The sequence below is a fragment of the Leptopilina heterotoma genome, unplaced genomic scaffold, assembly GCF_015476425.1.
Source record: "Leptopilina heterotoma isolate Lh14 unplaced genomic scaffold, ASM1547642v1 Lhet_206, whole genome shotgun sequence".
NCBI lineage: Eukaryota > Metazoa > Arthropoda > Insecta > Hymenoptera > Figitidae > Leptopilina > Leptopilina heterotoma.
The window spans coordinates 1,498,893-1,570,981 of NW_025110922.1; the positions used below are offsets into that span (position 1 = coordinate 1,498,893).

Sequence of the window (72,089 nt, forward strand, 5' to 3'; positions counted from 1 at the left end):
TATGATCCCTTAAGGTCAATTTGGGTAAAATCGGGACAAGATACTTATTCTTCATAAATAACGTAAGTTTTTTACTTTAAAAGGCAATAATTCCGGTATTCCACTGCATTAATTTTTTCCTTGAGTTTCTAGAATTTTCTATTTTTCCAAATTATTATTGTCAAAATCAAAAATTTATTCAGTTACATAAATAACTCTTTACATCAAAAACATTAAAACACAGAAAATATAAAATACAATACATATACAAACAGTCATAGTTTTTAAAGTAATATTTTACCAATGAATTTTGATCATTACGAATCTGACACAGGGTTTTGATAAAATTTTCCTCAATATAAAATACCCCATAAGTGAAATATTGCAAAGATTTTTGAAAAATAAAAGAATGCAGTAACACTTTTTGATTCTAATGATTTTATGTGTCTCAACGAAGAGATTGTTATTCTTTGAAGAACGTTTGCAGACTGATATCAGATTTTCAAAGCGTCATGAGTTGAGTTTTTCTAGAAAAATCTCTACTTTTAATGACAGGTCATTATACTTTTGAAAAGCAAAAACATTGATAAAACTTCATTGAAAATATATTTTTTATAATCAATGCAAAAAGTTTTATCATGAACAAGAAAAGTGTACCTGCGCAATTACATTGAACAAAGAAAAATGGTAAATGCCTATTACTTACTCACAGACATTCGTACAAATCGTTATATATAGAAACATTTCTTATATTCTTTTAAGAATAGTAAAAAATTTCAATATTTTCAAAATGTCTAATAAAAGTGGTAAACATTTTAATTTTATCCTCTGAATTTATCTTTTTTTTAATTTAACTAATTTTTTATCAATACTAAGTTTTTTAATTCTTTTTATTCTCATGTCACTTCAAAGTTTCGACCGTTTAAATGAAAGACAATTTTTTTAATATGATTTTTATTTTAATTTTATTTTCAAATATTGTTGTATTTTCAGTAAGAAATTAATTATCAACTAACTAAATGTTAAATTTAAATATTTTTCATTTCGGACTAATAATTTTTAAAGTGAAGTAATTTTTGAAACTATTTTAAAAAATAGTGTTTATTCAGTTGAATGTTCCGAAAACTTTTAAGAGTGCAATTTTTGTAATTTTTTCAATTTTGCTGTTATAATACAATTTTTTATTGCATTATTTGAAGAAGAGAAAAAAAAATTAGTGAAATTAAGAAAAATTTCAAATTAAAATTTGATTTAAATTTCGTTTATTAAATTTGCAGAACTCATAGATCAGCTGTTTTTTTTTCAAAATTTATTCAAATTCACAAGGTTTATGAACAATGATTTAAAAAAACATTCCTAAAGTTGGCGTCGACACTAAACGTCGAAAATTATTATTTGAGTATTTTAGAGATAAAAATGGCTCTAATTTGACCTCTTTTATTTCCCTAGGGAGTGAAAAAATTTTTTAGAACATATTTTAAACTAAAAACCATCGAAAAAAGTATTTATTTTTTTCGGATTAATGAAAAAAATATTTTTCGACGCCAACTGTAGGGACTTGAAAAAAAATAATTTTTATAAACTTTTGCATAACAAAAAAAGAAATTCATCTATTTTTTTTTTTATTTTTCAAGTTCCTTTTGGCATTTAAATTTCAAATTTTTGTAAAAATAACAGTTTTATCTGACTTTATTATTTGTAGAGAATAAATTTTTTCTATAAGTCAGATAAATTACTGTAATTAATTAAAATTTTAATCGAATAAAAAACTAAAAACTTGATTTGTTTGTTTTATATTATAAATTAAGTTTTTCAAGATGAGAAGGAACATTTTGTAATTAGTTGGAATCGAATCCACATGGGAATAATTGGCGCATGGCCAAATCCTGAGGTTCAGGATTCAAGGCTTGCCAATTTTTTAGCATTACTAATTGGATCAAACGTCATAATGCTTATTACAGTTCCACAATTACTTTTTGTATACAAAATTTGGCCAGATTTTGAACTAGTGCCTGAATGTCTATCAATAGGCACTTTCCCATCGACAATTGGAGTATTAAAGTTATACGCACTGTGTAGTAGTAGAAAAGGTATTTTCAATTTTTTCATTATTAATAATTTTCAATTCTTATTAGTAATAAATAAATAAATTGTTTTAGCACTAGTGCCATTAATAGAAGCAATAATTAAAGATTGGAGTCGTGAGAAAAGTGATTTTGAATTGCGAACAATGACAGAAAATGCAAATATATCGAAACTGATAACACTTTACTGTTCCTCTTTCACAATGACGGCTGCATCATTATTTTTATTCCAAGAAGGTTTTATCAGTTTGCGCTCAAGTCCTGAAACTAGACGCTGGTTGTATCTCTCTTATTTTCCATATTTTCCAACATCAAGAGTTCCCGCCTATTATTTTATTATGTTTTTTCAATTAATCGCTGGCATAATGGCCGCGATTATTTATTGTGGATTAGTTAGCTTTTGCGGAATGTTAATTATGCATGTACATGGACAATTTGTCATTTTGAAAAATGATATTGAAGATATCATTAATAATCATGAATCTCATAATTTTGATGAATTTCGATTGAAAATGAAATTTATTGTCCAGCAACATGAACATTTAATCAGGTTTGAAATTTTTTAAATATTTTTTCTTCATAAAAGTTACTCTTTCAGATTTGGAAATTTTTTCACATTACAGTTTTGCGGAGACGATTGAAGAAACATTTAATAAAGCATTCCTTACGGAAATGATAATGTTTTCTGTTGAAATTTGTTTACAAGGTTACATGGTATTTATAATTTTAAATTGAACTATTCTTTTTAAATTATGTATTAATATTTTAATAAAGTATTTTGAATTTTTGTAATTTTTTGTAGTTTATTCACACCTTTCGAAAGGGATTGAGCCTATACGAAGTTGTTTTTTGGGCTATGTTCTTTTTTACAATTCTATCAAATTTATTCGTTATTTGCTTCATTGGAGAAAAAATGTTAAACACAGTAAGTAAAGAAAATCGTTTAATTGAGAATCAATATTGCTTTAATTTTTAATTATTAATAATGTATGGCATGCCATAATGTATACCTGTAATTAAATCGCGATTATTGAGGAAAAAAAGGAATAAACTTTTTTTTTGTACCTAAAATAAACGAAAATAGATTCAATTAAAAAACAATGTAAAATAAATTTAAATAATTTTGATATTATTTATATGTTAGAATGCAGTAATACAAAATAGTGTTCATGAATGTGATTGGTACAATTTAAAAGCATCGGAAGCAAGAGATTTAATAATGATATTATTAAGGACAAATAATCAATTAACAATTACAGCTGGCAAATTTTGCCCATTTTCCTTTGAGACTTTTATGAGTGTGAGTTTATAAATTTACGAACAAATAAAAATAAATTTAAAAAAACGATGGTACATTAAAAAAACTGTTTGATTTATGAATTGATAATAGTAAAAAAATCGACTATTTGAATTAAATTAATTTTTTCAACTAAAATTAATTTTAAAAAAATTTATTTATTTTCAGATAATAAAACGAGCGTTTGCCTTCATGTCGATGTTATTAACAGTAAAGCAATAATGAAAATATTATAATTTTATATTAATAAACTTTAACCTTCGCTTGATTTTTTTAAATGTTTTAAAACTAATATCTTCTCAGGGTGGATTTAGAATTTCATTTTCTTGTATATTGGAAAAAACGTGATTACATGAAAATAATGCATTCTATTAATATTATATTGCACTTTTGCACTTTTTTTATCCACTCTGAGTAGGATCCTGTCAAGCGAAGGTTAATAATGGATTGAAAAAATTGTGCTTTACAAACAAATGTTTTTTGAAAAATAATACAAATAAATGTTACATAATGTGTATGAACATAAATTTTATAAATCAATTAACACAAATAAATAGGTTTACATAAAGCACCGCATATTAATAGGGGCAGATTTTTTAATTATTCATAATAACTGTTAAAAAAATTGTGCACGTTTCAATACATATTTTTAAAATTTGGAAAACTTACAAATATTTTTTATTTGTATAAAATATAATATATTATTTTAAAATATATTATTATAAAATATAATATTCCATAGTTTTTAAATTATACATTTTATGTATGTTTTTATTATTAATATTGAAAATAATACATTATGTATAATCACAATAAGAAACATTGATCTTCACTGAAATTATATTAGTTACTGTTCTAAAGAAGGTAAATTTTTCTTCTATTTATTATATTCTAAGGAGCATGCGTCGCGCAATATGCGAAACTTTTTCTATCATCGTTTTTATTATTACTTGTGATAGATAGCTTTGGGTGTACTCCAAATGGAGAATATAGAAAGTAAATTAATTTTATAAATTCAGATCAATTAGGAATTATTTTTATTCATCTATTAATAATAATTTAATATAAGAAATTCAGATTTGTAGAAATTTATTTTTTATACTAAGATTTAAATCTTTATTTCATAATATTATTATTTGAAATTTAAATAAACTATTTTAATTTATTAATTTTATTCTACCTAATAATAATAACAAATTTAAAAAATTCTGTTTTAAATTTCTTGAAAAGTAAAAAAAATATAAAGTAACTTTTACTCTTTTCAAAATTAAACTTAAATTGTTGAATTCCTCAGCTTTTTTTCATTTCTTTTTTTTTTGAAGAAAAAGTTTTTGTGCAACATTTTTTTTACTAGTGCAAAAATGGTTACAAAAGTAGTTACTGAGCAAAGGATTTTTGATACAAAAATATATATAAAAATTTAAATAGACAAATATTTAAAAATATAAACGTTGCGAACTTTACTAACGTTATTGAAATTGACTCAGAAATTTAAAAAGTGTAAAAATTAGAGAATTAGTGTTAAATTAATTAAAGTAATTAAAAAAAATTAAAATTGAAGGTTTTTTTTACCAAAATTTTCAGTGAAAAATAAAATTAGGAATAATTTTTATTAATTTTACTATTTTTGTTTTCATTTCAGAATATTATTTTTTAAATTAATAATCAAATATCTAATTAACAGCTTTCGATCGTGTAATAAAAATAAGTAAAATAAATCTTCAACTACTTGGAATATGGCCAGATCCATGTAAGCCTGAAAATTTATTCACCAATTGCCATGCAATTTTTATTATTATTCTCATTTTTCTATTTGTAAATATTCCTCAAACGGTAAAATTATTAATGGTACGCAACAATTTGGATGAAATGATTGAAATTCTTTGCACTGTTAATATTTCTGTTGCTGCCGCCTTAATGATGATTTTTGTACTTTGGCGAAATAAAGAAAGTACGTTCTTTATAATTTCCTAAAAAAAATTTTCAACATATAAATGAACGAAATTTTCCTTCTCTTCAATTATATTTTTAAAAATTACAATCACAGAAATATAAAATAAAATTATAATTTATATAAATACAATAGGTAAGGAAATAAATAAAAAGAAATAATAAAATAATGAAAAAAATAAAGTAAAAATGTTTAAAATTCATTTGTTTAATATTTAAATTTTCTGGTATTTAATTTCTTCACTTGAGAACGCCAAGGTCGCCACTAGATGGCGAGGAATCTGATTTTATCAATTTAACTGCCCCCTAGCGTTCGACCTTGGCGTTCGCAGGTGGAGAGTAAATTATGCTTAGAAGAATTTTTGATATATTTAAAATTTATTTTTAAATATTAGGAGTAAAAAGTAATTTTTATTAACAATTTGACATAATAAATAAGTAATTAAAATTTGTGTTAGACTTTAGTTAATTAAAAGTTAATCTTAAATCAAGTAAAAAATTTCTTAAAATCTATTTTTGTTTGTCGCGTTCGGTTTTATTAAAATAAGTATTTTATTATCATTATTATAAATTTTTAAAGAAGAAATAATTAAATTTCGTTGAATTTTAAGTTCAACATTAAAATGTTTTTTATTTTCTAATTTTCGTTTTAGCATTAAAACCTCTAGTTGCGGTAATAGTACAAGACTGGAAGAAATCGAGAACAAAGAAAGAAGAGGAAATAATGATGAAAATGGCACGAACGTCACAAAAAATATCAATTATTTGCCTCCTATTGTCACAAGGGACTTTTCATGTTAAATTAATACAGGAACTATTTTTCAATATCAGTCAAAAAGTAAATGGCAATTACAATGAAACTCGATTGTTTATCGTTTCATATTTTCCTTATGATACTGTAATTACTCCAAATTTTGAATTAACGTGGTGTTCACAATGGTTGACATTATTTCTGGCCACATGTGCATACACAGGAATAGATTCTTTCTTCGCTGTACTTGTCATGCATATTTCAGGTCAATTTGCAACTCTACAATTAAAAATTATCAATTCTGTAAATATTTTCAATTTTAGGGAAAATTTTAAAAGTATTATTCAAAGGCACGCAAGTTTGTACAGGTATATATACTATTTTAATTATATTTATTATATTATTATTATTTGTTATTTTATTTATTTATACTATTTTTCATTCTGGTCCTATTTTCTTAGCAATTCTAAATTTATTTATTCTTTAATTTTATCCACTAATAAGAATTAGGGATAATTTATATTTATTATTTTATTATTATTTATTTATTATTTTAAGAATTCATTAGATTTTATGAAAAATTATTCTTGTCAAAATTCTATAAAATTCTTTTGACTAGTTCAATATGAAAACAAAGAAACATTTTCATTCAATAATTAAATTTGATATTCAAAGATACATCGAAATAATAGAAGATTCATTTAATATAATGTTTCTTACTCAAATGCTCGCTTGTTCGATTCAGTTTTGTCTACAAGGATATCAATTAATTAGTGTAAGTCAGGAAAATAAATTTATTTAGTATTTATTCTATTATTTATTTAATTTACTTAGTATATTTATGTTAGTATAAAATTTTATAATTTAAAAGAAACGAAAAAGCTAGTTAATGTTGTAATATAAACCTAAAAAAAAGTTAATATTTTTGTAGAGTAAAAAATATTACAAATTTTTATTTACTATTTTTAACTTACAATTACAGATTGTCAATAACTCAACAAATGATCAACCAATCATAAACCTTTCTTTTATGGTAATATATTTGATTTATATGATGGGACATTTTTACATATACTGTCATCTTGCCGAGCAATTAAGATTTCAAGTAAGATCAGTTTTAATGACACAGTAACTTTATTCTCAGTTAATAACATTTTTTTTTAATATTTATACATAAATAAAAAAATATTTTCACAAAATATAAAATGTCTCATTTTAAGTAAAAAAAATTTAAAAAAATTTTTTTTTTAACTAATACTTAAAAATTTATAAATATTTTTTTATAATTATTTATAAATTTTGTAATCAACAAGAGAAAAATACTCGTAAAAAGGCGAAAATTGGAAATAAAAGTTATAAAATTAGAATGAAATTAAAAAATAAAAACTAAAACTTTACAAAATAATAATCAAAAACAAATGATAAGATTGTTTAAATTTAAGACTACGGAAGTAGTGAATTCAGCTTATAAATGCAAATGGTTTAATTTAAAATCAAGTGAAGCGAGAAATATTTTATTTTTGATGGAACGCGCAAAAAAACCAGGAATTATTTCAGCGGGAAAATTTTGTTCTCTCTCATTGGAAGTTTTTAATAAGGTGAAATGAATGAATGAATGAATTACAATAAATAAATAAGTAAATAAAATAGTAAAAAAAATAGATTTGTTAAATAACAAAAAAATAATAACAGTAGTCAACAAATAAAATAAATTTTCCTATATATTAAATGTGATATTTTACTGTCTAATAAATTTGATTTACTTTCACGATTCTTTTAGATTATGAAAAATTCTTTAGGATATTTATCAGTACTTTTGGCTATGAAAAGAAAACAAACTATGTAAAAAATAAAAATTCTTCACCGCAGCAAGGAAATGCGACATTGAAATTAAATTAAAATTCAATTAAATATTTCTCAATTTTTTTTCTTGAAACAATTGTATTGAATTGAAAAAAAATTCTATTCTTCTAAATTTAATTCAGTGTGTATATTATGTATACGTAATCTTGTAATTACTTATTCTAAAAATAAAAAAAAAAAATTTTATTCATGTAATTTTGATAAAACTAGTAAGAGTTTGTTTTCCTAGACTATAAATTTTTCGATTAATAATTAATAATAAATTAATTTTCCCCATTAATAAATTTCAGATAGACTAGAAATTTTCCAAAAATGTCAAAATTTTGGAATCAAGCACTTCGAAATTATTAAAGAACAAAAAAAGTTTTCGAAATAATGTGATTGTGAAAAAATGTTAGTAGTAGTACAAGTGTGCAATAGACAGACAGCAGGTGCATATTAAAGTTTCTAAAGTTTTATTTTTCTATCTCCATCTTCAGTGAAAGTCGTCAGTGTAACTTTTAATTCTCCTCGAATTTTTTTTGTAATGATTGTAATTTTTATGACCAGTAGTAAAAGTAAATTTTCGCCAGCCAACGAATTTTGACTCGTTGGCTGGCAAAAACTTCCTTTTTCTACTGGCAACAAAAATTACAATCATTAATTAGAATTGGAATTAAAAGTGGGAATAATTGTTTGAAAATGTCTTAAATTCTGAATCAGTAGCAGAAGTAAATTTTCAGTTCATACCGAAGATATTTAAGAGGTAAAATTTTTAAATTAGTAGAAAAATTAATTTTTAGTTTGAAGTACATCAGTAGTATAAGTCAATTTTAGTCAGACATTGTTTTTTAAAAATAATTCCAGTTCGGTAAACGAGGAGATATGTTTTTTCAAGAATCGTTTGTAATTTTAAGTGAAATAAACAGTTGTACATTTGTTAATACTATTAATAATTAAATTAAATTAAATACTATTAATAATCAAATTGCTTACTTATGAATCACATGGAAATTTACAGAAAAATAGATGATTTCAATTATTGTAAATAATTATTTACAAAAATAAACATTCCTCTTCGTTATGAGATTTTTCTTATCGTAAAATTAGGATCAAGTGTAATTAAAAGAATTTATCATAAAAGAAAATTCAATGTACTTTGTAGTTTATATCAAAGTATCATTCTTATTGAAGCGATTGCTAATAAATGCTGAGCATAAATCTCAGACAACGTGAGTTTTGCCCAAAGAGCATGCGTAGTGAGAAAAAAAATGTCTATCGATAGGATTACATTTAGGCGGGTCAATTATATGGTTAAAAAACGTTGCATCGCGTGTACTTCCAATGGATAGTAAAAAAGGTATCTAAAAAAATTCAGTCTTCGAAAAAATAACCTTGAGAAAATAAGAGGAAAAATTCTATTCTCAACTCTTTTCTCAAGTACTGTCTGCCTCTTTATTAATGGTTACAATAAAAATATTTATTTTTGGAAAACTAAAAATATTATTTTTCTAATTACTATACTATACTATTTTTTAAAACTTTCAAACGTTTTTTAATTTAAAAAATTTTCTATTTTCTAAATTTTCAATTTTTTTATTTTAAATTTTAACAAAAAGTTTTAGTTCAATTAGTGCATTTGATTGTTAACATTTGTGACATCTTTAATATGTTAAATTCGTAAGTTTCAACACACAGAAAAAATATATATTTCACTCAGAGACAACTTTTTATTTGTTTCAAATAAATTTCATTTAGTTTAAGTAAAAGTTTATTTGGTTCAAATAATCGATTATTTGAATCAAATAAACTTTTTTATTTAGTGTTTTAAATAAAATTTTTTTCTGGGTGTGAAAAAATAGATAAAAACCAAAAGTGGAGATTATATATGTCAGAGTGAAATTAAGACAAAGCGGACAATAAAATTGTTAATTTAATAATTAAAATTTCCAGCCGAGTTGCATTCGATGCAAATTTGTAAATTTAGTTTACGAATTGTTGGCATCTGGCCGGATGCAAATTATCACAAGAAACATTTTCACAAATATCGATCAATTGGAATTTTCATTCTTGTAAGCCTTTTTATAAATCTCTCTCAAACAATAAAACTTTTTATGATTTTCAACGATATCGAATTATTTTCCGAAGTTCTTTGTAAAATTAATCTTCCCGTTCTCGTCGTTCTTCTAATGATTGCAGTTTTTATTAGAAAGCACGAAGGTAAATATGAATATTTATGCACAAATTTTAAAATCAATTTTGTAAATATAACTTTAATTTTCAATTATAATGTTAAATTTTAATTACAATTCCAACTTTAACAATGAGATATATATATATATATATATATATATTTGAGTTACTTTCATAAAATTTTTCTCTTGGTGTACAATTAAATTTTGAAAGAAAAAAAATTTGATAAGATAAAGTAATTTGAAAAATAAGTAAAAAAATTTTCGTTCAAATAATTTTTTTGCAATTTTGATAAAAAAAGACTTGACGACCCTGGTGATGGTAATGAAGGAAGATTGGAATACCACCGAAGTAGAAGAGGAAAAATTGATAATGCTAAAAATGGCGAAATCGGCTAGAAAAATATCGCTAATTTGTACATTCTTGTCGCAAGCAACATTCGTCAGTCATACACTATCGGAGCTTTTAATTACGATAAATAATCGATTTCAATCACCGGGAAATTTAACCTATAGATTATATTTAGTCTCCTATTTTCCGTATGATACGAATAGTAGTCCCAAATTCGAACTAACATGGCTTACACAATGTTCATCAACATTTCTCGCAACTCTTACTTATTCTGGCGTTCACAGTCTCTTCGCCGTATTTGTTATGCATCTTTGTGGACAATTCAATATTTTACGAATTCGAATAACATCAACTATTAATAAATTAGCACAAGAAAATAAAGTAAATGATTTTCAAAAAATTTACAGCCGACTTATTAAGAGACATCAATTTCTAAACAGGTATTTATTACAATATTTATTTATTTCAGAAATATACTTCTTTCAAAAAAAAAAAAAAAAAAAATGTATTTGCTGAAAAAAATTTCATTTAAAATATTTTTATGTCAACTACCACGTCGAAAAATTCCATGGAATTTCCGTGAAGATTCCATGGAAATTCTGCAAGTTTTATATATTTTAAAATTGTAATATAATATTATTTTAGCACTTTTATTATGATTAGAGTCTAATAATAAGCTTTGTTGTAATTTTTCTTTGCAAAACTTGCGAATGAAATACGCATTTTGCAAAAGAATTGCAACAAAGCTAATCATTAGATTCTAATCATAATACAAACATTAAAATAATATTAAAATAAAAAACTTACAGAATTTACTTGACTTTTCCCACATTACAGGACAAAATTTTCAATTTTTCCCTCACCCTAAAGAATATTCTCCTTCTCTCTAAAAATCATTAAATACTCAAAAAAACTGTTCTATTACATTTAATTACGAATTTTTTTAATTGTAAAATTATTCCAAAACACCAATAAATTCTTTTTTAAATAAATATTCAATTATTATTATTATTCCATAGGAATTAGGATTCTTAAAAAATTTCAAATTCAAACCTTTATGATGTTCAACAAATTACACAGGACCACAAAATTTTTTTTAAAGAAAGTATTGACCGGACCATGTTTTTTATATGTTTTTTGGGTCGCTGAATTCGAATTTCACCTTAGTTTTTCAAAATTCAAAATGGCGGATCAAATATGGCTGACGTATTTTTAAAAAATTTATTAGATTTATTCGAAATTTGTTACCTGGGGGTTTATGGGGTCGCTGAATACGAATTTCACCTTAGTTTTAAAAAATCCAAAATGGCGTATCCAATATGGCTAACAAATTATTTAAAAATTTATTAGTTTTTGAATTTTTGAAAACTAAGGTGAAATTCGTATTTAGCAACCCCAAAAACCCCCGAGTAACAAGATTCAGGCGAATTGGGTGAATTTTAAAAAAATCGACGCCATATTGGATCCGCCATCTTAAATTTTGAGTCTTTACGAGTTTCTTTGATTGTTTAACATTATATAATATTTTTACAGTGTTTTAAAGTTGTTTTTTAATAGAATCTTCTGTTTATTTTTATTTAAATCTTGTTTACAGTCAGTTTTTTTCGAATTTTATTAATTTGTGAAGAAACTTGACGTGATGGCGGAAAACTGAGTTCGGATTCGAATTCAGTGATCCAAAAAACATATAATAAACATAGTCCGGTCAATACTTTCTTTAAAAAAATTTTGTGGCCCTGTGTTATAGGAATATTAGTATAAAACATGAAGATATCGATCACTCCGAGTCGAAGACTCGGAGTTATTGATATCTTCATGTTTTATAATATTTAAATTGCCATCAAATTTTTCAAAAAAAAAAAATTAAACTATTTACAAAAATTTTAATAAAATCCTTCCCAAGAATTCAATTATTTTTACAAGTAAAAGCATTTTTCACATAAATTCAATTATTTCATTAATAATAAAATTTCTCAAATGATTTAAATTATTTTTAATACAATTTTAAATAAATTTTTCGAAAAATGTAATTATTTTCAAAAATATTCAAAATTCCATTCAAAGTTCCATGGAATTTCCAGGGGGTACTTCCATAGGATTTTTCGACGTGGGGCTATTTTTCGAATTTATAACAATTAAAATTATTATTTTTCATTAAAGGTGTGTTGAAATAATCGAGGATTCATTTAATATGTTATTTTTAGCAGAAATTTTAGCCTGCAGCATTCAGTTCTGCCTTCAGGGTTTTCAATTGGTCATTGTACGTTTGAATTAATTTTTTAATTTTAAAAAACATGTTTTTATTAAGTTTGAAAAAATAGCATTAAATAAAGTTTCTCTTCTTTAAGACCATTTTTTCATTAGTTTCCACCAAGTTGAAGTCCATAACGTTGATCAACGAAAAAAAATTGTTCACTTAGTAAATTAATTAAAAGTGACGCAAAAATATTGACAAAAATATTTAGAAAAAAAAATTGATGTTTCTATTTTGATAATAATTATTTTACAATTAAATATGGAATTAAAAATAATACTTGAATGAGTTAAATAAATTTTTTTCGTTGATGAACGATGTGGACTTCAACTTCGTTAATTTATAATTAGTAAATTTTAAAGACTTCGATTTTCATTTTTATTCATTTAATAATAAAAATTATTATTTTACTGTCATTTGAAAAAACAAATTTTTTAAAAATAATTTCCACAGATGACAAGAGGGAATGAAAAAAAATTACCATTTGATTCAATGATTGTGATGATTTTTTTTCTCACATACCTGTTGACATTTTTGTTTATATATTGCTATTTGGCGGAGCAACTTCGACGACAGGTGATTCCTTCAAAAATGTTTTTCTCTTCATGTCCACTGTTGAATAAAAAAATCAATGTAAATTTTTGGTTGTAAATTATTTTAAAATTTAAAGAGAAAAATTAATTAATTTAAAGAGCGCAGCAATAGTATTTGCAGCCTACAAAAGCCAATGGTACAATTTACCATCAAAGGAGGCAAAGAATTTATTATTATTAATGCAAAGAAGTGGAATACCAAGCACTTTGACTGCGGGGAATTTTTTTACTCTTTCGTTACAACTCTTTAATAAGGTACAAACAATTAATTTATCTAAATAATAAAATAAATAATAAAAATTTTAATAAATATGTAATAAAATTTAAATAAATTATTAAAAAACACTTTTTTTATATTTAGTTTTTTTTACTCTCTCTTATTTTAAATTTTATTTGAAAAAATTCTGTTTTTCCTTCTGTATTAAAAAAATTTATTTTTAACTAAATAAATGTTAATTTACAATATTTTTCATTTTACGTTAGTAATTTGTCATAAAATTAAACATTAAACTCTGAAATTGTTAATAATAATAATAATTTTAAGTGAATATTTATAATTATTATTATTATTTCGCTAGTAATTGGAAAATAAAAAGGAATTTTAATTAAATGCAAATTTTTTTTTTCAGATTCTAAAAACTTCTGCTGGATATTTTTCAATGTTATTAACAATAACGAGAGAAAATGTAAACGATTGACAGAAATAATCTCTTAAAATTGGAAAAGTCAGTAAAGTTCACAAAGTTTACATTCAACGATTGAAAGAAAAAAAATATTTTTCACGAGGAAAACAATAAAATTTTCAATTTCCAAATTTCTTTTATTTAAATTATTTCTCAAAAGAAAGTAAGCAAAATATTTTAAAACGAAAATTTATTGAAAAATGAAAAAATATTTTTTCCTTCACATTATTAATTTCAAACCTTGTAAACTGCAATAATAATAACTGAAAACGCAAAAAAATATAAATTTGGTACAAACTATATCTTCAAATGTTTTTCTTTAAATATTATTTGAACTTGTATTAAATATTATTTAATACTTAAAAATAAATTTGCAAACTTTTTTTAATTTTTTTAATTTTTCACAAAGGGACGATAAATTTACTATCGACTCTAATTAGTACTTTTAATAACAGAAAAATACTTTTATTTATTTGATAGTTAAGCGAAAAAAAATATTTTTTTAATTTTGTATATTTATTTATAAACGGGGACAATTTATTTTTTAAATTATAATAAACATTGCTAGTAAGTATAAATAACAAATCAAAAATTAATTTTTTTACGTTTGGAAATTAAAATAACAATAAAAAATATTCCAAATATTTATACAAAAAATTTATATTAATTTTTATTTTATACTTATTTATATAAATTGTTATTTTATTCTCTTCTCGTTCAAAGCCGAAAGGCATTGTACAATAAATAATATATTTTATACTCATTAATATAAATTAATTCTTATTCCATATTTATTGAGATTAAATTTATTTTTTTGTCTACAACACAAAATTGTTGATGTTTCATTGAATGTATTCTCTGAAATAAGACTGTTAATTTTGATCTGAATTTACTGACGACAAAGAAACGAGTGAAGCTCATTGAGGGAAAAAACACATCATTGCGCAGGTTTTTTTTCCAACTTTCCAAATGACGCCTAACTTTGTAGAAGGATTATGAAATATTAAATAATTTTTGTATATCTCTGCAGTTGAATAACAACTTTGTAGAACGAACTTAATTTCTCGTCTTCAAACTATTATTTCATAAAGTATCATTATAAACTTTATCATTTTACATTTAGTAGGGATTTACCACACAGGGATTTATAAAAAGTTAAATTCAATAAAAGTAATTAAAAAAGAATCATTAAAAAATTAATTTCCTAAAAAAATAATAAATAGTAAATAAAATAAAATAAAATGAAAATAATAAATAAATCGATAAATTATTAGATGCGTAATAAAAATAAAGAAAATATTACTTGTACGGTATTTATTCGAAAAACTCAAATAAATTAAATAGTAAAAATTAAAGAATTAAATAGATAAATCTCGAGGCAAACAAAAAAAATTCTAATATTTTGACTGCGAAATTGATCTTTATTTATATGACTAATTTATTTATTGACAAAATTTAATCAATTTTTGGGAAATACGTGTCGAAAAAATATAAAAATGGACGGTAAACAGGGTATGTCTGATAAATTTTACTTTTTAAGTCTTCGATATTAAATAAAAAAATATTATATTAAAAAATATTAAACGATTTCTATTATTTAATTTTGTGTTTCTTTTTTCCCAGCTCTAGACTATTTTACAAAATATTCCTATAACAGTCTAGTACTGATTGGCTTCTGGCCTGTTCCAACTTGCAAATATAAACAAGTGATAAATTTTCAATGTATTTTTTCGTTTTTATTTCTAACTTTTAGTCTCGTTATTCCACAAGGCTTTCGATTAACTCAAGTTTGGGGTGATATTGACCTTATGAGCAATGTCCTCTGTACTGCAGAATTACCCTTTTTAGTTGCGTTATCAAAGATGATTATTCTTTTTTTTAATAAAAAACGTATGTATTCTATTTAATTTTTTTTTTAAATTCAATTCAATAATTTATGTTCCTAAAGTTTTGAACGTTCAAATGAAGAACATTTTTTTTCTCTTTATTTATTTTTAACCACATTAGGAGACTGATTTTAAAGCGCCTTTAAAGAATTTTTTCAAAAGGGAAAAAAATGAATTAAATTTATTCAAACTTGAAGATTATTTTAATTAATATTTCAACAATATTTTATAATTTTTTCAAAATTTTTCAGATTAAAAGTTTAAAAGTTACTAATTTGTTTAAAATAGAAAATAATTTTATTTTAAAAAAATACTAATTAACAAAAGTAATAAAAATATTGTCGTTCGTGTGAATTTTCGCAACTTTAGGAACAAAACAAAATTTAAGTATTATTGAAAAATTAGAACAAAAAATTAATAATAAATAAATACGATAAGAGTATAGACATTTTTTTAAATTCCATAAAAAAATAATTGAATTCTTGTAAAGGATTTTATTAAAATTGTTGTTAATAATTGAATTTTTTTTATTATTTCATTAAATTTTAATAGAATAGTTCAATTATTTCAAAAAATTTAATTAAAATTGTTTTATGTATAAATAATTGAATTTTAATGATGAATTTTGTAACTTATGAAAATAATTTAATTAATCTAAACAAATGTTATGAAAATTTTAGAAAATAATTATAATTTCTTTCAAACAATTTTAGTAAAATATTTTATATACTTGATTTTTCTTAAAAATCTTTTTTAAAAATTGTATTTCAAAAGATTAAATTCTTGTCAAAAATGTTATTCTTTATGATAATTATTAAATTTTTGCGTTGAATTTTGTTAATTTTTTTTTTAAATAATTGAATTCTTTTGAGAAATTTTATTAAAATTGTAGATATTGAAAATAATTAAATTATCGTGAAGGATTTTATAAAAATTTTTGGAAAGAATTGAATTTTTTTTAATCATTTCATAAAAATTTAATCGAATACTTTAATTAAAATTGAATTAAAATGAATTGGATTTTTGCAATGAATTTTTCTATTTAAAATAATTTAATTCTTATAAACAATTTTATTCATGATATTAATTAAATTTTCGCGTTGAATTATATTTTAGTTTTTTTTTAATAATTAAAATTCGGTGCAAAATTTTATTATGTATTTATAAAAATAATTGAATTCTTGCGAAAGATTTTATTAAAATTTTGTAAATAATTGAATTTTCTTGAATCATTTTATGAAAATAGAACAATTCAATTATTTCGAATCATTTAATTAAAATTGTATTTAAAATAATTGAATTTTAGCAATGATTTTTATGAAATAATAAATTAATTTGAAATATTACTTCTTGTGTATAATTCCACGTTCTTGAAATTTTGCAGCAACGAGACTCTATTATAACTTTGAATACACATTTAATAGATATATATTTTTTATTACTCGATTTTAATTTTTAGTTACATTAATTCATTTAGATAACTTGAAATGTTTTCAAATTTTAATTTATCTAAATTTTTAAGTCATCTCTTATGTTTTGAGTAATTAATTTCTCTCGTGCTATCAGATCTGTCAGTTCTTTTCGACAAATTTTTGGACGATTGGAAACGTAAGAAAAGTGACGAAGAATTGGATATAATGAATATTTCAGCTCAATTTGGCAAAAAAATATCTCTTCTATGCATTTTTTTGGGACAAGCTACGCCAGTGGCACGTTTAGTGCAAATAATATTTGAAAATCTAAGTAACTGGTCCAGTTCAGATCACTTAAAAAATTTTACTCTGTATATTGATGCATATTATCCATACGAATGGAATTACACTCCAGTCTATGAAATTACATGTTTTATGGAATACATTGGAACTTTTATGGCTGCTCTCGCATATTCTGGAACCGATGGTCTATTTAGTGAAATTGCCTTTCATCTCTCGGGACAATATCATATTTTACGTCATAAACTTTTTCATATTGTTAATGAAATTGACGAAAATACTTCTCTGACTGATATCGACGAAAGTTTCAGTTACATTGTTAAATTTCATGACCGCATTAATAGGTTCTCAAGACTATTTTTCGCATTAACATTCAATTTTTCGTTATTTCTAAATTCAATTTATATTTTTCGTATACGTTTTTAATATAATTTTTGTTTTCCGATCTAGTTGTATTGATATTGTTGAAGATACATTTTCTTTTATGTGTCTGGTACAACTTCTTGCATGCAGTATTCAATTTTGTATTCAATGCTACTTACTTGTTTTGGTAAGCAAAATCTTTTAGTTATTTACATAAATTATAAATATATTATTAAATATTATAATTTATCTAAATAAATATGGTCCACAAGTTTTAAACGTTCAAATCAATGAAATATTTCATACAAAAAATATTTTCATAAACTACTAATTCTAATGGAAATTTAAAACTTAAATTCAACGTTTAAAAATTTTGAAAATCAACTTTTTTGATAATGACCTCAAAATTATTTTTGAAGAGGAAATAAATAAATTTCGTTCATTTGAACGGTCAGAACATTAGGATTCATAATTCAAGTAGATAGAATATTTATTTATTTTTATAAAAACAATAATTATTCTTAATTATTTTCAGTGTATAACAGTTCAACAATCGAGTCCAATTCTATTTGATATACTATTTATATTAGTATTTCTTACATATATGACTGCAAATTTTTATGTCTATTGTTACCTTGCCGAAAAATTACAATCTGAAGTGAGGTTAATTTTTTTTACTAAATAATTTAAAATTATATTACGTTTAATAATAAATAACGAAAAATAATTAAATTATTATTATGAATTACGATATGAAAATATATTTTCCAAATTTTATTTACTGTAGGTTCAATATTAGAAATTACCTATGTACTTTTTCGTTTTTACACAGAGAGGAAAATTTTATTTAAACAAAATATAATTTAGGTACTTGAGTTAAATAAAAGAATTCGTCTTAGAAACAACTAAACTATTTGTTTCAAATAAAAATTTTATTCTTATTCGTTACAAATAAAACTTTTATTTGAACCAAATTTTCGAATCTGCGTCAAAGAAAAATTCATTCAAAGATTTAAGTGGCAAAAAAAATATCTTTACATAATTTGTTTTTTAATAATAGAACAATTTGTTTTCAGAGTTTTGCATTCGCCGAAGCTGCCTACATATGCAACTGGTATACTTTACCACCTAAAAAAATTAAATATTTTCTACTATTAATACAACGCGGAAGAAAACCAGTGAATTTAACGGCAGGAAAGTTTTGCATCATCAACTTGATTTTATTCGCTAGTGTAAGACTATACTTTTATTGTTGCATCCGGGAAAACATTTAGTTTTTTAGATAGAGTCAGATAGTGTGCCTAACGTCCCCTCTTTTGTCCTTGTTTCTTAGCGCATGCGCGCTGATCCATTTACAGTAGCGCAAGCGCAGCTGCTTCTGGTGACAGTCGTTGGCACCTCTGTGCGCATGCGTCTCTAAAGAGGGGACGTTAGGTACTCTCTGTCTCTTTTTATCGGCCTCTCGCTTCCACCTATTCGTACAGAGTCACGTTCTCTATTTTTTGATAAAAAGTCAAATTTTTTTTCTCTATTTTTGTTGACCAGAATAAATTCTGATTTCCAAAGATAACAACTAGTGTCCATTTTTGCTGATCTAATAGTTTATTAATCATTTTGTAATAATTAATCATTTAATAATAGTTGATCATTTCGTCTTTTATTTGTTAAACAAATATATAACAATTATTGATTATAATATGATTTTTAGATTATAAAAACTTCAATGGGATATTTATCATTTCTCTTAACAATGAGATCGGCACAAAAATAAACAAAACTCGTGAATTTATTAAAATGTAGTAAATGAAAATGTTCTTGTATTAGAAAAAGTTGCAAATAAATTGTTGAAGGTGAAAATATTTTTATTATTAATGCTTTTGTACCTACGTGAATTAATTGCACTTTAGAATAAAGAGACGGAATGAAAAAAAATCTTGTGCGATTTAAATAATTAATAATAATATGCTATTAATAAAAATATTAAACTGATAAAAAAGGAAAAAAATATATATTTACAACTTAATAAAAATTAATACATATAATTTACCTGATTTTTGTAATTTGTTAGTATTCTTAATAAAGATTTCCTTTCCTTTTTTTTAGCAAAGTTCATTTCAATTTTTTTAGTGTTGTTTTAATTTTTAGTGTTGCTGGAGATAATAATCTTTCTCGATACAATTCAAGAAGATTTTTAGATCCTTTAAATCATTGATGATTTTTTCTACAAAAAAGAAAAAAATTAGGAAAGATATTTTCTTATCGTTTGACAAAATTCCTCACGTGTTTAAAATTAATTTAATATACAATCCTCAAATTTCTATGTTTTGAAGTCTGAAAGAGGAATTTTCTTTATTTTTTATTTATAATAAGAAAGTCTAATTTCTTGATTACTCAGAAGCAATTTAATATTTTTCAGGTCTAATTAGAAATCAATGAATAATTCCGATAAATATTAAACTTAAATTGAACGCGAGTATATCAAACATCAATTTATCATTAACTCTATATTTTTTTTTAATATTTGACGCAATATTATTGCAATAATTGCGACTTTTTTAAAAAACAAAATTAAACATTTTGAATTTTTACAATTAATTTTTTTTAAATATTTGACGCAATATTATTGCAATAGACTTTGAATTTGAATAAGAAATTAACAAATTTCGTTCATTTAGAGACATAAAGCAGTGATTAAAAGACGAATAATTAAGTGAAAATTTCTAAATAAAAATAATACAAACACTCAATGAAATTAATATTCTCTTATTTATAATATTTTACCATTTAATAATAAACTTCCTGGAATTAATAACTTCCTGTCAGAAAATTTTTTTTTATTAAAAAATAATTACTCACAAATATTGGAAATCATTTCAGATTAAAATTCACATGAAAAATGTATAAGTTTACAAAAAAGGACTTGTACAAGAAATATTTATTTATCTTAAAATTTCTTGAATAAATTCTTTCGAGTATTTTTTTTCATCAACATTTGCTTGATTCTATTTTTTCAATTAATTTTAATTCAATTCCTTTTTTTTTCTTTTTGAAGTTTTTTTTAGTTTTTTTAGTCTTTTTTTTCGTTTCTTTTTTAGCTTTTTTAAAAATTATTTTTAGTGAGTAGAATTAATTTTTTCTCTTGACAAACAAGAATGAGATTCGCGGCAAAAAAAAAATTATCTATCCAAGAGCAAATCTCTCTCTATAAAATGAAGAAAAACTACAAGTTGCAAGTTTGAAATCTAAAAGAAGACAAAGTAATCACTGCAAAAATTTATTTTCAAAGTATCATGTGCGCAGACTCACATTCAACTTATAACGAATTCATCAACTTTGAAAACAACCCTTCCTGACAAAGTCATTAACAAACTTGGTGAAATGTAAAGTCTTATATAAATGTACTCTTTTGTATTCTTTTTCTTTTCCATAGAAATTGATTTCTTCAATAATTCTTTGTCCAAGAATGATTCTATCTCGATAACCAATGTCGACTTTTCAATTTTACTGAATCTTTTTATTTCTCCTTTTTTTTATTGATATATTTATTAATTCATAGTTTACTTCCAAAAAATGGTCCTCTATGTTACATATTGCAGACAATGAAAATAAGTCGAGCGGAATATATCAGATAATATTAATTTGAAAATAAAGGGATGACAATGAACGGTAAAAGTGTTGTGTATAATAAGAAAGAGACAATTTTATTTTTGTATTTTATTATTTATTTATTTTATTTTTTATTTTTATTATACAGTGGCCACCTCGGTCCTCTGAAAGTTAAATTAGTTACTAACTTTGAACTTTAATTCAAATTTACAGAAAAGTAAAATTTATTTTTTCCGGAAAAATTAAAAAAAAAAATTTTACTCTACATGAAGAGTGAAAAAAAATGATTAAAAAATTTTGAAAGTTTGTTTATTTTGTTTCAATTAAAAATTTTGTTTATAGCAGTGGAAGTTCTGACAAAAGTCACCTGCAGATACAAATAAAATATTATCAAAAATATTATTTTTTATCAGCATCACAACTATTATATTTAGTGTTCTCATTCCGCAAAGCATTCAATTAATTCACGTCTGGGGCAATCTTGATCTAATGAGTCAAATTATCTCCACTGCAGAGTTGCCATATATAATCGCCCTGACGAAAATGACAGTTCTATTTTATAATAAAGAAAGTGTGTATTATTTTTTGGAAAAAATTAAAGAATTTTTCTCTTAGAAATTTTTTATTTTTAAAAAAAGTACATTTTGGAACCTTTTTTTTGCGTCCTAAAATCTGACCTCGGATTGACTTTAGGACGCAAACAAAGGCTAAACGCCTTTTTTTTGCCTTCTAAAGTCAATCCGAGGTCTATTTTTCCAAAATTAATTAATTTAATTTAAAAAAATTTCTTTAATTAATTAATTATTTTTTTGTTATTAGAAATAACGATACTTTACGATCACATGGTTGACGATTGGCTAAAGATGGAGAATAAAGATGAAATAGAGATCATGATAAAAAAGGGTGATAAGGGTAAAAAAATTGCATTCTTATGCATATCGTTGGGACATGCAACAATGATTGCGCGATTAGTTCAGTGGATTGTTGAAAATTTAGGAAATTGGAATAATTCCGAGCATTTTAAAAATTACACGCTCTATGTTGAAGCATATTATCCTTTCACTTGGAACTATTCTCCAGTGTTTGAAATGACGTCAATTATGGAATTTTTCGGCACATATTTAGGAATGGTTGCCTACACTGGTACCGATGGATTATTCAGTCAAATTGTATTACATCTTTCAGGGGAATATTTTATTTTACGCCTAAAACTTTTAAATCTTGTCAAAAATTTTAATGCAACGAAAATTGATTATGATTTTGATAAAAAATTTGGCCACATCGTTGATGTGCACGACGATCTAAATAGGTTCTTAAATTATCTATAAATTAAATTATATTTTATATTATAATATCATTATTAAATTATATATAAATTTTTACTAAATATTCTCGTGAATAATATTCTTGGAATTTTGTGTAACAAAAAATAATGGAAAATATTTTAGTTGCATAAAAATATTAGAAGACACTTTCAATTTCATGTTTTTGATACAATTAATAGCTTGTAGTGTCCAATTCTGTTTGCAGGGACTTCTTCTTGTGATGGTAGGTTTCTTTTTATTTTTTTCTTCTTATTTCTCTAAAGTCTATTTTATGAAGTAAATTTAATTTAATTACTAATTTTAAATATTGTTTATACACTTTTAGTATGTAACGGACAAAAAATCTAGTTCGATATTACTAGACGTTCTTTTTATAATAGTATTCTTGATGTACATGATGGGAAACTTTTATGTTTATTGTTATTTGGGTGAACAACTGCAGATAGAAGTAAATAAATTCTACATAATGTTTCCTTAGTAGCAGAAAAAAATTTTTTTACTGTTCCTCAATAAACACATTTTATTTACCCAAAAAAAAACCATAACTTTGATTTAAATTCACTTTGGTTTTAATTTAAATTAAAAGTTTACTATGTAAACATCGGTTCATTTGTGCTAAATAAAAAACTTTAGATTAAAAGTTTGTTGAAAAATGTTGAAATGCATCGTTTTTGGCAAATATAAAAATTTAATTTCTTATCAAGAATAATTTAAAAAAAAATTTCTTTTAGAGTAATGCATTTGCAGGAACAGCTTATGACTGTGAATGGTACCATTTACCAACCAAAAAAGTAAAATCTCTTCTTCTACTCATACAAATGGGACAAAAGCCAGTAGAAATAACAGCAGGGAAATTTTGTGTTCTTAATTTAATACTCTTTGGAAGTGTAAGTATATTTTCTCAAATATTATCACAGAAATTTTTTTCAAAAAATAAAAATATTTCAAAAATTAAGAAAACTATCTTCAAAAATGATTCAAACTTTACATAGTTTTAGAATTAAACCAATAAAAATGATCCACAAGTTTTGAACGTCAAAATAAATCCATTCTTTATTGCAAATATTTTCATAAATTTCTGATTGCAATAAAAATTAATTTTTTTTTATAGTGACGCAAATGAAAATTTTATTTGAACAAGAAATAAATAAATTTCGTTCATTTGGACGTTTAAAACTTTTGGATCATCAATAAAAAGATTGTTTTAATCCTAAATATTCTTTTTGAAAAATTCTGATCAGGAAATAATTATTTTTAAAAAATCTTTTATTAACAAATGAAAATAAATTTTTTTCTATTGTTTTAGATTATTAAGACATCGATGGGCTACCTATCATTTTTAATAACAATGAGGCAAAGCAGTAAATGAGAAAAGTTAAAAAAAAATCAAAATGCACGCACGAGTGCACGCATTTAGTATTTTTCCCTCATAGAGTTGGAATAAGAAAAAAAATGTAGAATCCACGAAATTTATATAGATTTCTTAGTTTCAGTAAAATAAAATTATTCTAAACTGTGAAAAAAATTATTTCTTAATTCCAATAATACAAATAATACAAAAATTCTACATAAACAGAAATGCTTTATTTAAATCAAAATAATTTGAGTTAAATAAAATTATTTTTGTGACAAACAATATTAGTTTATTTGTTTAAAAATAAAAAATTATTCGGTACAAATAAAATACATTGCGCAAGATTACCTTATTTATTTAATGAGTATACGATCTGAGTGTTAAAAATGCAAATTCTTTAAATTCGTCGAGTTGTTCTTAATTTGAAGCGTTGATCAGAAAAGAAAATTTATCATTTTAATTTTACAAGATGCTGTTATCTGAAATCGATTTAGTACATAATTGGTAACTTGTTTAAAGAACAGTTTTAACTGCAAAAATAATATATAAATATTTACTATGTAATAATTATTAATAAAAATAAATATAAATAAAAAAATCAATATATTTATTAAAAATAATTTTAAAACTTCAAAAGAATTATCCAAAAGTTAAGTAATTATAAAAACACAATATTATCTCCAATAAATTGGTCAAAAAACGATTTTTGATACAATATTATTGCAGACAGTAGAACGAAAAATTTATCATTATCCTTCTAAGACGTTTCAATTTTTTCGAATTAAACTCTTTCAATTTTTATCATTTTGAAAATAGTATCCAATCAGTAATAAATTTTTGATAAAAGATATTCATTAAAAAAAATATCTCTATTCCGTTAAATGTATTAAAATTTTATTTCAAGTTGAGCCTCATTACAACTGACTGAAGAGAAATTTTCAAGGAACACAAGTACCAAATAGAAAAAAAATATGTTCCAGGTTTGAGATCTCAGAGAATACAATGTAATGAAACTAAAATTTATGACAAATGGATCATGTGCGCAGGCTCAGATTCAACTCATAATAAAGTTCGAACACTAATGACTGTCATTAACTAACTTTATAATTTGCAAAGTCTGATATATTCTTTTGTCATTCTTTTTTCATTCCCACAGAAATAGATGCGTTCAATATTTCTTCATTAAGTATATTGTTGTTCACAATATTTCTTCCTCCATAGCCTATACATAGTATTTAAATTTTCCCAACTCTCTAAACTGAGAAAAAATTTATCTGCATCAAATAATAATCGATTTTACTTGCTTGATGATGGTCGACTATTATTAAATAAATAATTATTTGAGGGAAATAATTTTTATTTATATCGAAGAAACTCTAGTTGAACCATTAAATTCTGTACTTTAAGGAGTCCTTTATGTAGTAATACTATTTATAGTATTTAATGTAACAATAATGGATTTAAGAAAATATCATTTCATATCTAATAATTAGTAGTCATTCATGTAAAATAATTTATTATTTGAAGGAAATAAATTATTTTTTGGTGCTCAAGTATTACATTTTTTCGTTTCATACATATTTCTTTATTTCTGTATTAATGATGTTGCTTGAAAAAACAATGAGTGGTAAAAATGGTGTGTACACGATAGTAATACATCTGTTGGTTTCTTAAATGATATTCCCATATCTTCTAATGCTTCATTTTATTATTAAAATTATTATGTATTTATTTATAATACAGGAAAAAATTATTTTTGTAATATAGTTCATTAATTTTGTTTTTATTACTACTATCAGTATTTTATCTTCCCTTTTCAGTTTTTTTTATATTATAGTTTAATTAAAATTTAATTTTATTTAATCCAATTTTTAAGACTGCGTATTGACATTTCATTTTGTTTCTCTAGTTGTGGATTTATTGACGAGATTATCACGTCTAAATTTATCATCATTTGGAGTATGGCCCTCGAATGCAAATAAAACATTATCGAAAATCATTTTTTTAATAAGTTTTATATACATAATATTGAGTGTCTTCATACCACAAGGAATCAAGATGATTCAAGTTCGAAATAATCTCGATCAATTAAGTGAAATTGTTTCCATCGCCGAATTACCACTTGTGGTTGTTTTTACAAAAATGCTCATAATATATTATAATAAAAAAAGTTTGTTTAAAAAAAACAATTTTAGTATTAATTTTACTATCGTGAGAAAATGTCCTGGAATATTACGGTGTGGTTATTATATTTCATGTTTAAAAAACAATTTTTGTGTCACACCTTCTGGAATCTATAAATCGTACGGAAAACAACTTCTTTTCGCACTTGATGCACAATGTACTATTCAAGCATTCAAAATAAATATTCGTAATCACTTTTTTACGATTTTTCACCGTACTATCAGATATTTACTCACTCAGTATTTTAATTTACTAAATTAAACAATTAATACATTATTTATCAAGTCTGTGAAGTTAGCGTCTACGCTGAGAGTCGAAAACAACTTTAGTAGCCAAATCGAAAGAAATAAACAATTACTTTAAAAATTTCAAGTTAGAAAAATGTCTTAAACCTTTTTTGACTCCTAACCGAATGAAATAATCAAAATTAGTGCCATTTTCATCTCTAAAAATTCCAAATAATAATTTTCGACGCTATTTGTCGACGCTAACTGTAGGGACATTATTTACCATTTATTCATTTTTTTCTAGAAATAACGATTCTCTATAGCATTATGATTAATAATTGGGATAAAGATAGAAATAATGAAGAAATTGAGATCATGAGGAGAAATGGTGTCAAGGGTAGAAAAATTGCTCTCCTATGTATATCCTTAGGGTATGCATCGGTAACCTTCTGTTCCATTCAGTGGTTTTTTGTAAATTTAAACAATTGGAGTAGTCCAGGACACTTTAAAAATTATACTCTCTATGTTGAAGCTCATTTCCCATACACTTGGAATTATAGTCCCATTTTTGAAATAACAAGCATTATTGAAATTCTTGGTATTTTTCTTGCAACGCTTGCATATAATGGTGTTGACGGCTTCTTCTGTCATATTGCTTTACATCTTTCTGGCGAGTACAACGTTCTTCGCGTACAACTTCTTAATCTTGTCAATAATTTTAATGTCACAATATTCGATAATGAATTTGATGAAAAATTTGGCGACATCGTTGATGTTCATGATCATATTAATAGGTTCTTATTCTATGCTAATTTTTATAAAGTCGATTTATACACCAATTGTACTCAGGGAATTAAATAAAATTTTAAAAGTTGGAACAAAGCAAATTTTTTTTAATGTAATTAAAATTAATTTGAACTGAACAAAATTTATTTGAAGCAAACATTTGTGAGCCAAAGAAATTTATTTAAAGCAAAAAAAGTTATTTTAGGACTAAATAAAATTTGAGTAGGACAAATATAATTTTTATTTTAATCAACCAAAATTTTTTTAAACTAATTAAATTTCATTTGAACCAAATATTTTTCTTTACTAAATAAATGTTTATATTCAGTTGCATTTCAATCTTGGAGAGTGTATACAGTTTCATATTTCTTACCCAATTACTAGCATGCAGTGTACAGTATTGTCTTCAGGGATATATTTTTGTTTCGGTATAATATATATTTTTATACAATGAAATATCATTTTAATTTCAATACTAGTACTCAATTAGTTCAAACAATTAAATATTCTAATCGGGTGTATAATTGTACTTTCAGTATTTAACTAACACAAAAACTACTTCGATGTGGGTTTCTATTATTTTTATGGTAGTATTTCTTATGTATTGGATTGGAAATTTTTATGTCTACTGCTATCTAGGAGAGCAACTACAAATGGAAGTAAGTAATTGGATAACATATAAAGTATGTGTTTAAGGGAAAGATTGCATATTAATAAATACTTTTTCAGAGTTATGCTTTCGCACAAACGGTCTACAACTGTAATTGGTTCAATTTGCCGCCAAAAAAAGCAAAATGTTTAATCCTTCTAATGCAGTCTGCTCATAAGCCAATCTCAATAACAGCTGGTAGATTTTGTGATTTGAATTTATTTTTATTTGCACGGGTAAGTAATATAATTTCTCAAATTATCGCAAATTGATTTTAAATTCTTCAATTTCTTAATGCGAAATAATATTCCGCAAATAATGTTTTCTTATATCTAGTTCACATTAAATGTTAATTACAATTGAAAATAAAATGATTTCTCCTTATTATTTTTAGATTATGAAAACATCAATGGGATACTTGTCCTTTTTAATAACTATGAAACAAAAAAGTTAATTTGCTACAATAAAGTTCGAAACGTTCAAATAAATAAAATTTCTTGATATCCTCTTCAAATTAATTTTCATTGCAGTCAGTTATATTTGAGAATATATTTAATAAATAATATTTCGTTTAGTTTTTAACCTTCAAAACTTGTGGATTATTTGCGAAATATTAGGAATATTGTTTAATGTTGTTAATATTGCGCTGTAATATTTTTAATATTGATAATACTGTTAATATTGATAATAATTATTGTTAATTTTGTTTTAACGTTGCAAGAAAATTTATGTCAGCATTTATTAATTATATTCAATAATAAACAGAAACTTTATTCTGCGAATAATTTGTGAATTTTCTAAACAGTTCCTTATCTTCAATCAAAAGAATACGCTAAAATTATTGTCTGAAGTCTTAAATTTTTGGTTAAACGACAAATTTTTATTATTATTAAATTTCATTATTAAATTAGTACGCGGAAAATTTTTGGTAAATCAGACGTTTCTACCATAGTTGCTCTAAGAACTTAAAAAACCATAGACGATTTTGGGACAGCAGACGCACCAGGAGGGATATCTTCTGCACTTTTGGAGCCCAAATGTTATCGGTGTATAGTAAATATTACTTTTTCAAAAAATGAAATATTTTATTAATACCGAACACTTAAAAAAATTACTAAATTATCAAAAAAATAACTTACATACGCATTTTAAGATGACGCCAACATTATTATTGCATTATTGATAAGAATTCTTGGCAGAAATTGCTGCTATCCTTTTCGTCTATAAATTTGAATGCCTTACCTGCAATAAAAAAAAAGTTTTGGATACATTTTCCAAACAGATATTCGCAAAGTTTCGAACGAAGTAAAGTTGATTTTAAAATTATTAAAAATAAACAATTCTTGAAATAGAGTGGGGTGACAATCCCATTGGCTTAATACCAGTTTTAAAAAAAAGCAATTTTGGAAGTTAGGTCAATTTGAAAAAATCATTAAAGCATACATTTTAAGTATAATTTTCTCTTTACATTTACTTTTATTTTCCGGTCACTTGAACAAGATGTAATATGTTTGAAAGGTTGGTCGAAATGTTTTGTGCAAAGTAACACGAAAATAAAAATTGCAATAAAAACTATAATATTATAGATACAACATCCAAAGTAGAATTAAAAGTTGTGTTTTACCCAATTAAATTTACATTCTAACATTAGTGGAACATAAAAATATAAAAATTCATCATTATCCTCCTTAGACGTTTCAATTATTTCTAATCAAATGCTTAAATTTTTATCCTTTTGAAAATAGTATCCAATCAGTAATAAATTTTTCATAAAAGATATTCATTACAAAAAAATATCTCTATTCCGTTAAATGTATTAAAATTTTATTTCAAGTTCAGTCTCACTATAACTGACTTCAGGAAAATTTCCAAGAAACAGAAATAGTAAATAGAAAAAAATATGTTCCAGGTTTGAGATCTCAGAGAATACAATGTAATGAAACTAAAATTTATGACAAATGGATTATGTGCGCAGGCTCAGATTCAACTCATAATAAAGTTCGAACACTAATGACTGTCATTAACTAACTTTATAATTTGCAAAGTCTGATATATTCTTTTGTCATTCTTTTTTCATTCCCACAGAAATAGATGCGTTCAATATTTCTTCATTAAGTATATTGTTGTTCACAATATTTCTTCCTCCATAGCCTATACATAGTATTTAAATTCTACCAACTCTCTGCACTGAGAAAAAATTTATCTGCATCAAATAATCGATTTTACTTGCTTAATGATGGTCGACTAAATTACTAAATAAATAATTACTTTGTGGAAATAATATTTATTTATATCGAAGAAACTCTAGTTGAACCATTAAATTCTGTACTTTATGGAAATAGTAATTAATGTATAGTGATACTATTTAAAGCAAATAGTATTTAATGAAACAATACTGTTTATGGATTTAAAGATTATTTCGTAATTAAGTAATTTCAAGTAATTAGTGGTGATTTAAGTAAAGTAATTTATTATTTAAAGCAAATAAATAATTTTTTGGTGCTCAAGTATTAAATTTTTTCGTTTGATTTATCTCTTTATACTTGTATTAATGATGTTGTTGCTTGAAAAAACAATGAGCGGTAAAAATGGTGTGTACTCGAAAGTAATGCATTTTGTAAATGACTCGCCAATATCTTCTAATACTTCATTGTATTATTAAAATTAATATGTATTTATTTATAATACAGAAAAAAATTATTTTTATAATTTAGTTTATTAATTTTATTTTTCTGACTACAATCCGAATTTTTCGTTTTGCATTGCATTGTTTCTTTTAGTCCTTTGAATTAAATTTTTTTGTCTGTTTAGTACTTATTCCATCTTCCTTTTTGGCTTTTTTAATATTAAAGTTTAATTTGAATTTAATTTATTTTCAAGACTGCATATTAACATTTTATTTTGTCTTTAGTTGTGGATTTATTGACGAGAGTATCACGTCTAAATTTATCATCATTTGGGGTATGGCCCACGAATGAAAATAAAACATTATCGAAAATCATGTTTTGTATGAGTTTCGTATACATAATATTGAGTGTCTTCATACCACAAGGAATCAAAATGATTCAAGTTCGAAATAATCTCGAACAAATAAGTCAAATTATTTCCATCGCCGAATTACCACTTGTGGTTGTTTTGACGAAAATGATCATAATATATTATAATAAAAAAAGTTTGTTTAAAAAAACAATTTTAGTATTAATATTACTATCGTGAGAAAATATCTTGCAATATTACGGTGTAGTTATTATATTTCATGTTTAAAAAACAATTTTTGTGTCACATCTGTAAAAAAACAACTTTTCTTTTCACACTTGATGCACAATGTACTATTAAATCATTCAAAATAAATGTTTGTAATTACTTTTTTACGATTTTTCAACATACTATTCAGATATTTACTCACTCAGTATTTTAATTTACTAAATTAAACAATTAACACATTATTTATCAAGTCTGTGAAGTTAGCGTCTACGATGAGAGTCGAAAACAATTTTTCTACCCAAATCGCAAAGAATTAAACAATTGCTTTAAAAATTTCAGGTTAGAAAAATGTCTTGAACATTTTTTGACTTCTAACCGAATAAAATAATCGAAATTAGTGCCTTTTTCAACTCTAACAATTCCAAATAATACTTTTCGACGCTATTTATCGCCGCTAACTTTAGGGACATTATTTACCATTTATAAATTCTTTTTCTAGAAATAACGATTCTCTATAGCAGAATGATTGACCATTGGGATAAAGATAGAAATACTGAAGAAATTGAGATCATGAGGAGGACTGGTGACAAGGGTAGAAAAATTGCTCTCCTATGTATATCATTGGGGAATGCATCAGTAATCGTCTCTTCCATTCAGTGGTTTTTTGAAAATTTAAGCGATTGGAAAACTTCAGGGCACTTTAAAAATTATACGCTCTATGTTGAAGCTTATTATCCATTCACTTGGAATTATAGTCCCATTTTTGAAATAACAAGCCTTATTGAACTTATTGGTATTTTTCTTGCAACTGTGGCATATATTGGTGTTGACGGCTTCTTTTGCCAAGTTGTTCTTCATCTATCTGGAGAATACAACGTTCTTCGCGTACAACTTCTTAATCTTGTCAATAATTTTAATGTCACAATATTCGATAATGAATTTGATGAAAAATTTGGCTACATCGTTGATGTTCATGATCATATTAATAGGTTCTTATTCTATGCTAATTTTTATAAAGTCTGTTTATACACAAATTGTATATTCACGGAATTTTTAATTATAAAAACTTTGTGAAATTTTACTCATGTTTGTTTTCTGTTATCTTCAATTTTTGGAAATTATAACGCTACAAGAATAAAGAGATCTAAGATGCAATATCTTAAAGGTTATGTTTGTTATGTTTTAAGTGAAAATGCTAAATGTATGTTAAGTCTCAGTTCAAATTAATTATGGTTAAGCCTTTATAATGTTTAAGATATTCAAAAATTTTGTTTTTCATTTTAAAAAAATTAAAAAAGAATCTTTTTTTCAAGGTAAAAGGATAACAAACTTAACCTATAAAACATTGTTTCTTAGGTCCCTTTCTTTGCGATGGTTCACTATTTTCCTATTTTCTATATACTCAGAAAAATACTTACTTTTTTTTATTTATATTTATTTATTATTACCTATTATTTATTTTTGTTATTTCAACTTATTTTTATTCGCATTTAAACTACCTGAATTAAATTGGAGTTTGATAAAAATACAATATTTTGTCTCAGAGCCTGCAAATTAACTTATTTATTTTAAATAGAAATTTCATTTTTTACAGATGAAATGTTTTTTGGATATAACATTTGGATATAACATTTATTTAAACCAAATGAAATTTGTGCGAGTCAAATATATTTTTTTGAACCAAACAATAAATTTGTTAAACCAATTAAAATTCATTTGTGCCATATAAAATATATTTGAACTGAACAAAATTTATTCGTAGCAAATATTTGTGAGAAATAAAAAATTTATTTAAATAAAAAAAGTTATTTTAAATGACAAAAAAAATTGTAAGTCAAATATAATTTTTTTTAACCAAAAAAAAAAATTTAAACCAATTAAAATACCTACATTTGAAGCAAATAAAATTTGTATAAGTAAAAAAAAATTAATGTGAATAATAAACAAAATTTGTTTGAACCAGTAAAATTTATTTGAACTGAACAAAATTGATTAGAAGCAAATATTTTTCTTTACTAATTAAATATTTATATTTAGTTGCATTTCAATCTTGGAGAGTGTATTCAGTTTCATATTTCTTGCCCAATTATTAGCATGCAGTTTTCAATTTTGCCTGCAAGGATTTCTTCTTGTTTCGGTAAATATATTTTTTTACAAAAAAAGTCATTTCTATTTAAATATCAACACTAAATTATTTTTAGAATTAAATATTTTAATGAGGTATATAATTTTACTTTCAGTATGTAACTGAAATAAAATCCATTTCGATGCTATTTGCCGTTCTTTTCATTATAGTATTGGTCACATATTTGATTGGAAATTTTTATGTCTACTGCTATTTGGGAGAGCAACTTCAAATGGAAGTGAGTAATTCAATCTTTAAGGGAAAAAATGTAAGAAAAGTAAGATATTATAAATACATGTTTAAGGGAAATATTGCATATTATTAATCAACACTTTTTCAGAGTTACGCTTTCGCACAAACGGTTTATAATTGTAATTGGTTTAATTTGCCGCCAAAAAAAGCAAAATGTTTGATGTTTTTAATGCAGTCTGGTCATAAGCCAGTCCCAATAACAGCTGGTAGATTTTGTGAACTAAATTTGATTTTATTTGCACGTGTAAGTAATATATTTTCCTAATTTTTATTACAAATTTAATTGAAATTTGATAATTTTTTAATCCAAAATAATATGTAAAAATATAGCTTTCTTATAATCCAGTTCTCATTCAATGTAAATTAAAAATTAAAAATAAAATAATTTCTCTTTTATTATTTTTAGATTATGAAGACATCCATGGGATATTTGTCTTTTTTGATAACAATGAAACAAAAAAGTTAATAATTTGTCTTGTTTCTTAAGTAACTGAAAAATGCTGCTTACAACATTTATATCGTATTTTTATGACAAAATATTTGAATTCAAAAATGTATAATTAAAACTTATTATGTTACAATTGAGTTCTGAATGTTCAAATGAAGGAAATTTACTTATATCTTCTTCAAATTAATTTTTCCTAGCAATCAGTAATTTTTTGAAAATATTTTTAATAAAAAATATTTCCTTCATTTTAACCTTAAAATAAAAACTTGTAGATTATTTGCTAAATATTAGGAATATTGTTTAATGTTGTTAATATTGCGATGTAATATTTTTAGTATTGATAATACTGTTAATATTGATAATATTGTTAATACTGTTTGAATCTTGCAAGAAAATTTATGTCAGCATTTATTAATTATATTCACAAATAAATAGAAACTTTATTCTGAGAATAATTTGTTTATTTTTTTTAACAGTTCCTTATCTTCAACCGAAAGACTACGCTAAAATTGTATTATTATCTGAAGTCTTAAATTTTTGGTTAAACGACAAATTTTTATTATTATTAAATTTCATTATTAAATTAGTACGCGGAAAATTTTTGGTATATCAGACGTTTCTACCATAGTTGCTCTAAGAACTTAAAAAACCATAGACGATTTTGGGACAGCAGACGCACCAGGAGGGATATCTTCTGCACTTTTGGAGCCCAAATGTTATCGGTATATAGTAAATATTACTTTTTCAAAAAATGAAATATTTTATGAATACCGAACACTTAAAAAAATTACTAAATTATCAAAAAAATAACTTACATACGCATTTTAAGATGATGCCAACATCATTATTGCATTATTGATAACAATTTTTGTCAAAAATTCCTGCCATCCTTTTCTTTCATATTTGAATGCTTTACCTGCAACAAAAAAAAAAAGTTTTACAAACATTTTACAAACAATAGATATAAATGTTTTGTGCAGAGCAACTCGAAAATAAAAATTGCAATAAAAATAATAATAATAATATAATAATATATAATATATAATATATATATATAATATATAATATATATAATATTATATATATATTATATATATAATATAATATTATAGGTACAGCATCCGAACTAGAATCTACAAAAATCTCTACTCTACAGAAATAATCTTTTTTCAAAATTTTTAAAACTTTTATAACTCTGAATAGAATTAGTGTGAAAAGTTCGCTAATAGGTCAAAAGATGCGTCTGAAGAAACTCTACAAACTGTTCAAAAAAAGCTTTCTGATACAATATTACCGCCAACATTAGTGGAACTGAACATTTAAAAAATGTATCATTAACCTTCTTAGACGAGAGAGAGAAAATTTCATTTCAAGTCGAGCCTCACTACAACTGACTGAAGGGAAATTTTCAAGAAACAGAAATAGTAAATAGAAAAAAATATGTTTTATGTTTGACATCTGAGAGGAGACAACGGAATGAAAATAAAATTTATAACAAATTGATTAAGTGCGCAGGCTCAAATTCAACTCATAAAAAAGTTCAAACACTAATGACTGTCATTAGCTAACTTTATAAAATGCAAAGTATCATATATTATTTCGTCATTCTTTTTCAATTACACAGAAATAGATTCGTTCAATATTTCTTTATTAAGTATATTTTTGTTCACAATATTTTTCCTTCCTACCCTTATACATAGTATTTAAATTCTACCAATTCTCTGCACTGAGAAAAAATTTATCTGCATCAAATAGACGATTTTACTTGCTTAATGATAGTTGACTATAATTACTTGGTGGAAATAATTTTTATTTAAATCGAAGAGACTATTTGAACCATTCAATTCTGTATTTGAAGGAAATGGTAATCAATGTAGTGATACTTTATTTATTTCTGCTAATTACTTGGTCTTGTTACTTAAGTAACTGAATAATGCTACTTACAATATTTATTTTATTTTTATGACAAAATATTTAAATTCAAAAATATATTTAAAACTTATTTTGCAACAAAAAAGTTCTGAACGTTCAAATGAATGAAATTTATTGATTTCTTCAAATTAATTTTTCTGCAATCAGTAATTTTTGAGAATATTAACTTGTGGATTATTTGCTAAATATTAGAAATATTGTTTTAATATTGTTAATATTGTTGTAATATTTTTAATATCGATAATATTGTTAACTGTTTTTAAAATTGTTAATATGCTTTTAATGTTTGTCAGCATTTATTAATTATATTTACTAATAAATAGAAACTTTATTCTGTGAATAATTTGTGTATTTTTTTAAACAATTCCTATCTTCAAACGAAAAACAAAGTTAATTAAGCCAATGGGACAAAAAATCCGACAAAAATTTCGAAACTTAATAACTAAGCTTTCGCTACCAGTTGAAAATTTGAAAAAAAATTTCAATTCCGGTTTTATAGCGTCTATTTCACACCACTCTATTCTAGTGAAAATAAAAATTTTCAAAATCATTTATGATGAAACAAAATTTTTTTATGAGGAACCACTAGATTCATGAAATAAAGACAAAAATCTTACGCACCCTAATTTGTCATCGGTTTTGTATTTTGGAATAGTAAAATAACGCTGTGGTCGGATTAAAATTCTTCAAATGCTGTTCCTTCTACTATTCAAAAGCATTACAAAATTTTTAATCCTTCACTCGCAATATCTTTCAACAGAAATTGTCATAACAATACAAAAGCTCAAAAATGAAAATCTCTTTTAGGAAAAAAATGAAATATGTTCTCGGTTTAAGATCTGGGAGAAGACAATAAAACAAAAAAAAGTAATTTCTAATAAAAGCATCTGCGCAGGCTTACATATACAAGAGACATTAACAGCATGTGACTGTTAGACATTCAATGGTAATTTTTTCGACCACATTTCTCTTTAAATATTTAATAAATTGAGCTGAAATTTTGTGGGAAAGTCTAAAATATAATAAAGAAGGGCAGTAATGTGCAAAAGTTTTAATAATTAAAAAATAAATTATAATAAAACACTTTGAAATCGGTAAAGACGAGGAGGTTAAAGTTTTGAACGTTCAAATGAACGAAATTTATTTATTTCTTCTACAAATTAAATTTTTATTACCATAATTTTGCGTCACTATTAAGCAAATTAATTATAATGTTTCTAAATGTAAAATTTGAGTTTTTAATTTGCATTGTAATCAATAATCTATGAAAATATTTTTAACAAAAAATATTTCGTTCATTTGAACGTTCAAAACTTTTTGTTCATTAAAGACGAGAAATTGATTAGAAGTGACCGTGACAACTGATAATTTTAAAGTAATTTGTAATAATTGATTTTAAAAATATTAAAACTTTTGCACTACTTTGTAAATTAAAGTTCTGATATATTTTTTTTATTCTTTTTCATTTTTACAGAAATAGTTTCGTTCAATATTACTTTTGTTAAGTATATTGTTTAGGGTGGTCCAAAAATACATGAGAAAAAAATAAAATCAGAATTTTAATGCTCTCACCCCCTAGGATTGTTCTATATGGATTTTGAAAATAAAAAAATATTTAGAGGTCCCTCAAAGCGCTCAAAGTTTTCCATGTAAAATGCATGGGGAAAAAACACTTTTTCGTAGAATTGGTATAGAATCATTGAAAATCAATATTTTTCATTCAGCAAACTCTATTTCTCTTCAGAAGACTTCAAAGAATAGTGATAAATTGTTTATTTAACCATTTTTTTAAATTAACTATTTTTTATAGTGCCCCCAAAAAACCCTATAAATTTCAAAATTATAAAAAAATCGTTAAAAAATATTTTTTACTATTTTTATCAAAGTTTTTTCTAGATTATGAATAAATAACACAAATATTGATTTTTAAACATTATTCCATGTAATTTCTAATTTGTTTAAACAAATTATTATTGTTGTTTATTTACAACTTTTTATCTAATTGAGCTAAAGAGTTCCGATTTTTTCTCAATTTTGCAACTTTTCAGGGCGAATGTAACCAGTCACTATTAAAGAATATTAATTTTACCAATTGTTTAAACAAATTACTATTGTTTAACTTCCACTTTTTATCAAATTTAGCTGCAGAGTCGCAATTTTTTTCTCAATTTTGCATTTTTCCAAGCCAAATGTAACTAGTGACTAACAACAATCTAAGAATTACAATTTTACCAGTTGCTTAAACAAATTGTTATTTTAAATTTGAAGCTATCGCAGTAGTAATTTCAATGATGTAAATAAAATTTTTTGTACTTAACATTTTTATAATAATAAATTTATTGTTCACAATTTTTACTCGATAATTAAGTCTTACATTAAATATTACCTCACAAAAAAATAAAATGTACAATTAAGAAAAAGTTGCAACTCTGTAGCTCATTTTGATAAAAAGTGGAAGTTAAACAATAGTAATTTGTTTAAACAATTGGTAAAATTAATATTCTTTAATAGTGACTGTTTACATTCGGCCTGAAAAGATGCAAAATTGAGAAAAAATCGGAACTCTTTAGCTCAATTGAGCGGCTGGATCGTAGAAGGGCACGTAAATTTTTCTCGGCCGAAATTTAAGTCCCCTGAACACTCAAAATTCAACTTCTGATTTTAAATATTTTAAATACACATTCTTATAGAAAATTTCATTCCGCATCTTTTTTTCTTATGAAATTTTTTTCTATATATTTCCGTTTTCGAAATATTTGGGAAAAACTGTTTTTTCGAAAACTGTAAATGACATTTTTCACTTCAACTCGCGATATTTAAGACAATTTTAAAAATTTTTCAATGAAACAAAAAAGAAAATACGTCTTAAGGTATTCTACGAATGATAAAAAAAGAAAAAAGTTATTACCTATATATAAATATATATAAATGTTAACTCTTTGAAGTCTATAATGATAAAAGTTTTAATATAGAAATAAGAAAACAATGTATTTAAAATTGATAATTTTTACAACCGAAATGGGAACAAAACCAAATTTGTCATAATTTCTTTTAGAGAAAATCTTAAAAAAATAGCACATTTTTATAGACAAAATAAAACAAGTTAAAAATGTTTGCATTTTTATAGTTAACATAAAAAGAAAGTCGAAAATATCGCATTTTAATGAAGAAAATCGAATAATTAACATGCGGGCGCAAAATGTTTTGCGCCCGCTCGGAGGTAGAGGAAGCGGGTGCAAAATATTTTGCGCCCGCTTCCCCTGCCCCTGGGTGGGAATGAGATACTTTGCGCCCGCTCTAAGTGCCCGAAATGACATACTTTCCGTGCAGGTAGGACAAAAAATATTATAACATTTTCAGGGTTGTCATAGGTTACGAAAAATCAGGGAAAATTCAGGAATTTTTATTAAAGTACTGGAAAAAATTGAATTTATAAGAAGTTACAAATGATTGCAGAAATAAAATTATTCGCAGAAATTCAATTATGCTCAAAAATTTTTAAAAGTGCCAGGTCAAAATTTCAATTATCTTTAACCCTCCGTCACACACTTAGGGAGGGATTCCCTCTACGGTTTCAGTATTTTTTAAATAACTTTTGTTTTCCTCATTGCAAAATAAAATCAGTTTCTATACCTTTCGACAATTTACTCCTCAACACATTTCTAAAAAAACATTTACATGTCATACATGTCAAGTGGAATTCCTTCGAAGATGTACATTCGTGTAATTAATTTTTATTTTTGAGACCGAAAATTAATTTTATTAATTTTATAATTTAGTATAATTAGAAGGTCTTACCTGCAATAAAAGAAATGTCTTAGAAATATTTTTAAATCATTTTTCAATTTTTAATTTTTCAATTTTGTCATTTTAATTTTTCACTTTAAATTTAAAATTCTACAACAATTCTTTTATTAACTCACGAAAAAAAAAAAGTTTTGTAAGAGAAAAATTAAATTTCTTTTTTAAATAATAAAATATTACGCATGTTCCTAAAATTTTAAACGTTTAAATGAACGATTATATTCTTTTTACTTCTTTTAATTTGATTTTTATTACAAAATCTTGTTTTTTATAATTAAAGAATTCATTTTCAATTTACAGAAATGTTCAATTACGGTATTTTTCTTTTCAATCTTGTATAATTTTTAAAAATATTAAAACAAAAATCAGTGTGTGTGTGTGTGTCACGCACTGAGAGAAAATAATTATGATTTTTGAAAATATTTTTCATTTTATGTAAAATATGTTAAAAAGCGAAATTTAGATATTTATTTAAAATACAAACAGGCAAAATAATATAAAAAAAATTCTAGTTTATAAAAGACCTTCGGCGGAATATAGAAAAATTTCATTAAAATCTAGAAAAAATTTTCAAATCAATTAATTTTTGAATAATACGAATAATATTAAAATATTAAATATTTCCAATTATTTTAATTTTTCTAGAACTTAAAATGAGCGATACAAATTTTTTTTTTTTAAACCACTGTAACTTTTGATGACATTAGTAAAAATGAATTTTAGTCAGACAGCAAAAGTGACTTATTAAGACATCAAATAGTAAATTTCAAAGAAATTCCTTTTTTTGTTCGATGATATTTTTGTCATACAAAACTGTTTTTTTTTTTAGGAAAATATTTTAAAACTAAAAAAAGAGGAATGTTCTCGGTTTAAGATCTGAGGGAAGACAATACAATGAAACTAGAATTTCTGACAAAAGAATCATGTGCGCAGGCTTGCATATACAATTTAAAAGAAAAAGTGAGCAACTCTAATGACTCGTCATTAAATAACTTTCTAAATTAAAGGCCTGATATACTTTATTTTTCATTCTTTTTTTATTTTCCCAGAAATAGATTCGCTCAATATATTACTTTATTAAGCATATTACTCCTTACAATGTTTCCACCATTAGTCCATAGAGATATCGATAGTATTTAAATTACACTGAATCATACTTTTACACATTCGACAATATTTCTTCACTCGTATCATATATTAGACATTAATAAGGACATTAATAACTGTTTATTTCCGAATAATTTCCAAATAACAATTTTTTCTATTAAATTATTATCTAATTATTATCTTTGGTATTGTAATTAAAGTGTAATGTGCTTAAAAAAAATTGCACCTGAATTTAAACAATTTTTATAAAAATTAACTGATTATTGCTTGAGATAATAAGTATGAAGGGTGAAAATGGTGCGTATGCAAAATTTTGTTTCATTTACTTTATTTGTATTACTTTTATTTATTTATTTATTTATTAATTTCATCTTTATAAATAATTGTAGTGTCATAGTTTTTACTGCAATACTTTCTAAATTTGAATTAGTAAAAGTAATTACTAATTTGAATCAGTGACTGACTTTTTGCTTTTGAATTAGTAAATTGTTTTTATTTTATTTTATTTATTAGTAATTTTACTAATTAATAGTAATTTCTATTAATTTATTAGTAAAATTTACTAATTCAAAAGCAGAAATTCAGTAAATATTTTTACTAATTATAATTTAGAGAGTAGAAATAAACTTTATAGGATAAATGCCCTAGTAGTCGGATCAGACAACAATCTTATATTTATCACATTTTTCTTGAAAGTATCAAATTAATACCAATGTGGATCAAATTGATACAAAAAATTTAAATCAATTTAGTATTTCATTTACATTTTTAGTATCATTTCGTTGCTATTTGATACTTTTATGTAAATAGTGATTTAGCTTTCTTCTTGAAATAACAAATATTTTCTGTTTCTTAAGCACATTATCCCTTGAAAGAGTTTTTCAGGATTAAAAATCATGTAAATTTGCTAAAAATACGTGAGTTAATAAAATATAATCAATTTAATGAAAAAATGCTTCAGTAGTCGAACAATTTTTTTTTATAATCGAACATCAGTCGGACATATTTTGGATTTATAAAGTAAAAAAGATAATTTTTCAATTGCTTCCTGATGCTGGAAAATTAAATTAAAGCTTCTTAGAAGTTAATAATAAAATATTTAAATCCTACAAGTTTTAAAATTTACGATTTATCACCAACAATATTTCATGCTACTTATTACGCTACTCGACAATTTAAAACATTATTAATAAAATTCAACGCAAACGTTTAATTATTTTTAAAAAATTTTTTTGCTACACGGAAAAGTAATTTTACTCAGAACAGCTACAAAATTCACTATATTAGCGAAATTATTCGTTATTTCAATTAAAACTTTCGCTATTTCAGTAAAACTTATGGTTGTCCCAGGGCAAAAAATTTTGTTCGAGTGAATAATTCAATTATTTTCATAAATAATAAAATTTTGTGCGGGACTATATTTGCATTTCTCTCTAAAGTTATTTTTGTCCCTTTCATAAATCTCAATTATTTCTTTCCAGCATTGGTATTTTTGATGAAATTCTCCCGAATAAGTCTGGCTTGGTTTGGCGCATGGCCTGCTTATACAAATAAAAAATTGTCAAAAATTTTATTTTTCACAAGTATTGTAACAATGATTGTGAGTGTTGTCATACCACAAGGCATTAAGTTGATCCAAGTTCGAGATAATATTGACCTGATAAGTCAAATAGTTTCCACTGCAGAGTTACCGTATTTGGTAGCTTTGACAAAAATGAGCGTGCTTTATTACAATAAAGAAAGTTTGTATTTTTTAATAAAGAATTTACTTTTTTTTTTTTTTTTGAGAAAATATTTCAACTTTGAAGAAAATTGCTATTGCAAAAGTTGTCATTACAATAATCACATTAATATTGAGATATTACCTCAAAAAAAAAAAAATATATATTATGTATATTTTTCATGATGATTAAATAGATAAATTATGTAGAGTGAGAGGAAATTGAGGCAATAACACTAGTTTTTGATAGATTAAAAAAACAATAACAAAATACACATATAAACAATAAAATTTTCAATTAAAATTTACTTAATCAACAGATTATAAATACAGAGGTTAAAAAATCATAAATTAATGAAATTTTCCCTTTTCTTTCTTATTAGAAATGATTATTCTCTATGGCTGCATGATGGATCACTGGGAGAGGAATAGAAGCAATAAAGAAGTAGAGATCATGATGAAAAAAGGGGTAGAGGGTAAAAAAATTGCAGTCCTGTGTATGTTTTTGGGACATGCAACGATGGTTGCCCGTCTAGTGCAGTGGATATTTGAAAATTTACAAAATTGGAATAATTCCGAGCGCTTTAAGAATTATACGCTCTATGTTGAAGCCTATTATCCCTTCAATTGGAACTACACTCCAATGTTTGAAATTACTTGTTTTATTGAATATTTCGGTACTTTTCTTGCAACTGCAGCCTATACTGGTACCGATGGCTTTTTCAGTCAAACAGTTCTGCATATTTCTGGAGAATACAATATTTTACGGTTACAACTTTTAGAGCTTGTCAATAATTTTAATGTGACAATATTTGGTCATGAGTTTGATGAGAAAATTGGTTACATCGTCGATGTTCACGAGCACCTAAATAGGTTCTTAATTAATTTCTATTCTTAAGGTTTTTATTCTCAATTTCTTTATTCTTAATTTCTTTATTCTTAATGTTTTTATTCATAATTAATTTTTATAGTTAGAAAATAAAAATTCTGTGGCAATTTTAAGTAAAAATTTTAAACTTATATAAACTTCTGGAGGGACAGAATTTTTTTTAGAAAAGATTTTGAATTTAATTTGGAATTTTCTTTATTAGTTTTATGTGACGTACTCTCTAAATCTGAAGAAGATATATTCCGTTCAGATTTAGACGGTAAATTCTGCTTTTTTTCTTTGGTTGTTAAAACAATTTTTTATTTAGTTGCATCTCAATCCTGGAGAGCACTTTCTACTTAATGTTTCTGGTTCAATTAATAGGTTGCAGTATTCAATTTTGTATGCAAGGATTTCTTCTTGTTTTAGTAGGTACACTTTGTATTATTTAGAAATTTTTTTTCATTTTTAATTCGAAATTCGAAATTTTAGAAAATTAATTGCATTATTCTTCATGGTAACAAATTCAGTAGTGCACAATGACAAAACATCATCATTATTTCGTTCTAAATATTTATTTAAAGTAATTCAAATAAATTCTAAAAACAAATTTGGTTCAAATAAACATTTTTAATCCGCCTAACAAAATTTATTTCTACAAAATAAAATTTGAAAAACAAATAAAAAAAGTCATTAGACTGCGAAACAAATATATTTATTTATTTGGAACAAATAATTTCTATTCATATATATTTTATAAATTAATTTATATATTTGGTTAAAATAAAAAATTTTCTGAGTGTAATATTGCAGATATTTTTACTTTTCAGTACATAACGGACAGAAATTCAAATTCGATGCTACTTGCTGTTCTTTTTATCATTGTTTTCCTCATGTATATGATTGGAAATTTTTATGTATATTGCTATTTAGGCGAACAACTACAAATGGAAGTAAATAATTTCTATTCAGCATTGTATTTCTATAGAAAAAATATTTTACTCTTTTCTTTGAATTATATTAACCTTTTAATGGCCGCAGAGGTTTTCGATCAAAATATTCATATAATTTTATCAAAATATGTTTCATTTCTAAACACAAACAAATAAAATATTTTTAATTTGAAAAAATCAAAAAGACAAAAAAAAAAATTTGTAAAAATATTAAAAATTGAAATTACTTTGAGCTAAGCTCATAAAAATTATTACTCGGAGGTTTTCGGATCACTATTTCCGAATGCAATGTCATTTTTACAAAATTCAAAATGGCGGATCCAATATGGCGGACCTGGACAAAATTCATATTTCTTTAAAAAAAGTCGTCAGACTTTTTTAAAGTAATGCGAATTTTGTTAAATAATTTAATATAATAAGAATTTTATTTAGGTTGAACAATTAATCAAAGTAAAATATTTTTAAATATTTTAAAAAAATCTCTTCTCCAGAATATATTTATTTAACTCTTTCTTATTTATTAATAAACACTTTTTTAGAGTTATGCCTTCGCACAAACGGCCTACAACTGCCATTGGTACAACCTACCTGCAAAAAAAGCGAAATACTTAATTCTTCTAATGCAAATTGGTCATAAACCAGTTGCAATTACAGCTGGTAAATTTTGTGTTCTGAATTTGATTTTATTTGGCAGCGTAAGTTTATAAAATAATTATCTAATATTTTTTAAGGGGACCCGCACCCGAAATTTCAACTATAACAGAATATAATTGAAAAAATTTTGTATATTTTTTTTCTGACACTATTTTCATTCAGAAATAGAATGAAAAAATCAAAAAAAAATTTCATGATTTTTTCGGAAAATAAAAAAATTTTTTTTTTTAAATTTTTTTTGTAACTTTTGACAAAATTAAAATTTTACAAAATCCATGCCCTTAAATATAAAAAGGAGTGTGAGAAACTCATTAAAACAAAAACCATGAAAAGAAAATTATAAAATTTATGAAAGAAGAAGCATTTTTTATAAGTTTATGGTATAACATTTCGATGTTATACCATAAATTTACAAAAAATTAAAATTTCACAAAATCCATGCCCTTAATTATAAAATGGTGTGTAAGAAACTCATTAAAACAAAAACCATAAAAAAATAATAAAATTTGTAAAAGAAGAAGCATCTTTTTTGTAAATTTATGGTTTATAATGTTATACCATAAACTTATAAAAAATGCTTCTTCTTTCACAAATTTTATTATTTTTTTCATGGTTTTTGTTTTAATGAGTTTCTTACACTCCATTTTATAATTAAGGACATGGATTTTGTAAAATTTTAATTTTGTCAAAAGTTACAAAAAAAAAAATTTTTTTTTAAAATTTTTTAATTTCCAAAAAAATCATGAAAAATTTTTTTTGTTTTTTTCACCTTATTTCTGAATCAAAATAGTGTCAGGAAAAAAATATAAAAAATTTTTCCATTTATATTCTATTACAGTTGAAATTTCGGGTGCGGGTCCCCTTAAAGATAAATATAAACTTTATATCCTTTATATTTTAGGGGCAAATAATTCTTTATTTTTTTAATTTTTCAAATTTCAGATTATGAAAACCTCAATGGGCTATTTATCAGTTTTGATAACAATGAGACGAACGAATAAATAATAATATTATAGCGATTTTCATCTTTTTTTTTTAAATTGTGTAAAAAATAAATAAAGTTTGTATAAACTGAGTTAAATTATATATAAAAAAAAGCCAAATGTTTATTTAATTTAAATAAATATTTGGCTGAGTTAAATAAATGTTGCAATCGAAGAAATGCAATGCACTCAAGAAATTTGGTCATGAAAAGCAAATTTTTAGTTGAACCATATTCAAATGTTTGATAGCAAAGGATTTATTCCGTTGATTCGACCAAAATTTCGTTTTATTGAACTAATTTTTCACTGAGTGTGCAATTTTTAAATTTTAAACAAATCGTCATTTACTGTGTTAAATTAATTATTCTATTATTTCACAGTGATGAAGTTAAGAAGCATTGTATACTTAAATAAAATGAGTGAATATTCTAATAATATTGTAAAAAGTCTTGTAATAATTATTAATTATAAATTATGCAACTTTTTTTACGAACATTAAAAATTTATAACTTGTACTTCTTTAATAAAAATAAACATAATAATAAAAAAATAAAATTATTGCGTATTTCTTTCTTAATTATGTAACCTTACTTGGACAATAATAGAAATAGGAAACGAATAATTTAATTTTCCTTATTTCGTTAATACTATTTGCAGTTTTAATTAATTGTGACTCGCTCCCAAGAAAGGTACCCAAGGAGCAAATCACTTTAAGGTTACGTTTGCGTTATTTTTAGCTTAATTAAAAATTTATTTTTAATTATTTAAATTCGAAACTAGTTTTTATTTAATATTTCAGAAGTAACGAAGACTTGAGAATCAACAATTTGTAATAGTAATTGATTCTCTTTTTGTATTTTTACTCGAAAAATTATGAACATAACCTAAAATTGTTTGTTTCTTAGGTACCTTCCTAGAAAGCGCAGCAAAATTATCTTTAATTTCTTCTTGCAAAATTACCTTCTAATCAGTTGAGATTTCTTGAATATTTCTGAAAAATTAATTCCTTTAAATATTCCTTTTCTTCATAGTTATTATTATAAATCGTTTATGTACTTCAAATAGTCACACAGAAAGAAAATCCAATTCCAATTTTTTCAAATGACATTATTAACAGATTATTTTTATGCAAGACCAGCAATTTTTTTCGCACATCAGTTTTAACTGTAAATAAATGCAAACTATTATTAATTAGAAATATTTATTATAGAGAAAATATAAATTCTCAAAATAAACTGTTATATTGGTAAAAATACTAATTTAATTACTAATTAATTAGTAAAAAATTTGTTATCAATAAAAATAAATATCCAATGCAATTAAAGGAATTTTTTTTATCTCAAATTTTTTACAATTTTATGAAAATATATAAAAATCAAAAAAATGTTTCTGTAAATTTTTATATTTAAATACAATTGTAATTTGTATAATTTAAGGAAATTTTAAAGTAAAAAAAAATTTTTAAGTAAAACATTAAAGTTTAATTGAAGGTGAATTAAAACATAGAAATAACAATTCTCTATGATCACATAATTGATAAATGTCCAGAAAAGAGAACAACTAATAAAATGCTGATAATGAAGATAAATATTGTTAATGATTGAAGACAATGAAAATATTTGCGGATTGTTATAGAATTTGTATGTTCCATAGCATTTTTTTCAATTGATATTTATTTTAATTAATTAATTTGTTGAATTTTGTTTTAACCGATTTTTTATTTCACAACAATAAATTTATTTTACAATATTAATTTTCTAAATTAATATTTTTAACAATTAATATTTTTATAATAATAAAAACATATTTTTAACAAAAGTCAAATTTTAACAAAATATAAAAAAGTAGTTAATTTGAAAGTTTGATTTTGGAAAGAAATAAGTAAATTTCGTTCATTTGAAAGTTAAAAACTTAAGACCCCAAATATTCTAACATTCAAATGAACGACGATTCTTTACATTTGTAGTTAAAATTTGAATCACGTTAGAAAACATTTTTTCTCTAATTTAGAAAATTAATTCCTTTCTATTATTGCGAATTTATTTTTTATTTATTTTATTCCAGTACTTTTTAATTTAATCAACGAATTCTAGGAATTTTTGAATATATTTAAATAGAAAAAAATATCCCTTCATTTGTACGTTCACTTTAGAAAAAATTTATTTGAAAATTTATTCTTTACTTTCAAACGAATGGCAAGATTTCTAAATGTAAATCCCTTGTAATTTACCCAAAAAAAAAACAGTAATATTTGACTAAAAAATTAGAACACTTTTTTTTATAAAAAAATCTATTTAGTTTATTTTTTCTTACCACCAATAAATGAACAATTGAAAGTAAAAACACAAGAAATTTCTAAATTCAAAAACATTTTTTCGAATTTACAAGATATTACTAGTACTAGATATTACAAATAATGATAATAATTTTATCATTAAAAAAAATTCTGTTCACTTTTCTATAACGAACAAATACGCCACCCACATTGTCGTTTTTCACAAAAATGAATGAAAAAGAGAAAAAAATTCTAAGAAACAGAATTCTTGTGCGCATGCTTGAATCAAACTTGATAACGAGAAACAATTTTGTAATTTAGCCATGAATATTACATTCGTTAAATGATCTCTGTTCAACAACTTTTAACAACTGATTCGTCATTAAAAAAAAAAAAAACTTTATTGAAATTTCATTCTTTTGAAAATAGATATAACTACATTGTCTATTACGTGTATATTATCAGATAAAACTTAAATCTTTAAATCTCAACTAAATTAATAATAAACATTTTCTTTTTTTCATATCAATGACAATTTATAAACCGTTTTTTCTTATTCTTATCCTTATTATGAATTTCAAAAAAATTTATTGACGTTCGACAGGAATTTATTTCTATACAATATTATTTCAAGATCGAGAATGTAAATTTGAGATTTTTCAAGGATTATTTGTTGATCACAATATGGACGGTGAAGCTGGTACATTGCTTGGGCGCAAAATAAATTACATTTTTGAAAAAAAAAAATTCTTTGGAAATTCTTATGTTATTATTATTTATTTCTATGTTTATTTAAAAACAAAATTTTCAAGCACCTTTAAAAATTTTTAATAAATAATTGTACCCTACGCTTTTTTTCACTAATATTTTTAATTTTTTTGTCTTTTCTTTCTTTTGCATTTTTTCTTTTTTTCTCCAATTTTGAACGTTCTAATGAACGAATTTTTTTTTGTTTATAAATATTATTAAATTGAATTAAAATTCCAATACTGAAGAGAAAAGTAAAAAAAAAAAAACATTTACTTATTCAAGAACTAATTTTTTTAATATGCAAACATTTTCTTTTATAAAAAAAAGGTATAAAATAGATAAATTAAAATAAGTAAAAAAATATCGTTGTTCTTTTGAACGTTCAAAATTTTAGGAACATTTTTTTCTATCAGTTTTTTTTTTGTTTTCTTTCCTTTTTTTAATGATTATTCTATTATCTTTTCAAAGCCATGGACCTTCTTTCAATATACACGCGAATAAATCTTTCAGCCTTCGGGGCATGGCCACTTCAAAAAAATAAAAATTTATCGAAAATTTTATTTTTTCTTTGTCTATCGACTTTACTCGTTGGCTGTTTTCTACCTCAAACATTTCAAGTGCTTCATGTGTGGAGAAATTTTGAACTTCTCAGCAATGTTCTTTGCACTGCAGAACTCACCATTGTCATCGCAATAACAAAAATGATTGTACTTTATTTCAAGAAAAAAAGTATGTATTTTTATAAATTATTTGGAGAAGTTACGAAAATATTTATTATTAATCTATACAATAAAAAAAAATATCGCTTTAGTGGAAAATATTCTAAATAAATAAATATTTAATTTTTATATAGAACTTTCTCAATATTTTCTTTCTACAAAACTTGATTTTTTTATTTTCTTATTTAAATTATTAAATTTAAATTATCATTTTATGTCTCTAAAGATTTTAACGTTCAAATAAACGACGATTTTTCTTTATATTTCATCAAAACTTTGAATTTTGTTTAAAAAAAAATTAATTTTCCGTTAATTTGGAAAATTAATTTCTTTCTATAAACTTTTATTACCCATTTTATGCATAATTTTTATTTCTCAATCATAATACTGTTCACAAATTCAATATTTTATTTTGGAAAAAAAACCTTACATATTTCTTAATATTTTAATATTTTCTTAGTTTCTTAATATTTTTGTAGAAAATTTTCTAATTTCATAAGGAAATGATTTACAAAAATTTTCTATTTCTTAATTACAATAAATTGTTTTAATAAAATTCGAAGTTTTTTGAAAATAAAGGAAAAAAATTCTATTTCTCAAATACAAATTTTAATTGAAAATAAACTTGAAACTTTTTAAATTTTTAGAAAATAAAAAAAAACAATTTTACTCAAAAAAAATGATCTGTTACATTTTTACGAATTTCTTTAATTGTAAAATTATTCGAAAACATCAATAACTTCTTTTTTAAATAAATATTTAATTATTATTATTATTTTTCCACAGGAATTAAGACATTCAAAAATTTTAAATTTAAACTTTTTTTGGAAATTAAACAACTTATAAAAGTATTGTTATAAAACATGAAGACATCGATTGCTCCGAGTCGAAGACTCGGAGTGATCGATTTCTTCATGTTTTATAATAATTTATAATAATTAAAAATTTATGAAAATAATTTTGAATTATTGCGAAGAAATTTATAAAAAAAATTGTAAATAATTGAATTCCTATGGAATTTTTATTATTTTTGGAAATAATTAAATGTTTGTGTACAATATGAATTTTTTTTAAATAATTTAATTCTTTTCGGCAATTTTTATTAAAATAGTAGATATTGAAAATAATTGAAGTTAGGGCAAGAATTTTATTGTCATTTTTGAAAATAATTGAACTTTGGCGAAAAAATTTGTTATTTACAAAGATAATTAGGATTTTGACGAGAATTTTTTTTTTACTTTTGAACATAATTGAATTTTATGAGAAGAATTGTATTACTTTAGAAAATAATTGAACTTTTGCAATTATTTGTAATTTCTCAAAAATTGATTTTTTTAGTGTTTTCAACAAAAATTTGAATTAAAAATTTTGAAATTCTATTATTTTTAAAATTGATAATTGTTTTTCTTTCAATTCGTTGATCATAAACGTTGCGAACTTTACCGACGTTTCTATAACTTTTATTTTTGTAATTTTTTATAAATATTTAAATAGAAAAGGAATATTCGTTCGTTTAAACGTTCAAAACAGAACAAAAAAAAAATTAAAATTTTAAGACAAAAATTATTTTACACATTATTTAAATAAAATTCTCTCCTCGCATTTTTAGAAATGACAATTCTCTTTGACATTATGATCGGCCATTGGACGAAGAAGAAAAATAAGGAAGAATTGAAAATAATGCAGAAGAATGGTTATCATGGAAAAAAATTTTCCCTAATATGCATTATTTTGCCGTACTCAACTGTTCACTGTCGCTTATTACAATGGGTTTTGGAAAATATAAGCAATTGGAATAATCCAATTGGAAATAATTTTACACTTTACGTTGAAGCTCATTATCCATTTAGTTGGAGTTATACTCCAATTTTTGAGATCACATGTTTTTTACAATATCTTGGAGTGGTTTGTGCAACATTTGCAAATAGTGGGGCCGACAGTTTTTTCAGTCAAATCATTTTTCATTTTATTGGACAATATCAAATTCTACGGCTAAAACTTGCGGAACTCATAAAAAATATTGAAAATAATATGCCTGAGTTTGAATTTAATAAGGAATTTAAAAATATAGTTTATATTCATCACCATATTAATAGGTAATTGTTTGTTAAGTATATACTTTTGTTATTCTTATTAAATATTCTATTCTATTAAATATTTACTATTTTATGTTACTAATAAATATTATAATATTTACAATTCCACAAATTTTGGACTTTCAAATGAACGAAATATTTTTATGAAAAATATTTTTATAAATTACTGATTGTAACAAAAATTAAAAACTCATATTTTACACTTAGAAACTTTATAATTCATTTTTTTTCTGTCATACAAAAATGTTGTAATAAAATTTAATTTAAAGAAGAAATAAATAAAATTCGATTCAATTGAACGTTCAGAGCTTAGGAACATTAAATTTTACTAATAAATTTGTAGAAATTACTATTTATAAATTTAAGTAAATTTCACTAATAAATTCGAAGAAATTATTATTTATTAAGTAATTTAAGTAAATTTTACGAATAGTAAAATTTACTATTCGTTAAGTAATTTAAGTAAATTTTACGAATAGTAAAATTTACTATTCGTTAAGTAATATAAGTAAATTTTACTAATACTTTAGTAGAAATTACTAATTCTTAGTAAAATTTACTAATAGAAAAGCAAAAATTTTGATTCTTTCTCCATTTGAAATCCTTAGAAGAACTTTGAAATTTTTTGTTTTAATCATTTTTTTTGTTATTATTTCCCTTCCTTTAAGAAACTAATTTTTTATTGAAAAAACAAGAATATTATTTCTTTTCTAAACAGTTGCATTGAAATATTAGAAAGCTGCTTTTATTTGACCTTTTTGATTCAACTACTAGCTTGTTCAAGCCTATTTATTTGTTATGGTAAGTAAATTTTTATTTTTTTTTTTTTTACAAATATTTGACTAATTTAAAATAAATTATCCACAAATTTTAAATTCTAAATTTAGAAAATAGAAAAAATACTCCTTTATTTTTGTGAAAAAGATTTTTCTTTTGCATTAGAATATTTTTTTAAAATTTTAAAATAACTTATTTTATAATAAAATGTGTTTTTTTATTTTTCTTCAAACTTGATTTTTTTTTAGATTTTAACAGACGATAATTCAAAATCATCAGTGTTACCAGCTCTTTTGTTTATAGTGATTTATTTTATATACCAAACAACAACTTTTTACATATTTTGTCATCTGGCAGAAATGCTGCAAATGGAAGTGAGAATAATTTATACTAAATCTACAAAATACAGTTTAAAAAAAGTAATAGGACGCAATTAAAAAAAAATCCCAGTACAAAAATAATTATTAAATTAAAAAACTTGTTTAGAAAAAATTAAAAAATGAATTTTCCAAAGTTTAAAGTTTATACAAAATTTTGAATTCGTTAAAAATTTTAAATACTTAAAAATTAAAAAATTTGAAACTAATAGAATAAATAATGAAACAACGAGATTTTAGTTTACTTTTTCAATAAAAAATAATTAATAAACATATGTTCCCAGAGTTTTTATTTTGCTCAAACAGCATATGAATCGAAATGGTACAATTTACCACCGCATAAATCAAAATGTCTTCTTCTTTTGATGCAAAGTGGTTATAAACCAATTCCAATAACAGCTGGTAAATTTTTCGTTCTTAACTTTATGCTATTTGGAAGCGTAAGTTTAATATATTATTACTTTTTTTCTATTTTTAATTTATAAAAAATAAATAATAATTTTTATCAAGAATAAATATTACTTTTATAACTATCAATTCGTATGTTTCAATAATAAAATTTATTATAAATTTCACTAATATTTAAATATTGAAATTTTATTTTTTTTTAGATTATAAAAACATCTATGGGTTACCTATCATTTTTAATAACAATGAAAGAAAGCAATAAATAATGGAATGAATTATGCAAAAGAAACAAAATGTTTTGAATAAATGTTAAGCTTTAAACATGTATATATGTATGTTCCATTAGCAATTGTTAATGTCATTTAAAACTACACGCATAATATATAATATTTATTATTCTATGAGTTCATTTATTTCCTAATCTTACAATTTAATTACCATTGAAAATAGTTAAATAATTATGTAAATGGTCTAATAAATATATAAATAATTATAAATAGTTATAAATACTTTAAACTTTAAATAATTAAACTGAATTCAGTGCATAATTAAGAGAATTTTCTTTTATAGAAGTAAGAATAGATTTTTTATTAATATTAAACTATACTAAATCTCCTGTAAGTTTAATTAATTATTAACGTCAATTCTCTTTTGATGTAAAATTATTACACAATTACGTATTTAAATATTAAAAAATTATTTTTTTTGCACAAATTTTTATAAATTTTTCTTTTAAAATGTTTTACAATCTTTTCTGAACAATATTTTGCAAAAGGAAAATTTTTAAACAAATTTTTATTGTTTTCCTCGTGAAAAATATATTTTATTCTTTGAATCGTTGATCATAATTTTTGTAAAATTCACTGGCTTGTTTAAATAACAGCAAAAAAAAATATTCATTAATTAATGGCTTTAATAATTATTAATACAATTATAAAAAATTAAAAATGTAAGTTAAATAAAAATAAATAAAAATAACAAAAACATTAAGGACTTACAAAATAAATGTTAACTAAAATATATTAATTATTAATAATAAATGAAATATAATTATTATTATTAATTAATATAATAATTAATAGTAACAATTATTAATTATAACATTATATTTGTGAAAAAAGTTTCACAATCGTTTACGATCAAACAATTGAAGGAAAAAAATATTTTTACCCAGAAAACAATATTTTTTGTTTACAAATTTTTATTTTTTGAATTGTTGATGAGAAGAATTATTTTTACAAAATAAACAAAAATTTTTTACAAAAAAATTTGAAATTAGGAAAATTAATATTCTATTAAATTAATTAACTAGTATAATAATTTGAATGTTCTTTAATTCGTTCACATTTTATGTCCTTCACACTCTGAAGTTGTCTTTTGCTTATACTTTTGTTTTTTGTTATCTTTAGATAGATTGTATTCTTTTCATTAAAAGATTAACATTAAAAATTAAATTAAAAATTATTGTTAGCTAGTAGTTGGTTATAAACGTTGTAAACTTCACCAACGTTAATTTAGTACAAAAAATATTTTTGTATTTTAAATAAATAAATAAATAAAAGCGAATTTCGAAAGAATAAAATTTGATTTTAAATCATCTTACCGTGAGCAAAGGAAACGAACTACTATGATAAAATATGAAAGTATTTTTTTTTCGTAGTTCGGCGTTTCTTTTTCAATACAATGTATTTTCTATCGTCACATGAGAACTCTCTGAAGGAAGAAAGAAAATAAAATGAATTTCCAAGAAATAATCCCACTGCGCATGCTCGCATTAAACTTAATAACAAGATCTAATTTTGCAATTTAGAGGTAAATATTATATTAGTCAAATTATTATCTCTCTACTCCAGACAACCCTTTAACAACCTTAATGATTCCTCGTTACATAACTACTTTGTAAAATTTCAAAATAGATAAAAGCTCTCCTTAGATTGTACGCACGTAAACTCCGAACTCAAATTTAACTAAATTATCATTTCTTTTGATTATCGGTAAACAATTATTTTATTTTCTATACATATTCCACATTTACTTTGTAAATGCATAAAACTTTTGTAAATGAATACAAAATTTCTTTTCAACTAGAAAAAAAATATATTTCAAAATTTAACGATCGTTTCCTATATTATAGTCAAAATGGACGGAGAAATTGGTATGTATACAAGTATTGTTGAAATTACAATTTAATTCAAATAATATTTCTGAAATTTATATTCACAAAAAATAGTGCAAAGATTTAAAAGCGGAAAAAATATATTAGAATAATATATTATTAGAAAATTTATATTAAGGAAATTATTTTTTTTTAAAAGCCTTCGAAATTTTGTCAAAGTATGCTCGCATTAATATCAAAGCATTTGGCGCATGGCCTAGTCAAAAAAATAAAAAATTATCCCGAGGTTTATTTTACACTTGTCTGATAATTTTATTCTTTGGAGTATTTCTTCCTCAAACATTGAAAGTTCTTCGAGTGTGGAACAATTTTGAAGTGCTGATAAGTGTTCTTTGCACTGCGGAATTAACAATTTTAATGGCAGCAACAAAAATGATTGTTCTTTATTACAATAAAAAAAGTACGTATTTTTTTTTATATATTTTGAAAAAAAAAATTAACAAAAGTAAAAATTCGACAAAAACTAAAAATTGAAAAAAACAGGTTTAGTCAGACTTAAGGTAAATTTAGTTTAACTTATTCTTTAAATCTTGAATTTTATTTAATTTATTGTCAGTAGTAAAAAACAAGATTCAGCCAGACATGAAGTTATTAATTTCCACTGATTTTGATGTATTGCCAGTAGTAAAAGTCAGTAGAAAAAATCAAGTTTAGTCAGACATAATTTTATTTTACGGTATTTTAATTTAAAGTAATAATAATCAGTAGAAAAACCAAAGTTTCGACAGACTATAAGTTAATTTGACTGTAATTTGATTCAATTTTATAAACTTCAAGTAGTAAAGACCAGATGTAGTCAGACATAAAGACATAAATTTCAGATAATTTTAATTTTATTAGTAAAAGTTTTTATTATTTAAATTTTAATGCAATTTAAGTTAATTTACTGTCAGTAGAAAAACCAAAGTTTAGTCAGACTTGAAGTTAATTTTACTGTAATTTGATTCAATTTTTTTAAACTACAAGTAGTAAAGACCAGATTTAGTCAGACATAAAGGCACAAACAGATAATTTTAATTTAATACTAGTAGTAAGAGTTAGATTTAGTCAGACATGTGGTTCATTAAATAATTAGTTTAAATTTAAATTTTTATTATTTAATTTTATTGCATTTTAATTTAATTTAGTGTCAGTAGAGAAAATAAAGTTTAGTCAGACATAAATTTCATTTTACAGTATTTTAATTTAAATTAGTAAGAGTAATAATAATCAGTAGAAAAAACAAAGTTTAGTCAGACTTGAAATTAATTTTACTGTAATTTGATTCAATTTTTTAAAATTACAAGTGGTAAAGACCAGGTTTAGTCAGACATTAAGACATAAATTACAGGAAATTTTAATTTAATACTAGTAGTAAAAGTCAGATTCAGTCAGACATGTTAGGTTAATTTAATATAATTTATTGGCATTTAATGTGTAAATTTCATTTAATTTGTAACCAGTAGTAAAAACCATGTTTTGTCAGACAAAAAATTTTCGTTTTCAAATTATTTTAATTTATTATATCTAGTAGTAAAAGCCATGTTTTGTCAGCTAATTTATTTCAATTTACTGTCAGTAGTAAAAATCGGATTTAGTCAAACATGAAGCTATTTACTTTAGTTTAATTTCAGTAGTGAAAACCGGATTTAGTCAGGCATGAAGCTTGTTAAAATCCAATAAAATACTGCGGTAAAACAAAGGACGAAAAAATAACAAAACACATAAAATTTGAGTGGAGTCTATAATACACTTTATTATACTTTATCACATTTAATTACCGACACACTTGTGTCGTTGTCAAGGGCTTATCAATCACTGACTCCCCTTTCTTGACTTTACAGCGATTTCACCTCTTTCCCGCAATTTTCTCCCAAAGTTTTTCCCGCGAGTAACCCAAAATAGAGGGCACCACCTTTTCTATCACGCATTTTCAAAAATAAAATATATTACATTAAAATTTATCCTTGTTTCTAAAACTAATTTCCAACATCCTCCCACCTTGAGACTCTGTCTCACTATAAAAAAGATTACTCACATCCAAAAAACACACATAAATAAATTCACTGACATTGAAAATATTCAGGCTTTTTAACAAGGCGTCCACTTTTCGTTGTAATTATTTTTATCCCTCTATCTATCGAACTATTCTTTGACTTTTGTTTATTTTCATGAATACAATTGTCACTAATCACATTATTTTGAAAATCTCGCGGTACATTTTTAATATTATTGAACTCACTTTGAGAAATTTCAAGGGGATAGATTCGTTGAACCGGTCTCTTTAATCTTCCCTCTTTTGTTTTCAACATCACAACTCTTACGTTTCCATCTCTACCAACAAACATTTTTTCAATCTTTCCCAACGGCCAGTCTATACGCTTATGATTGTCATCGCCAATAATTACAATATCTCCTATTTGCACAGTACTACATTTCTTTGATTTACTTCTCGCCGTTAATTGTCCCAAATATTCATTTCGAAAACGTTTTCTCAAATGTTCTACAATTTCCTGTTTTCGCTTATATTTACTCGTCAAATCTACTTGACTTGCTATGTCGATATCCGGTGTACATGTTTCTTTTATTTCGTGAAGGAACATTGCTGGCGTTAATACTTTTAAATCATCAGCTGATTCTGACATATAAGTTAAAGGTCGCGCATTTAACACTGATTCACAGTCACACAATACCGTTAATAATTCCTCAAAGGTAAGACAGGATTTTCCTAACACTCTACGCAACAAATTCTTGAGCATGCCAATCAACCGCTCCCACCATCCTCCCCACCAAGGGGCCGATGGTGGGTTAAATCGCCACTGAATTTGTTTCGCAGAAGAATATTTATTAATATAATCCCAATTTATTGTTTTCAAGATGTTATTCGCACCGACGAAATTCAGCCCGTTGTCACTGTACATAATAGTTGGCCTTCCTCGACGACTAATAAAACGACGAAAACAACATAAAAATGCTTGAGTTGACAGTGAAGTAACCAGTTCCAAATGAATTGCACGATATACGGCGCATGTAAATAAACAAATCCATCCTTTCTGATTACCACGCAAATACACAGGACCCGCGAAATCTACTCCTGTAATCTCGAATACATTGGCATCTCTCACTCGATGAATCGGCAAGGAAGCCGGTATCGTTTCAACATTTTTTGCGTTAAATCTTTTACATGTAATACACTTCGAAATCACAGCTTTCACTGTTCTTCTCATTGACAAAATCCAAAACCGTTCTCTCAGCTGACACATAACACTCTGTACTCCTGCGTGACACATACTTTCATGAGTTTCTCTAATTATAAGCTTTACTGCCTCGTGTTTACCATCTAATAAAATTGGAAACAAAAAGGGGAAATTGTCTTCTCTTTCAATAATTTTCGTTTTTAATCGTATTAAACCATCATTACAAAGAAAAGTCTGTAATGTTGCCAATCTTTGATCATTTTTTGGTAAAAACATTTGTGATTGTAACGTCTTTAAAAATTTCGATTCTACTTCACACAATTCTTTGTATGTGATTCGCGTACCCTTTTCGCTTCCAATCCCAAGTTTAAAATTCTTAAATCGCAACATTATCGCAAAAAATCTTATTAGTTTATTATATGACGAGAATTTTCCCACTATATCTATATTTTCTTTTTCGTTTAAAGTGACCATTGAGACCTGTGCCGTCTTTTTTAATTCCGTTTTTACTTCGCTTTCATCTATTGTAAATTTATCTTGTGGCCAATTTTTTTCGTTATCGCGAAGCCACGCAGGCCCCTCCCACCACCGAGAATCAAAAAGTTGTTTTGCATCGCAACCACGTGATGGAAGGTCTGCGGGGTTCTTTTCTCCCGGCACATGTCTCCATGTTCCTAATTTAGTTAACTCACGAATTTCACGCACTCGATTGTTTACAAAAGTGTTCCACTGCATATCTCGTTTAATCCAAGCCAATACAGTCGTAGCATCTGACCAATATATTATGGGAACATTCTCACAATTCAATGCCCTAACTACTTCATTCGTTAAACGACTTCCGATAGTAGCAGCCAAAAGTTCTAATCGCGGTATTGTGGTTTTTTCCGGCGCTACTCTTGTTTTTGAACTTACGAATCTAAGTTCAACACCTTCTGTTCGTTCGATCCGTAAAAAAACAACCACCGCATATGCCAGTTTACTCGCATCACAGAACATATGTATCGACCAATTTCCGTTACCAAACTTTCTTGGAATTTCTATACGATTCAAATAATATAACAAATTTGACCATTTAATAAATTCATCTCGAGTCTCCTCATCCACGGGTACATCCCACTCATTTTTTAATCTCCATAATCTTTTTAATATTAACTTTGGGATCAAAGTAACAGGAGAAACAAAACCCATGGGGTCAAATACTTTGTTCGCCGCGGAAAGAATTGTCCTTTTTGTTACGACTTTTTCTAGATCAATATTTAGGACAGTCGGATTTATTAATATCGTATCGCGTTTTTTGTTATATAGAATACCCAAGACCAGAGTAGAATCTTTTTTCGCATTGTCGTTCGTATACTCCCAATTTCTTAAGTCAAAACCTCCCTTACTTAGAATTTCTTTAGAATCTTTTATAAAAACTTTTAATTCTTCAATAGAATTTACACTTGTTGTGCAATTGTCAACGTAAAAGGCGTCATTTAATTTTAAAATCGTTTCTTCCGACCAATCGTTCTCGAAAAACTTTTCTCTTACGGCTCTTAACATATTGCACAAGTGTAATTCTAGTACTGCTCCTAATAAAAAAGGGCTGCAAGTTAGACCGAAAACTACTCTCCGATGACGAAAAATACGCATTTCTCCGTCTTTAAACCATAAAAATCGTAAAAAATCACGGTCTTCTTCGTTAACTTCTATCTGTAAAAAAGCTTTACGAATATCCGCAACAACTGCTATTTCATTTTTTCTAAGACGAAGTAAAGAGGTAGGAATTAATTCTATTAAATTGGGTCCTTTTTCAAGGCATTGATTTAAAGCGGGATATCCCTTTTCACTCGAAGATGCGTCGAAAACAGGGCGTATAACCGTATTACTCTCTAGTTTTACTACGTGGCGATGAGGTAAATAATGCGCTTCTTTTTCTATTTCATTTTCCGGGACTAATTCCACAATACCTTCATCTAACCACTCGTAAATTACATTACTATATTTTTCAAAAAGATCTTCAGATATTAACTTCTTTTTTAAATTTTCTAATCTTATTTTTGCAATGTTAAAATTCGAAGCCACTGACGCATGGTCATCAATCCAGGGTAAACACACAACATAACGATCATTTTCTTTTAGCTTGACGGTATTTAAAAAATTCTCCTTAACTTGCTTATCCTTTTCTATCCGGTTTAACTTTTCAATGGGGTCTTTTATTCCTATAGTATCTAAACTCCAGAGATCCGATACTTTTGCTTCTTGTACAAACATGGAAAGAGCTGTCATTGTAAAATCTTCTCTATTATTATTATCAGGTACTCTTCCCATTATTGTCCAACCTAAATTTGTCTCAAAAGCAGTTAAACCGTTCGAACAATCAAATTTATTTCCCGTCATTAGTTTCCCTATAACGTCCGCGCCTATGAGCATGTCTATCGAGTCTTCACCTTTTTGTGAATTGGGATTATAATCGCAAAGTTGAATATTCCTTTTCTCTAATTCAAACATCCAATTAGCTTGTTTTACACAAGGAATATTATTGCAAATAACATCTTGGTTCATTACCTGAAAGTTACACGCGTAAGTCCCCGTACAATTCTTTACTCTAGCCAAATAAATATTATGTACTTCGCTTTTCGTTCTTTCCCCGCCGAACAAAGAATGAACTATCTCTTTACTACCTACTGATTTGTATCCCAAAGACTCAGCGACCCGAGATGTAATGTAAGATCTTTGCGATCCTGTATCAACGACTGCACGAACGCTCATTTCACTCGAATCTGAAAATAAAATTACCCGTAGTGTCTGCAAGTAAACTTCAGGCAAATTACAAAAACTAGCTAAATTTTGTTCTTTAATTTGAATACTACCAGAAGTCGTTTTTCCTTGATCCATTTTTGCAACACTATTACTATTACTCATAGATGGACATAAAAGAACAGAGTGACGACCATTACACTCTGAGCATATGATTCTAACTCGACAATCTTTCGCGCAATGTCCGCGCTTAATACATTTGAAACAACATTTATTCTTACCAATTATATTCCTACGATCTTCATAAGACATCCTTTTCGCCTTCTCACACACTGCACTATCATGCTCACCGTTACAAAAGATACACACACACTTTTTCGGCTTATCACTAGTGAGAAGAACACTGGCGGTGGGGTGCTCCCTCGATGACCATGCTGACTCCTTAGTTGCCTTGGTTTTCTCCTTCTTAACCCCCTCTCCAAAAACTCCAAAACCATTGACAGCCATATGAATTCTCTCCTCGTTTTCCACTTCGCTTCGTAAGAACTCGAGTAATTTCGACAAACGATTATTAGTTTGTGAATCTTGAGTCTGCGTATTGGCACTTAGTGAAATTGAACGTTGCCAAGTCCTCAAAATCTCCTCGGGAAGGGACGACTCAACCAAGGGGTACAACATTGTCGCGCACTTGTCTGTGGTTACACCCAATGACTCTAGAGCACGTATGTGTGCTGATATCTTATCATAGATCTTTGCCACGGACACTTTCACTTTATGAGACGACGCATTTTGTAGAACCAAATTTAATAACTCACGAGTATAAAACTCCACCAATAGATCGTCACGACCGAAACGATTTTTGAGACTCTCGAATGCTTTCGAGTAGTTTTCTGCACTAGTGGGATATCCGGAGACGACATTATCCGCTTTTGACTCTTTCTCCACAGATTGTTTTAAATACTCCAACTTGTCTTCTTTAGAGATTGAATCATCTTCGTGAACCTTACGAAAATGAGACCAGAACTGGAGCCAATCTCCCACGTTGCCACTAAATTTTCGTATTTCTAGAATCGGTTTCTTAAATGGTTTCTGTACACGCGGAACGGTCAAGTTACGCTCGCCTACTTGTTCGGTAGTAATACTAGAATGTTCCAATGTTAACTCTTTATAAGCGAACTTCACTTTAAGAAATTGAAGTTGATAATCATCGTTCGATTCAATTTCATGTTCGATCTCTTCTTCGGAACTATCTGTTTCGAACAGCATTGTAATATACTTTGAGCTCACTTCTTCCAATTCCGTCATCCGCGCTTCCAGTAGATGCATGGCGATCTTTTTCTCTTGATCAGTCGAATTTGGCTTCTTACAAATGTCATTGAAACTGGTCAATGTTCTGGTAAATAACCGTCGTTTAATAGACCGATATTTCTTGCAAGCGTCCATCTTGAATATTTGAAGCGTCTGCCTCGTGCAAACTTGATCACCAAAAATCCACTCAAACACAATTTTCCTTCACCGCAGTCCTGTCACGGTCGCCAGAAATGTTAAAATCCAATAAAATACTGCGGTAAAACAAAGGACGAAAAAATAACAAAGCACATAAAATTTGAGTGGAGTCTATAATACACTTTATTATACTTTATCACATTTAATTACCGACACACTTGTGTCGTTGTCAAGGGCTTATCAATCACTGACTCCCCTTTCTTGACTTTACAGCGATTTCACCTCTTTCCCGCAATTTTCTCCCAAAGTTTTTCCCGCGAGTAACCCAAAATAGAGGGCACCACCTTTTCTATCACGCATTTTCAAAAATAAAATATATTACATTAAAATTTATCCTTGTTTCTAAAACTAATTTCCAACAAAGCTAATTTTTATTTCTTACTAGTAGTACAAACCATATTTAATCAGACATGAAACTATTTTACTTTAGTTTGTTACTAGTAGTAAATACCATGTTTAGTCAGACATGAAGCTAATTTATTTTAATTTAATGTCAGTACTAAAAATCAAATTTAGTCAGACGTAGAGTTAATTTTGAATACTTCTTTTTTATTTTTTACTATTTATTCTTTTTTTAAGCTGATTTTATTTACTTCAAGTAGTAAAACCTACGTTTAGTCAGACATGAAGCTAATTTTAATTTGATATTAGTAGTAAAAACCATGTTTAGTCAGACATGAAGCAAATTTATTTAAGTTTCTTAGGTACTAGTAGTGAAAGACATATTTAGTCAGACATGAAGCAAATTTATTTTAATTCACCATCAGTAGTAAAAATCACATGTAGTCAGACATGGAGTATATTTTATTATAATTCAATTCAATGTACCATCAGTAGTAAGAAACAGCTTTAGTCAAACATAAGGTATAGTTTTTAAAGAAAATAGAATAATATTCATAAAAAATTTCTAAAAAAAAAAACACCAAAAATAATTTTTTTTTTCATTTCTATAAATAATTTTTTCTTTCCAGAAACGACAATTCTCTATCGTCACATGATTGATCATTGGAAGAAAAAGAAAAACAATGATGAATTAAATATAATGATTGAAAGTGGCAATAAGGGAAATAAATTCTCATTGATATGCACAATTTTGCCATATTTAACGGTACACTGTCGCTTATTACAATGGATTCTTGAAAATTTAAGTAATTGGAATGATAATAGTAATAATAAAAATTTCACCCTCTATGTTGAAGCCTATTATCCATTCAAATGGAATTACACTCCAATTTTTGAGATAACATGTTTTTTACAATACGCAGGAGTAATTAGTGCTGCATTTGCAAACAGTGGAACTGACAGTTTCTTCAGTCAAATAACATTTCACTTTGTCGGGCAATATCAAATTTTACGCTTAAGATTCACTGATCTTATAAAGAATATCAAGAACGATAAGTCTGAATTTAATGAAAAATTTAAACATATTATTTATGTTCATTATAATATTAACAGGTCATTGTTCTTGATAAAATTTTGTTTTATTCTCTATATTCGAATTAAAAAATAATTAATTTTATAGTAAAAAAAATCAGCAACTGATGAAAATAGTAATATTTTAAATAGTTGATAATATTTAATTAGTAATTATTAGTTAAATTCACTTTTAGGTGAATTAATTTTTGATAACTAATACAATTAATGAAATCTTACTTTTTTCGTAGTTTGTTTATTTACTAATAATAAATCATTTTCTACTAAAAAATTAGTTATTTTTACTAATTGCTACAGCAAACACAATGCGATCAAATAAAAATTCTATTAAATTCCTTTAATAGCTGTATTAAAGTACTGGAAAGTTGTTTCAATTTAATGTTTCTCGTGCAACTATTAGGGTGTTCGATTCAATTTTGTTTACAAGCCTACTTTTTTGTTTTGGTAAGTAAATTTTTTCCTTTTTCAAATTTTTTTCAAGAAAACACATTTTCCTTCATACAATTAAAAATAATAATTCTTTTTTCACAGATTATAACAGAAGGTAATTCAAGTTCAATGCTGCTAGCCATCATGTTCATAGTTGTCTTTTTTCTATACCAAACAACAACCTTTTATATCTACTGTTATTGTGCAGAAATGCTGCAAATTGAAGTAAGAATTAAGAATTAAAAGAAAAGAAAAGAAAAATTTTAAAAGAGCAAAATATTTATTTGAATTTAAATTTATTATTATAAAATTTATTAAAATAAAAAAAATTTTTTATTTTAAAATTTATAATAAAAAAAAATTTATCATTCTAAAATTTATTATTGTAAAAATATTTATTTAAAATAAAATTTCAAATAAATTTATCCAGAGTTATGCATTTGCCGACACGGTTTACGAATCAGACTGGTTTAATTTACCGTCGAAAAAAGCAAAATGTATTCTTCTGCTAATGCAGAGGGGCCATAAACCAGTATCAATAACAGCGGGAAAATTTTGTATTCTTAACTTTATGATGTTTGGTAACGTGAGTTTTTAAATATTTTTTTTCAAATTTGCAAAAAATATAATTACAATTTGTATAACTATTAAAAAATTCTAGATTATGAAAACGTCCATTGGATATTTATCGTTTCTGATAACAATGAAAAAATGAAGAATGCAATTAATTTTGCAAGTAATTATCAAATTACTACTGAGTATATCATTCGTGACAATTTTCGTTTTGATATAAAGAAAACTTGTCTAATGCAGTTAATAAAAATACAAACATTAAATAAACTTTATTGCGTTTCTTATTCTTACCTTTATATTCATCATTTCATAATTTAGACATGATATTATAATAACTAAAATAAAATGCATTAAAAAATATTTTTTCGGAAAAACTTTTTAAAAATTTATATATTTATAATCAGAATTAAAAATTTTAACAATGGCAGTAGAATTTTTCTTTCGAAAAAGTATTTTTTTTTCTTAAATGTGCAATATTAATAATATTAATTTTTAATTCTCACTGTTTTATGTTGAATCACTAGTAAAGTAGGAATACTTTCAAAATTGTATTTTTATTTCCTTTTTAAATTTCAATTAATTATTTTTACCTTCAAAATAATTTTTTCACATTTCTTTTTTTTTTTTGTATACTTTCTTTGTATTTGATTGTAAACCCACAAGTTTTGAACGTTAAAATGAAGGAAATATTTTTCTTGAAAAGTGTTTTCATAAATTATTGCACATAACAAAAATTTAACATTTACTCTCTAAATTTGAATTAGTAATAATGTTTACTAATTTGAATTAGTGACTGACTTTTTCTGAATTAGTAAATTCTACTATTTGTTCTTCAAATTTACTAATAAATAAATAATAATTTGAATTAGTGACTAACTTTTGCTTTTTAATTAGTAAATTTTACTAATTTAGTAGAAATTACTATTTATTAGTAAAACTGTTTGCTTTTTACTAATTCAAAAGCAAAAATTGAGTCACTAATTCAAATTAGCAAACATTGTTACTAATTAAAATTTAGGAAATATAGACACTTTATAATTAATATTTTTTCTTACGAGTCGCAAAATGATTATAATAGAATTTTTAATTTCAAAAAGAAATAAAATAAAATTTCATTCATTCAAACGTTCCGAACTTGAGGAACACATTTTAATAAAAAGAAACACAATATACAAAGTCTCAACAGAAACAAACGCAGAAAAATAAAAATCGAAGTAAAAAAGATCACTGCGCATGCTCAAAAGTAATAATAAGATAATAAGTTCCAATTTTTAAATGGACATCATTACATTATTATCCACAGTTAAGTATTCATGAACACTACAATGATACAAAATGACACATCATTAGCTAACTTTGATAAAAGAGCAATTTTTGTCATACTTTGTTTCAATTTTTTTCTAAAAATAAGTGTATAATATGTAATACTTTTCTCTTTAGTATAAGTAATCCTAACCGAGGCTCTAATCTTTCCCTTTTTTTATATAATGTTCCATGAACCCTCTTTTAAAGTTCATTAAATCATAATCACACATTTTTACTTATTATAATATGGCTGTTAATAATATTTCATTAAGAATTAAAAATTTCTTTTCACTTTTAATTAGATATCAGCAAAAGTTAGAAAAATTTTAATTAATTCACAAATTTATTGAGTTTTAGTCAAAAAGAAAAAAAAAATGGATGACGAATTTGGTAAATTGAAAAAACATTCCCAACGTCAATTTATTAATGAAATATAAAAAAAGAATTTTTCATCTTTACATCTGTCTAAATGTACAAAAAAATAAATTTAAAAACAATTTATTTTATTGTTTTCCATTTTAATTTTATAAACATAAAAAATTGACTTTTTAGACTTTTACTACTTTATTTCTGACGTGAAATGCCTCTTTAATAATTTATAACAATTATCACTATTTTTTACTATTTCTTAACCCGTTGACTGTCGCTGACGCATATAATATGCGCAAAACTAAACTGGCCAAAAGTGATTCATGACGCATATATGCGCAACTTAAAAAAGGTGATTAAAAACTTCTTAAATGTTCCTGAAACCGGTTACTCGGGGATTTTCGAGGTCGCTGATTACGAATATGACATTCGTTTTCCAAAATTCAAAATGGCGGATCCAATATGGCGGACAACAAAATAAAAAATTGATCAGATTGACTTGAAACTGAATACTCGGGGGTTTTTAGGGTCGCTGATTACGAATCTGTCATTATTTTTTCAGGGTATTTATCGAAATTTGACTTCACCAAAAATTATCATACTGATGTCAGATTAACCAGTTTCAAACAAATTCAATAAATTTTAAAAAATTTTCCGCCATATTGAATCAGATATTTTGAATTTTGAAAAACTGATTTCAGATTCGTAATCAGCGACTCTGAAAATCCCCAAGTATTCAGTTTCAAGCCAATCTGATCAATTTTTTATTTCGTTGTCCGCCATATTGGATCCGCCATTTTGAATTTTGGAAAACTGATGTCAGATTCGTAATCAGCGACCCCAGAAACCTTAGGGTACCAAGTTTCATAAAAATCCATTAAAAATTGTTTCAACACACTTTTGGCCCAAACAGTGGAAATCTCGTTGACAGCCAAGGGGTTAATTCTTTATTATTGTTTACTATTTGTTAAATTTTTATTATTTTCTAATTTATTTGTTAACTTTGCACATTCCACAAGTTTTGAACGTTCAAATAAACGAAAAATTTACATACATTTAAAAATCTTTTCATAAATTATTGATTTGCAATAAAAATTAAAAACTTTAATTTCGCATTTAGAAACTTTTTAATTATTTTTTTTTTTATAGTGACGCAAAAACTTTTTGTTATTTTTTACTATTTATTAACTTTTGGTTATTTTTTCCCTCTTTATTAACTTTTAGTTATTTTTTCTACTGTTTATTAATTTTTTATTATTTTCTCCGTTTTATTGTCATAACTCTTTCTATATTATTTTACAAAATAATATTTTTTTTTTTTAAAGCTTTAGAAATTTTGACAAAATTCACTCGCTTAAATCTAGCGGCTTTTGGCGCGTGGCCAGGTCAAAAAAATGTGAAATTATGCCGAGGCTTATTCATTATTTGCTTTTCTTTTGTAATATTCGGCGTTTTTTTGCCTCAAACATTTAAAGTGTTTCAAGTTACCGGTAATTTTGATCTTTTAAGTAATATTCTTTGCACCGCAGAATTGAGTGTTCTGATTGCTGCGTCAAAAATGATTGTACTATTTGCGAACAAAAATAGTACGTATTTGTAAAAATTATTTTAAAAACAATTTTTCCATATATTTAACAAACTTTTCTTAGATTTGTCTTTTTTTCTCAGAATTTTTCTAAAATTCCCAATTTATTTATAATCTCCAATTTTTAATTTCTAAATTTTCTTTATTTAATCAAATTTAATTTTTATGGAAATTTTCCTCTTATAGAATTCAATTTCTAAAAATTGTTTCCTAACAAAGTAGAAATTTTAATCTTTTTAAAAAAAATCGGTTTCTATTAATTTAATTTATATATTTAATTATTAATTTAATTAATTTCTACTAATTTAAAAATAGAATTTAGTTGGAAATTAATATTGGTCAAAAGATGAAACTTCAACAATTTCTCTTAAAAAATATTGTATTGTTAAAAAAATTATTTTAGAACCACGATTTTTCTAAGGATATCAAATTGAGACAAAAAAATAATCAAAAGTGTTGCGAAGCAAAATTTTTTATTCTTTTTTGTCTCAATTTGATATCCTTAGAGAAACTGTAAATTTAAAATTTATTTATAAAACAAACAAGAAGTTTATTAGAATTTTTTTTTATCAATATATTTTGTTCAACTACACTGAATTTATTTATCCCATAAACGGATCCAAAAAAGAAGAAACAGAAAAAATTATAATAAAATTCAAATCTGAAGATTAAATAAAAGAAAAATTTTCATTTGTAAATTCAAAATTGTAAGAAAAGTGTTTTTAATTTTTAAATTAATTTTTCTAAATTATTATTTTTAATTATTTTATATTTTATTATTTATAATATCTTATATTTTCTAAATTAAAATTTTTCAGAAATGTCGATAATTTACAATAATATGATTGACCATTGGAACAGAAAGAAGAGTAAACGAGAATTAAATCTAATGTTGGAGAGTGGCTACAAGGGAAGGCGATTTGCGCTGATATGCATTATTTTATCCTACTCGACAGTTCATGGCCGAGTATTTCAATGGATAATAGAAAATTTGAATAATTGGCAAAATCCGGATGAAAAAAATTACACCCTCTATTTGGAGGCATATTTTCCCTATAAATGGAATTACACTCCAATTTTTGAGCTAACAAGCTTTGTGGAATACATTGGAATAATTTGTGCGGCATTTTCGAATAGTGGAACAGACGGATTTTTCAGTCAAATAACTTTTCATTTTGTGGGTCAATATCAAATTTTAAATTTAAAACTTGAGGATCTCATCAAGAATATTGAGAACAATATATCGAATTCGGAGTTTAATGAGAAGTTTAAGCATATTATTTGTAGTCACTCATATAATAAGGTTAATTTTTGATTATATTTTTTCGCTGTTATTCGAAATAATTATTATATAATAATTATTGTAAAATAATTCTATGTTTTATCATAGATAAATAATTATTTAAATTATCTATTTCCATACATTTAAATTATTATTTAAATTAGCTGCATAGAAATATTGGAAAACTGCTTCAATTTAATGTTCTTGATACAACTACTCTGTTGTTCGATTCAATTTTGTTTGCAAACCTACTTTTTTATTTTGGTAAGTGTAATATTTGTACAAAATTCTAAAACTTATTATCTCTTATCATTGGCATGTAAATTTTATAACAAAAATATGTTGAACACGAATTAACAGTTGAAAATAATTTCGAGTAAATTTTCTCCACAGTTTGTTTGAAGATTTAAAATTGATACCGAGTTGAATTTTCAATTGAATAATTTTTAGAATAGTTACGTACTTTTTTTTCTTTATGAGAAATAAATTAATAATATAATTTAAATTTAATTTAATTTAAATACTTTAGAAATAAATTAAAAAATGAATTTCTTAATAACTTTTTCAGTTCGTAACAGATGAAAATCCAAAATCAATGTTACCAGCAATTACATTTATACTAATATTCTTTATGTTCCAAGCAGGAAGTTTTTACATTTATTGTCATTGTGCAGAAATGTTGCAAGTAGAAGTAATGAAACAAAAAAATATTATTATTACAACAGTAAAAATATAAGAATAAAAAATTCTAAAATCACAAATTTTTTCCAGAGTTATGCATTCGCCGACACGGCTTACGAAACTGAATGGTTTAATTTGCCTTCGAAGGAAGCAAAATGTCTTCTGCTATTAATGCAGAGTGGTCATAAACCAGTTGAAATCACAGCCGGAAAATTTTGTATTCTTAATTTTATGATGTTTGGAAGTGTGAGTTTTGTTAATTTTTTTTCAAATAAACAATATATTTGCAGTGTATTCACTAAATATATAAATATTTTTTATTTTGAACCCTTGTGTATTTGAACTTATAGATTATCAAAACATCACTCGGATATTTGTCATTTCTGATAACGATGAAAAAATAAATAGAAATTTAAAATTACAATTAAATTGAAAAAAAACAGATTTCACTTATTTAGAAAATGATGAATTACATTTTTGACTACTTACGTTGTAATGTAAAAACAGTTAAAACTTGAATAAATATAATTATACAATATTGAAAATTTACTTCTTTCTCCATCATATCATTTTGTTTTCATATTTATTAATTTTTTTAATCAATTATTATACTCTTCTTTTTCAGGTTCATTACTTTTTTCTTATATTAAATTTAAATTCAAATTTTTTGCTATGAACCAAACTGGTAAAATTTTATTACAGGACGTAAATTAAAATATTCTTAACACATTTTTTTTAAGTAAAAGATATTTGAACTGTTAATGTTACAATAGTTGCTGACATTAAAAAAATCAGTTTTAAAAATTAAAAAAGATTCAGGAGAATCATTTTTGTATAATGATGAAAAAAAGTTCTTATATTTTGTACGAAATTTTTTATATTTTTTATCTTTTTGTATGTAGGAAACATCACATACGAAATCTCAGAGGAGACAAACGAAGAGAAATAAAAATCGAAACAAAAAAATATTATTGCGCATGCACAAAAGTATAATTTCTTAATGGACATCATTACATTATTATCTATGGTTACATATTCTTGACTACCGCATTAATGCAAAATGACTCATTAGTTAACTTTTATAGAAATAAAAATTTTTTCCTATTCTTTTCCGATCTTTACTTAAAAAAATAGAAGTCTGATACTTTGTCTTTGGTTTTATTCAACATTACGTTTTTATTTCTTTTTATTTTACATTATCTGGAAAATAATTTTCAATTTTATCCAAAAATACCACTGTATTTTTAAAATACCATTGTGAAAATTTTTTATAATGACATGTTATAAATTTTTAATTGTTCAATATCAAATTG

At 24.5% G+C, this 72,089-nt stretch overlaps 7 protein-coding genes across 7 annotated transcripts; 6 read left to right on the top strand and 1 right to left on the bottom strand.

The window, feature by feature from the left end:
- Nucleotides 1–9,870: 9,870 nt before the first annotated feature.
- On the top strand, nucleotides 9,871–14,034 carry LOC122501187 (odorant receptor 13a-like). Its single transcript, XM_043610481.1, has 7 exons — nucleotides 9,871–10,123; nucleotides 10,398–10,813; nucleotides 12,512–12,531; nucleotides 12,608–12,707; nucleotides 13,155–13,277; nucleotides 13,394–13,549; nucleotides 13,924–14,034. The coding sequence occupies exons 1-7, from the start codon at nucleotides 9,871–9,873 to the stop codon at nucleotides 13,990–13,992; spliced, it is 1,137 nt and encodes a 378-aa protein (XP_043466416.1). The 3' UTR covers nucleotides 13,993–14,034.
- A 1,439-nt stretch (nucleotides 14,035–15,473) lies between these two features.
- On the top strand, nucleotides 15,474–19,709 carry LOC122501188 (odorant receptor 4-like). The gene is made up of 7 exons (XM_043610482.1): nucleotides 15,474–15,489; nucleotides 15,601–15,855; nucleotides 17,430–17,919; nucleotides 18,026–18,125; nucleotides 18,474–18,596; nucleotides 19,015–19,170; nucleotides 19,647–19,709. Exons 1-7 carry the CDS (start codon nucleotides 15,474–15,476, stop codon nucleotides 19,707–19,709), a joined length of 1,203 nt encoding a protein of 400 aa, XP_043466417.1.
- A 2,962-nt stretch (nucleotides 19,710–22,671) lies between these two features.
- LOC122501189 lies at nucleotides 22,672–28,523 on the top strand. The gene is made up of 3 exons (XM_043610484.1): nucleotides 22,672–22,747; nucleotides 23,617–23,756; nucleotides 28,464–28,523. The coding sequence occupies exons 1-3, from the start codon at nucleotides 22,672–22,674 to the stop codon at nucleotides 28,521–28,523; spliced, it is 276 nt and encodes a 91-aa protein (XP_043466419.1).
- A 2,606-nt stretch (nucleotides 28,524–31,129) lies between these two features.
- Nucleotides 31,130–34,605, top strand: LOC122501190. Its single transcript, XM_043610485.1, has 3 exons — nucleotides 31,130–31,241; nucleotides 31,773–32,262; nucleotides 34,575–34,605. The coding sequence occupies exons 1-3, from the start codon at nucleotides 31,130–31,132 to the stop codon at nucleotides 34,603–34,605; spliced, it is 633 nt and encodes a 210-aa protein (XP_043466420.1).
- Nucleotides 34,606–42,535: 7,930 nt separating this feature from the next.
- On the top strand, nucleotides 42,536–46,141 carry LOC122501191. Its single transcript, XM_043610486.1, has 5 exons — nucleotides 42,536–42,683; nucleotides 43,045–43,534; nucleotides 44,022–44,046; nucleotides 45,022–45,177; nucleotides 46,079–46,141. The coding sequence occupies exons 1-5, from the start codon at nucleotides 42,536–42,538 to the stop codon at nucleotides 46,139–46,141; spliced, it is 882 nt and encodes a 293-aa protein (XP_043466421.1).
- Nucleotides 46,142–49,078: 2,937 nt separating this feature from the next.
- Nucleotides 49,079–53,787, top strand: LOC122501192. Its single transcript, XM_043610487.1, has 4 exons — nucleotides 49,079–49,094; nucleotides 51,473–51,768; nucleotides 53,398–53,553; nucleotides 53,725–53,787. Exons 1-4 carry the CDS (start codon nucleotides 49,079–49,081, stop codon nucleotides 53,785–53,787), a joined length of 531 nt encoding a protein of 176 aa, XP_043466422.1.
- Nucleotides 53,788–57,525: 3,738 nt separating this feature from the next.
- LOC122501193 lies at nucleotides 57,526–63,055 on the bottom strand. Its single transcript, XM_043610488.1, has 3 exons — nucleotides 59,218–63,055; nucleotides 57,919–59,016; nucleotides 57,526–57,596 (listed from the first exon to the last, which is right to left on the bottom strand). The coding sequence occupies exons 1-3, from the start codon at nucleotides 63,053–63,055 to the stop codon at nucleotides 57,526–57,528; spliced, it is 5,007 nt and encodes a 1,668-aa protein (XP_043466423.1).
- Between the last annotated feature and the right edge of the window lie 9,034 nt (nucleotides 63,056–72,089).

Coding starts and splice junctions, on each gene's coding strand:
- LOC122501190 (XM_043610485.1), top strand. CDS start 31,130: ATGATTCAAGTTCGAAATAATCTCGAACAAATAAGTCAAATTATTTCC. Junction 31,242..31,772: donor AATATATTATAATAAAAAAA/GTTTGTTTAAAA, acceptor TTCTTTTTCTAG/AAATAACGATTCTCTATAGC. Junction 32,263..34,574: donor GTTCATGATCATATTAATAG/GTTCTTATTCTA, acceptor TTTTTTTAACAG/TTCCTTATCTTCAACCGAAA.
- LOC122501192 (XM_043610487.1), top strand. Junction 51,769..53,397: donor TTTTACAATATCTTGGAGTG/GTTTGTGCAACA, acceptor ATATGTTCCCAG/AGTTTTTATTTTGCTCAAAC. Junction 53,554..53,724: donor ACTTTATGCTATTTGGAAGC/GTAAGTTTAATA, acceptor ATTTTTTTTTAG/ATTATAAAAACATCTATGGG.
- LOC122501189 (XM_043610484.1), top strand. CDS start 22,672: ATGGTTGCCTACACTGGTACCGATGGATTATTCAGTCAAATTGTATTA. Junction 22,748..23,616: donor AGGGGAATATTTTATTTTAC/GCCTAAAACTTT, acceptor ATGCATTTGCAG/GAACAGCTTATGACTGTGAA. Junction 23,757..28,463: donor ATTTAATACTCTTTGGAAGT/GTAAGTATATTT, acceptor TATTATTTTTAG/ATTATGAAAACATCAATGGG.
- LOC122501188 (XM_043610482.1), top strand. Junction 17,920..18,025: donor TTTCATGACCGCATTAATAG/GTTCTCAAGACT, acceptor TTTCCGATCTAG/TTGTATTGATATTGTTGAAG. Junction 19,171..19,646: donor ACTTGATTTTATTCGCTAGT/GTAAGACTATAC, acceptor TATGATTTTTAG/ATTATAAAAACTTCAATGGG.
- LOC122501193 (XM_043610488.1), bottom strand. CDS start 63,055: ATGGACGCTTGCAAGAAATATCGGTCTATTAAACGACGGTTATTTACC. Junction 59,017..59,217: donor TGGGATTGGAAGCGAAAAGG/GTACGCGAATCA, acceptor CAATTTTATTAG/ATGGTAAACACGAGGCAGTA. Junction 57,597..57,918: donor TCCCCTTGAAATTTCTCAAA/GTGAGTTCAATA, acceptor AATGCGTGATAG/AAAAGGTGGTGCCCTCTATT.
- LOC122501187 (XM_043610481.1), top strand. CDS start 9,871: ATGCAAATTTGTAAATTTAGTTTACGAATTGTTGGCATCTGGCCGGAT. Junction 10,814..12,511: donor CATCAACTATTAATAAATTA/GCACAAGAAAAT, acceptor TTCCATTCAAAG/TTCCATGGAATTTCCAGGGG. Junction 12,708..13,154: donor AGGGTTTTCAATTGGTCATT/GTACGTTTGAAT, acceptor TAATTTCCACAG/ATGACAAGAGGGAATGAAAA.
- LOC122501191 (XM_043610486.1), top strand. CDS start 42,536: ATGATTGTGAGTGTTGTCATACCACAAGGCATTAAGTTGATCCAAGTT. Junction 42,684..43,044: donor GCTTTATTACAATAAAGAAA/GTTTGTATTTTT, acceptor CTTTCTTATTAG/AAATGATTATTCTCTATGGC. Junction 44,047..45,021: donor TAATTGCATTATTCTTCATG/GTAACAAATTCA, acceptor ACACTTTTTTAG/AGTTATGCCTTCGCACAAAC.